Here is a 61992-nt window from a genome sequence, read left to right on the forward strand (position 1 = left end):
CTTGGGAATGCGCCAAAACCAATCCCCGTAGACGCTGTATCACGCGATGCTCAACACATCGACATAAGCTCGCACACCAACAGGAGTGTGCACCAATGAGATCAACAAGAAGCTCAGAAAACCATGACTAGGGAAGAACGTGAGGTTAGCCTTCATGTTATTTTTGAAATATTGCAGGCAAAACAACTAGCTATTGCTCCGCTGCAAAGTCACCAGAAAACTCCCAGCACGATAGCACCGGGGACAGCTCCCGCGGCTAAACAGGTACCGGAGAGATCGAGCAATAACGGGTCGATGACCGATCCCTCTATTGTAAAAAATGCTCGAGGACCTCACCCGAAAGATCGAATTGGGCGAGAAATTGATAGAAGCCAACGGCAAGAAGGTCGAGACCTACAATTCCAAGGTTAGCCAAATTCCGGGCGCACCCCCGGTCCTGAAAGGTGTGGATTTGAAAAAGTTCATACAAAGGACATTCCCGGAGGAAGCGGCCCCGAAACCCATTCCAAAGAAAGTCAAAATGCCAAAACTCCCAAAATACAATGGAACCTCGGATCCCAATGAGCATGTCACTGCCTACACCTGTGCAGTAAAGGGCAATGACATAAAGGACGACGAGATCGAGTCTGTCTTACTAAAGAAGTTCGGGGAAACACTCTCGAAGGGGGCCATGATGTGGTATCACAACCTAGCTCCTAACTCTATAGACTCATTTGCCATGCTGGCAGACTCCTTCATAAAAGCACATACCAGTGCCATCAAAGTAGCAACGAGGAAATCTGACGTTTTCAAGATCAAGCAAAGGGAGAATAAGATGCTGCGAGAATTCGTATCCCGCTTTCAAATGGAACGAATGGAACTACCACCGGTCTCCGACAACTGGGCAGTGCAGGCTTTCACTCAAGGTCTGAATGAACGAAACTCAATGGCTTCGAAACAGCTGAAAGAGAATCTGGTCGAATATCCAGTCGTGACCTAGTCGGACGTCCACAACCGATACCAATCAAAATCAGGGTCGAAGATGACCAGCTGGGAGGCCCTTCGGGCTCAGTATACCCAAGCAGGCTCTTGGCGAAGGAGCCAAAGCCGAACAAAGAAAGATATCAACCATACACAGAAGATAGGACGAATGCCCCGAGGCACAACCCACCTCGTAATGATCGAAGGATAGACCGACGATAGGATCCTCGGGGACTCATCAACAGAGTCAGATTCATAGGAACGCAGGGCCAACAGGGGCACCTCACTTATCGGAATACAACTTCAACGTCGATATATCGTATATCGTTTCGCCATCAGTAAAATCAGAGGCGCTAGGTGGCCCAGGCCAGTACAATTAGATCCTTCGCAAAGGAACCATAACTTAGTGTGCGAATTTCACAACACGTACAACCACAGGATCGAGGATTTCCACCAACTCCGAGAAGAGGTAGCCCGACTACTTAACAAAGGTCACCTCCGGAAATTCCTCAGTGACCGAGCTAAAAATCAATTCCGAGAGAGAGAGAGGCGGCCAAAAAGAACAAAATGAATAAGCCACAACATGTCATCTACATGATTTTGGGAAGCATCGATGCCCCACAAGAGCCTATGATTGTCACGCCCCGAACCTGGGGGGTGATACTGACACTCAGTGCCTCACCTATCCTTGCATACCAACTTGAAACTAAGGGACTCTGAACATATGATGTCTTACTTTGGCCATGGGCCACATTGCAAGATAACTGTGAATGCTGACTAAATGTCAATATATATCTGGGCCGACAAGGCCGTCATAACTATTACAGCTGACAAACCAACCAAATATACAAAGGCCTGCAAGCCCAACATACTGCACTAACTGACAGGATATGTCTACAAGCCTCTACTGATGGATATACTGTGATTGGAACAGCTCCCCGACCTACTCATAACATATATACAAATATATATATATGTACATAAAGCTCTAGACCTTAAAACTCCGAAAGGCATAGAGCCTACCGATCAAGCTAAACTCGGGCAACACTTATTGAGAAGGCCTACCCTTCTGTCTGTCTGACCTGCACGCATGAAATGCAACGCCCCCAGAAAAGGGACGTCAGTACGAAATAATGTACTGAGTATGTAAGGAAATATACTGAAAGCTGAAACTAAACTGATAATATAATAACTGCAAGTAGCTGGAAGTCAAAGATAATTTGAAGATATGCTTACCTGCTGATACTGACTCAACTCTCTTAATATAGTAAGTAAAATAGTTGTCCGGCCCTATAAGGCTCGGTATATATAACTACTCTACCGTAGTAGGCTCGCTCATAGGTTCTCGGCCATACTAAGCTTTGTATCTCGACCAATTGGGCTCGATCATAAGCGCTCGGCCATAGTAGGCTCGGTATATAACTTACCATCTGATCAGAGGTTGCCCAATAGAGGCCTGCCCATCGATTATAGCTCGATGGTAATGAAAATACTTTTAATACTATATATATGTAAACTCTCTGCTCTTCTGACCGAATGAAGAAAATACTCAATAGAATATGCGGTCCCGATAAGAAGAAGGTAACTTACAAAACTAGAAAAATATAAGTAATTTGCGAGACTAGCAAAATATACGTAAGTTCCAGGATACGAATTTTTCTTTATGCCTCGTTATCAAACTTGTTAATTACGATATCATGCTAAATGAAGGAAAATCTTAGCCTTAACATACCTGTTTCTTGAATTATTTGAAATATTCCGTTGGAAACCTTCGGGGATTGAACTTAGAACCTAAAAATCGGATTAAGCTTCTGCGCTTTGAAATTGAGGAACAAAATCCTGCTTTGTAATGTTGAAATTTGGACGAAAATTGCTTCAATTGAAGCTTTTGCTTGAAATTAAAAAGCTTCTGCTTTCAGCGTTCTTGGCTTTTAAAGCCAAAGGCAGATTGGTTGGCCTTTTACAAGGAATTCCAAGAAGCAATTTCATTTGAAATTTGAAATGCTTCTGCTTAACGAAACATCTGAACTTGGAACGAATTAACCAAGCATTTGTTTTAGTTGTTGGTCAGAAACGTTTCATGTTGTTGTCCAAAAATGAAATGGACAAGACTTTGAAATTATGTCTTTTCCTATAGAATTCCAAGTGTCCTTAGTTAGCCACCTAAGCAAATAAGACCCCTAGTCATTTCTTAAATTGTGGCTTCTTGCCACGTGTAATTCCTATCCACTTATTGGTTAACTGGGTAATATCCTGTTACCCGGTAATTAATCAATTACCCGTATAATTTAAAAATTATCTCAACTTAATTAAATACTACTCTCTTTTAACATACCTTGTACACATTACTATCATGTCCATGTAGTACCTTGTATGGCACTAGTCCACAAATATCGGGTATTTTTAGCTCGGGCCGTATTTTATCCCAAAATGTCAAACTTTGACAAAAATCATTTTCTTCGATTTTACTTACCCTCTTACCTTCACAAATTTACTTATCACTTATGATCCTTATAATCCCCAAATAATCTTTTCCTTAGACTGATGTCAATTACCTTACGACAAATTTAATGCACAATACTACAGGGTGCAACATCGTCGTAACTTAATACTGCAAAGTGTAACATCACCGTAATGTAATACTGCTGGGTGCAACATTATTCCCCCATTTAGAACATTCGTCCTCGAATGTTATACTGTGGGGCATAACATTATTTCCCCCTTTGGAATATTCGTCCTCGAATGTTGACTGATGCACTTATCATTTTCATAACTTATATCTCCTGAATACTTTAGAACTTCCCTTGCCATCTAGGCGACTGTTCTGTGAATAAGTCCAAAGTACAGGGCATTCCGCCGTTAGGCCTCCTTCTCACACCACAACTTGTAGTCGGAATCCTTCCAATCTCATAACTGTTGCTACCTTTCATCATGCAGCCTGTACAATTTTAACCTTGTAAGTGTGCCCAATCTCTAGGTTTCATATGTAGAGCTTGATAAGATGTCCCTTTGGGTATCTATGAGTATACTGAAGTTCTTCGCTCGGTACTTTGTTGAATTCACGAATATTTGCATAGGTCTGCTTAGCCAACCATATGAATTTACTGCCATAACTCTTACTTTAATTTATCGTTGTTGAGGTCTGCTACCAAATCCCAGCTTACTCTCGTTGCTTATTCCATATGTGTAAATTAACTCCTTTAATGCTTCCTCGTTACTGCTCATCTTTAGAATGACAACCTAATCTCATCTCATACTTTGTGACTTTTGTCCATCCATTGTTGATTCACCTCAATATTGATCTATAATATACCACTGATAACTTAAAACTTCTTACGTAATACTTTGCCACTAGGGCTTACGTTACATCAAGGAATATTCGAAGTAATTTTCCTGATCCACTTAGAGGCGATACTGTACTGCAATAATTATATTCTATAGCATCCCAAGGTGGTTTACCTCCTTCATGAAATCATTACTCAACCGAAGGCCCAAATATCGTCCTTTATCTATCATAATTACACCCTCAAGCAGCATTCCTTCTTTTCTAAATGCTACTAGTCTTAGACTCCTTTGAGTTTATTCAGGCTATATTGAGTTTTCTATAACTTAGAGGGACCATCAGCTCCTTTGTTTACACGAGTTTTATCCCAAGAACTTATCCATTGTCGTCACCTTCTCACTTGCCTTATTCTTATCCTTACTCTTGTCTTTCTAAAACCTTGTTGTTCTATCATACTTTAGCTTGCGATCGATTCCCTTATGTTTTTCTGGAACATCAAGCGAGATATCGCATCGTCTCTAACTGTTCTTTTACTCTCTAATTAAACCTTTTGGTACTTAGAAACCATAGGCTGGAAGATATGTCACTAACGACGCTGCTATCATTCCTGGATACTAAATCCCAATGCTTCTAGACTTTTACATGAAGTATGGACCACTCTCATCCTTCTATACTTGAGTATTTCATACGTTGTTCACCTTTACCTTACTTATTTTAAAATATCACCTTACATTCTTCTATCTTTACTTCATAACCTTCCTCCCACATAAGTATAAATCACATACACCATTTGAAGCTCTATTATAGTACTTGCACCTCTTATGTCTATATAATCTGGGGGGAGCTCCATACTGACTTCTTATGAGGCTGGTACTTCTTCTAACTATCTTTATCGTAGAGCCGTTATAGATTATGGTTGTTGTGTTATTTCTCTTGAACATCTGATATTAAGAGTGATTCTGTCATGTTCTCAAGCACAACTTCTACAATTTTTCTAGGTCCAATAATCAGACTCCTGATTTAATTGGGTGTTGTAATTCTTTTAGCTTCCTCTTCCTTCCGATCAGCCTTTATGTAGGCTTAAGCTATCTTCCAATCTGTGGCTCATGGTATCAGTTATTACCTTAGCCTTTCATAGGCGTTATGGAATATCCATGATACAATCTTCTAACAATTCAATCCTTTGTCTATGCCCTGAGCTCAATTCTTCTTTTTAACTTATACCGGAGTCTTCTATGGCTGTATGATTGTCAACAAATATAATGCTCCAAAATCTTGAGTGTATCCATAATGTACTAACTCTGGATCATTGATCGAATAATTTCTTTCGTTCCATCTCAGCTTTCTTTAAACGTGTGCAATTACTTTTCCTGGTCTTTTTGCCCCTTGTCGCGTGCATATTTAACTCATCTTAGTTCCCACACATGCCAGAATTTTGTGCAACTCATATAGTCTCGAATATTACCTTCGGTCTTTCTCCCCGTTCATTAGCCACAGTAGGTGTCACTTTCTTTTGGAGGGCATACAATTTTTTGTTGTGAGACTGCTTATACATGACCATTTCTTCATTAGGTCATTATGCTTAGGTTGAAGCCTTCTTCCTCATTTCCTCAGCTAGTCCTTCACTGTAGTACTTAGGGAGGATCCTCTGACTCTTATAAAGATGCGAGCTTATTATATTGTATTCCCGACAGAATTTTTGATGTTCTTGCTCACTTGTAATTATTCTTAGTTACTTACCTCCACACTCATCTGCTTGTACGGCTGCTTCTGAACTGAAGTTTTGACTATCTTCCCAGTGGAACTATCTTTTATTTTTGTAACACTCATATGGTACCTTTAACTACCCCAACTTCAAGTATTACAATGTCATAATTGCGGGGCTGAATTCACTATATTTATCTTGCATGATCTGCTGATTTGTCTATAACCGCTTGTCTAGTCATGATTAGGCTCTTCCTGAATCAACTACTAACTATTCATTGACCTATTCTCATATCCATATTTTGCGAAATCTTTCTTGGGTTATTTCCTTTTGTCCTAACTAATGTCTCGCACTGACTCCTTTTCTATCAATAACATCTCGGGCAGAGATCCTTACTTCCTCTCATTGACATCGTATTTGCATAATGTTCTAGAATTATAGCATATACGTAGGAGCTGAATAAGTGTAATCTCATTCCTTTTTCATGTTTATCGCATTCTTCATTCATTACTCCATATTCCCCCTTTAGAAGAGTACTAAGACTTGGAGCTATGACGACCTACCTACAGATGTTTTTCCTCTTTATCTTTGGCGTCCTTTCACATTATCAATGACCCTTACTCACCTTGCGGTAATCCTTTTGTACCAAGGATACCAAAATCCCTCGCTCGCGATGGTGACACTTAGTGTAACTGGCACATACAGTCTCTTAAGCTTAACTTTGCTCACATTGCTTGCTTTAGGGAAGCGTCTCCCTGAATGACCATTCTCTGGATTCATCATGGATCTTCTTCGGTTATCCATTCTATTATTGTCGGAATGCAATCTGCAATTCTCATGATGCTGACTATCATCAAATCACTCAGTTCCTTATTCATGTTTAGTTTATCTTATTCACCAGTCCATACTGATTTCTATTACTCTAGGGTCTAACTTTTCCTGTTGTTAATCACGTTAGAGTCGCGAACTCATTTCCCAAAATGAGGATATGACTGTATGGCCTATACTCTTTTATTATCTTAAGGCCCATCACCTTTCGTCTCTTTCTTCATTTGACTATAGGTTCTGTAACACTCTACCTTTGTCATCCATGTATCGCATCTTACTCATAATTCTTCCTTATCTCTCTTCTCATTACTCTGTTAATATTTCTGCCTATCATTTTCTTTTGAAAAACTTCAACATGACATTCTTTTGCTTTTAGCTCCACTTGCTTCATCCATCGTCTCTTCGGGTTGCCAAGCATTCTCGTTCTACTAGGGATGGGAGCCATACTAAGGTAATATTTATCCCTTTAAGGCTTCCAGTGCCTATCTTTGTAGTACTCATATCTAGCTGCACTATTTTAAAGTGTACCATCCGGGTGTCTTACAAGGAGATCTATTAGCACATTTGCAGTATCTTTCGGAAATGTCAACTGACACAAGTAATCCATTCAACATTTTGGGTTACTCTAACCATGGTCGGATCTTGATATACCATCTTTCTCTTAACTATACTTGTTAGCCCCCATAGGGCATAACTGAAATGGGTGCGACCAATTGTATATACCTTTGTTACTATTGAATATAACTCAAAAAACTTATGTTCCTCTGTCTCAATTATAAACGTTGTTAAACCTTCATTAACTGGGAACCTCGTACCCATCTTCATCTTGTTTCTTTTGCTTGTTGAAACCTGTATTTATCTTCTTAATCTCTCATTGTCTTTCACCATAAAGGTGGATAGGCATTCTTGCCTTAAGACTTATTATCAGGAAGCTTACACCTTTCAGTACACCCATGCTCTGCTAAAGACCTCACATTTACTTATCGTAGGCATCATACAAAAATCCAATTCCTCTGACTCAGCTCATCCACAACTATCTCTCTTTCCAACCTTCATTCCGGATGTAGGTTTAGTTTTATTACGATTAAAAAAAATTCAAAATTTGAATTCTTATAAGTAAGCTCTACCACACGATCTAGAGTAAGAAGAAAGAGTGATAATCCTAAATGCACTGTAGCCTCCCGCTTATAAGTATTGTGCACGACACACCCATAAACAAGACTCTACTAAACACGGCTTGTAGGCTCTCTAGGACAGAACTGCTCTGATACCACTTTTGTCACGCCCCGAACCTGGGGGGCGAGACTGGCACCCAGTGCCTCACCTATCATTGCATACCAACTTGCAACTAAGGGACTCTGAACATATGATGTCATACTTTGACCATGGACAAATTGCAAGATAACTGCGAATGCTGACTAAATATCAATATATAACTAGACCAACAAGGCCGTCATAACTATTACAGCTGACAAACCAACCAAATATACATACAAGGCCCACAAGCCCAATATATTGCACTAACTGACAGGATATGTCTACAAGCCTCTACTGATGGATATACTGTGATCAGAATAGCTCCCCGACCTACTCATAACATATATACATAAATATACAAGATGTACATAAGGCTCTAGACCCGGAAACTCCGAAAGGCATGGAGGTTACCGATCAAGTTGAACTTAGGCAACACTTATTGAGGAGGCCTACCCGTCTGTATGTCTGACCTGCATGCATGAAATGCAGCGCCCCAAGAAAAGGGACGTTAGTACGAAATAATGTACTGAGTATGTAAGGCAATATGCTGAAAGCTGAAATTGAACTGATAATATAATAACTGAAAGTAGCTGGAAGTCAAAGATAATTTGAAGATATGCTTACCTGTTGATACTGACTCAACTCTCTTAATATAGTAAGTAAAATAGCTATCCGGCCCTATACGGCTCGGTATATATATAACTGCACTGCCGTAGTAGGCTCGCTCATAGGCGCTCGGCCATACTAGGCTCTGTATCTTGTCCAACTGGGCTCGCTCATAAGCACTCGGCCATAGTAGGCTCGGTATATAATTTACCATCTGATCAGAGGTTGCCCAATAGAGGCCTGCCTATCGATTATAGCTCGATGGTAATAAAAATACTTTTAATACTGTATATATGTAAATTCTCTGCTCTCATGACTAGAAGAAGGAAATACTCAACTGAATATGAACTCCCGATAAAGAGAATATTATAACTTACGAGACTAGAAAAATATACGTAAATTTCGAGATATGAATTTTTCTTTATGCCTCATTATCAAACCTCGTGTAATTACGATATCATGGTAAAATGAAGAAAAAGCTTTGCCTTAACTTACCTGGAGTAGAGGAAAACTTCGTATAATATTCCGTTGGAAACCTTCGTGGATTGAACTTAGAACCTAAAAATAGGATTAAGCTTCTGCACTTTGAAATTGAGGAACGAAATCCTGCTTTGTAATGTTGAAATTTGGATGAAAATTGCTTCAATTGAAGCTTTTGCTTGAAATTAAAAAGCTTCTGCTTTCACCGTTCTTGGCTTTTAAAGCCAAAGGCTGATTGGTTGGCCTTTTACAGGGAATTCCAAGAAGCAATTTCATTTGAAATTTGAAATGCTTCTGCTTAATGAAGCATCTGAACTTGGAATGAATTAACCAAGCATTTGTTTTAGTTGTTGGTCAGAAACGTTTCTTGTTCTTGTCCAAAAATGAAATGGACAAGACTTTGAAATTAATTCTTTTCCTATAGAATTTAGGTATCCACCTAAGCAAATAAGATGCTTAGTCATTTCTTGAATTGTGTCTTCTTGCCACGTGTAATTCCTATCTACTTATTGGTTAACTGGGTAATGTCATGTTACCCGATAATTAATCAATTACCCGTATAATTTGAAAATTGTCTCAACTTAATTGAATACTACTCTCTTTTAACATATCTTGTACACCTTACTATCATGGCCATGTAGTACCTTGTGTGGCACTAGTCCATAAATACCGGGATATTTTAGCTTGGACCGTATTTTATCCCAAAATGCCAAACTTTGATAAAATTCGTTTTCTTTGATTTTGCTTTCCCTCTTACCTTCATGAATTTACTCATCACTTATGATCCTTATAATCCCCAAATAATCTTTTCCTTGGACTGATGTCAATTTCCGTACGACAAATTCAACGTACAATACTATAGGGTGCAACATCATCGTAACTTAATACTGCAAAGCGTAACATCACCGTAATGTAATACTACTGGTCGTAACATCATCGTAATATATCGACGTAATATTGCGGGGCGTAACAGTGATGAGGAAAACAAAAATATCTATCGATAGGGAAAAACGAACTCGGGGTTACATACCCGAGGACGCTCTCATGTTCAGTGATGAGGACATCAAGGCCTTGTCTCAGCCTCATAACGACGCACTGGTAATCTCTTTCCTTGTAAATACATTTCAAATTAAATGTGTACTAGTGGATCCAGGTAGCTCAGCAAACATTATCAGGTCGAGGTTGGTAGAGCAGCTCGAACTGCTCGACTAGATCGTGCTCACCACTCGAGTCCTCAATAGATTCAACATGGCAAGTGAAACAACGAAAGGAGAAATCACCCTCCCAGTTAACATGGTCGGCACGACCCAGAATGCCAAATTCCATGTCATCGAGGGAGACATGAGATACAACGCCTTGCTAGGAAGACCGTGGATACACTACATGAGAGCAGTACCATCCACCCTCCATCAAATGATGAAATTACCGACAAAGGATGGGATAAAAACCATCTATGGGGAGCAGCATGCGGCAAAGGAAATGTTCACGTTGCATGATGTAGCGCTGGTACCGATACCTCCACCAACGAAGGAGCCAAAGGATAAGAAAATGATAAATGACAAGTTACATTCTCGGCTACACCCTACTTAACAAAACAAAGTACCATACCGAGTCCTCATAATAAATGATAGTCACACCGAGATCCGAAGTGCCATTTGAACTAAGGTATGACCGTCTCCCTTTTTTATAGTTGCGCTTTATACTAACCGAAATGCAGGTATTCGGTCGAAACAACCAAAGCTCTTCCCAGCCTAAAGGCCTTTGGTTTCAAAAGCATGCGTTGTACTCTTTTTCTTTGGCCGGGTTTTATCCCAAGAAGGGTTTTACCGGCGACACTTATATGCTACCTTAGGAAGATCCAACAAGTGTTCAAGGATTCTTTTGCAATCAACCTCAAACACTGGAGGGCATCCCCCCAGGAGGCCACCCACTCAGAAAAGCCAAGAAACGCCAGATGGGGTCCTGATAGGAAAGTGATGTACCGGGCCAAATGGTCAAACGAACTGTGTCCGTATAGCCAGGCCCCGAACGGAGAAAACATGTAAACTTGTACCAAATAATTGAAGAATATCTTTTATCAAAGCATTTCACACTCCAAAAGAAGCTCGGCACCTCCACAAAAACAATTTATTTGCCGAAAATGTCCCAAATACTCGGGGACTGGCGTCAACAACTCAACACTTGAACGACCTCCAGGTCGGGACTCTAAGCTTGTAAACCCTTAATGAGGCAACATAAAAAACGCGAAACATCTCCAAGGCCAAAAGTGCGCCGAATACTCGGGGACTGGCATCAAAATCTCAAAAAATGCACGGCGCCAGGGTCGGGATCTCCGAAACTGTAAGCCCTCAATGAGGCTGTTTACCGTGAAAATGGTAATAACAATTAAATTTGTAAATGGGACTCTAAAATACGTGATCTATTTTTATGCTAGTTGTTAGAGTAGTGGATGCTGGATATGTGAAGTTTAACGACGAAATACAAGCTAAAACGGGACAGTAATCAAATTGAGGGACTTGCTACCCGGGCCTCGGACTGATCGATAAAAGGCCTCGAGGTCGATGTCTGGGCTCGAGCTCGAGCTATCGGGGTAGCTGGGAAGGGAATAACAGTTAGAATATAATTAAAAAGGCTCTTTATGGCCAATATCAAGCAATAAATGAAGAACAAGTATGAAATCAATAAATGGGAAGAGTAGCCTCGAGCGAGTAAGTTAGAGAGAGAAGAGAGAAAGTTGTTATTGATCTTGTGTAGAGTAGTTGGAGCAACAGCAACCCTTTACAAAGTGGTGAGGATTCCCTTTATATAGGAGGGGAATCCCGTTATAGTACAGCGTACATTAATTGTAAAAGCATGGAGATGGGAAGGCGAGACGCGACGCCTCAATACAGGCTCTGGGTAGGCCGGCTCTAACAGACTTAGCCGTGTGCCTTAGGAATTACTCAATTTTCTCTAGCCTCAATATTTGTCTTCTTTGAGTCGGGCCTCGACGAGCCCCAAGAGAGGGAACTCGGTCCCAACTCCGTGTCTTCGGGGTCTCGAGACATTCTTCTGAAGTGACTTGATAGCAAGAAATTAGGCCCTCTGATTTTGCCGCATACAGATAGTCTCCGCATTTCTCATAATGGAGCGATGGGAAACAACTCTAATACCCGGCTCCTCGGGCTTCTTGTGATCACGTCATACTGATGATGCATCCCATGGCATGAGTTTTTGTAATAACCGGGACATCCCACAGACTTGTATTTTTGACATTATTCAATGCATTTCGATTCCTGTTCTCCAAGATGAAAGTACCATCATTGATTTGGTTCTTCAAGAATGCAGTAATTGCGTTCACCGATCAGTCTTCCAAAGGCCTCGATGACAACATCATTATCTCCTATAAATGGGGGCATTCTGGCGTTGTTTTTCTATCCAAGTGTCTTCATCTGCTCATTCGCCCTTTTCACTTTACCATCTTCATTCCTTGGGTTTTTTCTTTCCCAAGGGCTAAAATGGCATAACCGGTCGTTGAGGCTAGGGCCCACCGAATCTTCAACCTTTGGCTTCGGTGGGCTATGTCTCTTTTCTCTGCCTTCTCTGCGTCCCCTCCTTTTTCTCTTCTTCATCTTTTCCCTCGGTGAGGACTTCCCGCGGGATTGAACTGGGAACCTAGAGGAGATGGTGGTCGAGGGAGTTGCCTTCGAGGATATGAGCTCGAGGAGGCGACGCTCGAGGATGCTGATACCGGAAATGGACCTTCGAGGATGGACTAGGTTCTTAGGTTTTCACTATGGGTGTATACCCCTTTGTTTCTTTGTTTCTTCGTAAGGACCCCTTGCGGGCTTTAGTAATTGTATGTAAGGACCCCTCAAGGGCCGTTGTAAGATAATATTTATGAAATATGAAGACATCTTCTTTACTTCTGCTTTTGATTTTTGTCGTGTTCTTGTATACTCTAGTGCATTTCCGGGATCGAGCCCGAAGCGGTCCGATAAACTTGGATCATCGGGGCCCTCGAGCCTTGTGGAGATAGAGCACCGAAGTGAAAGTCAACTTCGGGCACTTGGAGTTTTTACTTTGAGCTTGACGTAGATAACCTTTCAAGGTGTTGTAGGCGGGTCTCTGAGGAGGGGTTATTCGTACTTAGGTGACTTCCTAAGGTCGAGCCCTCGTGGACGAAGCTCGAAGCACTTATTTTTCTTCTTGAGAGGAACCTTCGAGACCGGATACCTTTTCGGGACTAGAGACAATGTCTCTGGCCTTTTGGGGCCTAGCTTCTTTTTGGCAGAGGTCCTTGGGGTCGGGTACCACCTCGATATCCGTACCGAAGCCATTGGCCTCCTGGGGTTATCCTGGGTAGGAGAATTATTGTTGTTCCCCACATATACATGGGGTGGCTCTCGTTTCTTTGGAAGATCCCATTATTTTAGATAGCCATACTTCCGCCTTGGCATCGAGTCCGTCATTACCTTAAGCGCAAAAGTGTTCGTGTAGGTTCCCGCTTCTGTTTGCCAATTCTACCATAGCCATGACTGCTACTTCAGGGCCTATCCACTAGGGAGGGGAGAGTTCCACTCCCAGTGCTCAGGATTCACGGGAGTTTACTCTGAAAACTATGTCTTTGGCAAGAGAGGAACATTTGGAGATAGTGAGGAGAGACTGCGGATGGGGCGAGGTAGGAAGCGTTGCAGGCGCTTTCCCCAAATGAGGGTATTACGGACCCTGCTAATAGATTCCTGAACGTATACTTGTACCCTTTTACTCTAGGCCCCCTTGATAGGATCGTGTTTGATTTCTGCTTGAAGTATCAGGTTACTTTGGCGCAGATACATCCGTCATTTTGGCAAGTAGTGCTGTTGATGAGATTCTTTGTGGAAAAGGCTGGGCTTGAATTCATGCCCTTTGTTGTTGATGATGAGGAAGATAGGGATCGAGAGTGGGTCAGTCGATTCATTCGGGTTCGGATGCCTGACATTATCCCCGTGGAGCTCATGCCATTTCCCGAGGAATGGAATTACACGCGTGATTGGAGTGTCTCATGCTTTATTAGATTCGCTCGTAGCGAAAGCCAGTTTAGTAATTATGTTTCCTCTTTTTCTGCCGCAAATTCGTGGGTGCCAGGCTAGTTCCTGATTTGCCCGGCTGTGTCTGGAGGTTGGCGACCCATTCGACTTGCGACGAGCGTAGGTGGCAAGCTGTGTCCCGGGGCAGATGGGAAGTGAGATACCAAGGTATATGCGTACGCTGCTTTTACCTTGGCCTTCGTATATTTGAGATGACATTTTCCTCTTTTCATGTACTGACCTTACCGCTGTAGGTATCAGAAGGTCCCTAGGGGCGAGGTTGTGCTCCTTTGGAGAGGGGGAGGAGTTGTCGGCTTCCGAGCCAAGGGAAGATGGTGATATACGGGATATGCACTCGCAGTGCGATGGAGCTTTTAGCGGAGCTAAACAAGTCCGTGCCTTCGAGGAGAAAACATCACCCGAGCCTGGTGTTCTTGAAGTCTTCGGTTCCGGAGCGGTGGTTCCGAGCTGGACCAATAGGAGTGTGCTCGGCCTTCGAGAAAGTCTGCCGGCTTCACTTCGCGGTGAGTTTTGGCATAGGCCTTCAGCATCTCGTGTCTTCCCTTCCTTATCGAGTTTTTCTTCTGCAGGCCTTTAATAGGCTCAGGTCTGAGATGGTCCATTATGGGGCTAGGCTACGGAAAGCTCTGGATGAGGGTAGGTCCCTTAGGCTCCTTGGTAAGGAGAAGGAGGTTGAGCTGATGCACTGGCGATATGAGGCATACCGGAGCTCGAATTATGAGAGCTATTTGATAAAGCAGGTAGCCTCTCATAGTACACGTTATGTTTTTTAACCTTTAAGGTTAAATTTTTGCCTATCTTAGTTGCAGAAAAAGACGGAGGCTCTGGAGCACTTTAGGGGTGAAGCCGACCGAGTTAGGAATGACTGTGGTGAACTAAGAGCTCAGGTGCAGGCTCAAACTTCAGAGGTGAAGGGTGCCTTCGCTAAAGTTCCCGCCTACGAGGCCCAACTCCTCTTGGCTCATGACAACACTTCAGTTCAAGCGGATATGATCGCGAAGCTTGAGTCCGAACTTTCGAAGGTCAGGGCTGAAATCATTGTTGCTCGGGCTGAAGCAACATTGAGTCGAACTAAGGCTGATCAGGAGATGACGATTCGTTTGAAGATGCTACTGATGCCTAAGATGAGTTGAAGAGGGCCCTCGATCGTGAAAAGAGGATCGAGGAATATGTTCATTGCAGATCCCGAAGAGAGGTACTTTGTCACGACCCGGATTTCCCACCCTCGGGAGTCATGATGGCACTTACTAATGTAAGCTAGGCAAGCTGACTGTTTGAACAAATTACATTTCTCCCATTTTAATTCCTTTAACAATTATAAGCAATAACTTAAAGATAGTGGAATTTGTAACAAGCGGAAGAAAAATAATAAAGCTACTGAGTATATCCATTACTGTTGTTCGAACAACTACTACCCAGAACTGGTGTCAAAGCTACACAAACGGACTAAGATTACTACAAACAAAGTTCGAAAGACAAATGATACACTGTTTCTGAAATAAGTAAATGAAACAGGATGAAGGGATAGAGGGAGACGCCAGGGCTTGCGGACGCCTGTAGGAGTACCTTAGATCTCCGTATGGACTGAAGGCAGCCACCCAAGCTAAGGTCCAAAAGCTGCTGCTCCAGGATCTGCACACAGTGCAGAGTGTAATATCAGCACAACTGACCCCATGTACTGGTAAGTGCCTAGCCTAACCTCGGCGAAGTAGTGACGAGGCTAGGACCATACTACCAAATAAACCTGTGCAATTTAACTATATACAGCGGAAAAGAAGAACAGTAATACACAATCAAGTATGGGAGGGGGAAACATACTACGAGGAACTATCAATTAAGAATAAAAAGACAACAGGTAATTAAAAGGAACAATATATCTCAGATATCAACAAAAAAATCAGGAATCAATAAGTGCACGGCATCACCCTTCGTGCTTTTACTCTCGTCCTCACCAAAGCAATCAAGTAATGAAAACGTGCACGTTATCACCCTTCGTTCTTTACTCTTGTCCTCACCATATAATCAATATAATCAGCATGGAATTGTACATCGTGCGGCACAACATCACCCTTCATGCTTTACACTCTTCCTCACAAATCATACACGGCATCACCCTTCGTGCTTTAACACTCTCTCACCAAAACAATACACGGCATCACCCTTCGTGCTTTAACACTCTTTCTCACCCATACAACAATTACAAACAATAGGGAAAGGAAATAAATGAAATTACAGAATCCCAGCAAGGTAACATTAGTTCAACAATCAAGTCCCGGCAAGGGGACAACATCAAAAGAAGCATCAACATCCCGGCAAGGGAGATAACATTAAAAGCAACAATATCCTGGCAAGGGAGACCACGTAATGATTCTCTTCTCTTTCTCACTTTTACTTCACAACTCACTTCACAACTTGAGCCAATTCTCTAAAAGGTTCAATTACCACTTATACTTTCACATTTCATTATACAACTTGAGCCAACGCTTCTCAATGTTCAAAAGTCACAATTACTTCCACAAACTATGCCCAACAATAGAAATCATCACCAAGGCATGAATAATACAACGAAGTCATAATAATCACAATATAAGACTCACGGTCATGCTTGACACCAACGTATAGATACTCGTCACCATGCCTATACGTCGTACTCAATAAATACCACATAGCAAATAAGACTCGACTCCTAATCCCTCAAGCTAAGGTTACACCAAACACTTACCTCAATGCCATGAACACAATTCAAGTCTCAATTATTGCTTTACCCCTTGATTCCACCACCAATTCGCTCGTATCTAGCCACAAGTTACTTAATTACATCAATAAATGCTAAATAAATCAATTCCAATGCATGAAAATAAGTTTTCCAAAGTTTTACCCAAAGAGTCAAAAATCGCCATCGGGCCCACATGGTCAAAACCCGAGGTTCAAACCAAAACCCGATTACCCATTCCCCCACGAACCCAAATATATAATTTATTTTGAAATCAGACCTCAAATTGAGGTCCAAATCCCCAAATTTTGAAAAACCTAGGTTCTACCCAAAACACTCAATTTCCCCCATGAAAACCATTGGTTATGAGTTGAAATCATGTGAAAAGATGTTAAGGATTGAAGAAAACTAGTTAGAAATCACTTACAATCAATTAGGAAAAGAAGTTGCCTTTAAAAAATCGTCCTAGAGAGTTTATGTTTTGAGAAGATGTGAAAAATGGTTGAAAATGCGTCTAAGTGTGAATTTACAGGTCTCTGATGTCGCAATTGCGACTATCGCATTTGCGACCCACTCAGCTTTCCGGTTATCATCGCATTTGAGAGAGACCATTCGCAATTCTGAAATCGCATTTTCGAGAAAACAGTCGCATTTGCGACTCAGGCTGCCAGGTCAATTCTTTGCATTTGCGATGGTTTGTCGCATTTGCAGGCTCTCATTTGCGAGCCAGGCTTCGCATTTGCGAACCCTGAAGACTTGATCATACCAGCCAAAAACCTGCAATTTTCTCAAGTCCAATTCTACTTGTGGTCTATCCAAAACTCACCCGGGCCCTCGGGGCTCCAAACCAAACGTGCACACCAACCTAAAACATCATACGGACTCGCTCATGCATTCAAATCACTAAAATAACATCAACAACTATGAATTTAGCATCAAAATCATGAAATTTCTTAAGAACTTCAAATTTCCCAATTTTCTCAAATAAGGTCCCATTCATATCATTTCAAATCCGTTTCTTACCAAATTTCACAGGCTCGACTTAAATCATATATAAGAACTGTACCGAGTTCTGGAACCAAAATACGGACCTGATACCATCAAACTCTAAACACATTTCACTTTAAAAAACTCATAAATATTCCAGAAAATAATTTTCTTTAAAAATTTATTCCTCGAGCTTGGGACCTCAGAATTTGATTCCGGTAATACGCCCAGGTCCCATATTTTCCTATAGACCCTCTGGGATCATCAAATCACGGGTCCGGTCTGTTTACCCAAAATATTGACCGAAGTCACCTTAATTCATTTTAAAGTCAAAATTCATCATTTTTCATAGATTCTCACATATTGGCTTTCCGGCTACGTGCTCGGATTGTGCATGCAAATCGAGGTGAGACAGAAAGAGATTTCTAAGGCTTCGGAACGCAGAATTCACTTTTAAAACAAGTGATGACCTTTTGGGTCATCACATATTTGAAGAGGTTGGCGCCAGGGTTTTTGTTCTCCCGAAAGAGCTGGCTGGAGCGAGGGTGGACGAGCGTGATGCTCGGTTACTTCTAGCCGATGCTGCGGAGAGTGAAGATGAGGCTGGTAGGCCGTAGCCCTCTAGAGCGGAGCGTAGACTTTGCTATTTTGTATGATATTCGCAGAGCGCGTTTGTTGATGGAGAGTGCACCTTTTTGTTTATGCGAATAAAAGTAAACCTGAAACTTTATCTCTTATGTATCCCTTTCCGCTTTGCTTTTGACTAGGTGGACTGGTTACGAAGTTGGTGAGAATCCTTAGATTCACAATATGGATTCGGGGCTCATCAGGCATGCCCGGGGGCTCTTACGCATTCGGTCGATGCGGGCTTTTTAGTGTAAGTTGGCATGGGGTCCCCACATTCTTGCTTGACTGTCTTGGGTTCAGTCTCTGAGTCGGATCACGATCGAGCTTAATTGAACCTCAAGTTTCATGTTTTCGTGGGCTGGCGACAACGACTATTACGCCTTGCCCTTGGGCATTTGTACTTCCACTATTTTGGGTTTAGTCAAAAAGTTGGGTTGCGACTCGAGCTCAATCGACCCTCAAGTTTTTTTTTTATTTTTCTTTGGGGCTGGTGACGGTGGATCTTACGCCTTGTGTCGAAGCGACTTTTATGTATGTGTCCTTGAGGCTTGTGAAGCTAGCGACAATGGCTCTTACGCTATGCCATTAGGCATGTATAGTTAGCTATTTTAGATCCAGTCTCCGAATCGGGTTACGACTCGAGCTCCCGATTCCAACTCACTTTGATCCTCAAGTTCTCAAATTTTAAGCTGGCGACAGTGCTCTTACGCTTTTGGTCATTGCGACCTTTTAATGTGCGGCCCTGAGGCTCGTTTGGCTGGCGATAATGGCTCTTACGCTTTTGCCCGTAGGCATATGTAGGCTTTGTGTTCCTCTCATTAAGGACTTTTTTGAAATGATTTTTCCTGACCCGTCGTCGGTTCTGGAAAAACCTCGATTTCAAGTCATTAGCGGCGATGTTCGAGCACCTCGGAAGGTTTAGCTCATAGGCTGAGTAGCTCGAAGCCTTGTAATTTGGAGCTAACATGGTCGAAGCTCGTTTGCCAGTCAAGGGTAGCCTGTTTTAACCGGGTTTTTTCGAAGTAGATTCGAGGTAGTGGCATGTGATTTTGTTAGTGACGGTCGGGCGTCCCCGAGTTGCGTTAATTTGGCTGGTGCAATCGTATTGACCATAGTCATTTGTGCTTGTCCAGAGCCATTTGTGATCCCGAGTGTGGCAGTTTAGGCGTCTACATCGAGGGTATGCCCTTTCAGGAGTTTTAAAAATGCGACATATAGCCTAAACTTCAGGATCAAGTTTTATGCTTGTAGTAAGGTCTTACAAAATTTCCATGCCTGTTAAGGTCTTACAGTTTTTTCATGCCTGTTGAGGTCTTACAATTTTTTGTTGTTATGTAAAATAGATCTGGCTAGACCGAGTTTGCCCGCTCGGGGTCTTACGGCCTCGGGTTTTTCAGTAAATGGCAATTGACGACAGTCTCTGAGTCATCAAGTTTGCTTAGGCTCGAAGGCCATTACTCGTGAGCTCGGAATTGCCTCGTTGAGGTCTTATTAGCATGGAGTTCCAACCCTGAGGTCATGTGGATATCAAATTATTGACGCTAAGTCTCTGAGTATTTCGGGACGTACTCGATGGAGGGATCTTTGCCGTGAGCATGCTGAATTTTCTTTGGAGTACGAGATGCTTTTGGCGAAAGATATTCTTTGACTACTTGGCATAAGTACATGTTGTTTTGTTGCCATGAGTTCGACCTACGCGGACACGGCTCTTTTCGCCATTTGTCCTGGTACATTGTTTCCTATTGGAACTTATTCTGTCGTTCCCCGGCTATTTTGAGCGGACGACGTCTCAAAAGGGGGGTGCCTTCCAATGTTTGGGGTTGATTGCAAAAGAAGCCCTGCAAGCTTGTCGGATCCTCCTTAGGCAGCACGTCGCCCCTCTAAGAACCTTGCCGACGAAACCCTCTTCGGTACGAAAGCTCGACCGAGGGGAAAGAGTGCGACGGGTGCCATTAAGGCCTTGGGATCTTCGGGTTGAGTTAACACTTCCGAATGCCCTGGTCGGGTGTCTGCAAATGGGTTAATGTAAAAATAACGAAGGAGGGAGGTGGTCTTACCATATCGCGGGGTGCGCAGGAGATGTTCCGAGGCCCGATGTGTCCCTGCAATTTTGCAGCGAGGACCCTGTACAACCCTCCGCTGTGTTTAATCGGGCTTGGTCGAAGACATAGTTTGATTAACCTCCGACTCTTTCGAGAGTGGAGATATTGGTGTCGGCGTTATGTTATGTGACGCGAACACTTCCCTTGCCGCGTGTTTCTCCATGTTGACGGTTTTAATTTCGTCCCTTGCTGGGGATTTTATCATTTGGAGAAGAGGGGACGGTACTTCCTTTACTCGGTGCATCTACGGCCGTCTGAATAAGGCATTTATACCTCGTGCCTCCTTTGACAATATGGAACTTGGCATTTCGGTCATGTGCCAGTCATGCTGGCTGAGAGGATGATTTCTCCTCTCGTCGTTTCGATCACCATATTGAATCCGCCAAAGATTTGAGAGGCCTGGTGTGATTTTATTCGGCAGTTCGAGCTGCTCTACTATCCTCGACTGATAATGTTGGTCGAGCCACTTGAATTCATGAGCACATGTTTTATTTGAAAATGAATCGAACGAGGAAGAAGGTTACCGGTGCGTTGTTACGAGGTTGAGGCGAGGTTTTGGAGCCTTTCTCGCCGAATGCAAGGGTACCTTCGTATATGTATCCCCGGGTCTGTTTATCTCTAGTGATGGACATTTTTATCCCCTCCTTCTTTACAAGTTCCTGGAGAGCATTGTTGCTCCTCCATTATCACGGTAATATGTCGCGGCCCATTTGCTTCATTCTCCTTGCCCGCCTTCCTTACTCGGAACTGAACTTGAGCCCGATCACTCAAAAATTATCGGCGGTGATTTTTATTGAGTAGCTTGGCTATTTTCCTTCGGGGCTAGTGGCCATCTTCGGTCCTGTGGCCTTGCGTATTACGTAGTTCACACAATTGTGATTCCTTTGAGAAGGATTCGATTGAATAGGCCTGGGCCATTTGGCGTCCCTGCTTTTGCTAACGCTAAACATGATGTCTGATACAGCGATGTTGAAATTGTATCCTGATGGGCGAGGCGCCCTCGCTGGCCTCGTGTCTCCGTCGAATCAGGCTCTATTGGTGAGTCCTCAGGGATATTGTCCTCGATTCGTTCTCCGATCGTTGCGAGGTAGGTTGCGTCTCGGGGCACTCTTCCTATCTGCGGTGTACGGCCGGTATATTTCCTTATTTGGTTTCGATTTCCTTACTAGGAGCCTGCTTGGCTGTACTGAACCCGAGGGGGCTCTTAGCTAGTCGTCCTCGACCCTGATTTGCGACTGGTGCCGGTTGTTGGCGTCTGACCAGGTCTTAGCTTGATAGTTGATCAAGTTTTGTTTCAACTATCCTGAAGCCACCGGGCTTTGTTCATTCAGGCCTTGGGTGAAGGCCTGTACCGCCCAGTCGTCGGAGACCGAGGGCAGTTCCGTTCATTCCATCTGGGAAGGAGGTGCGGATTCTTGCAGCATTTCAATCTCCCTTTACTTAATCTCGGATGCGTCGGACTTTCTTGTCGTTGCTTCAATGGCATCGGCGTGTGCCTTTACGAAGGAATCTACCAATATGGTAAATGAGTCTATGGAGTTGGGAGCTAGGTTGTGATACCGCATCATGTCCCCCTTCGAGAGTGTTTCTCCAAATTTTTTCAACAATACGAACTCAATCTCGTCATTCCTTACATCGTTGCCTTTTACTGCATAGGTGTAGGCAGTAACGTGCTCATTAGGGTCTGTGGTCCCGTTGTACTCAGGGAGTTCCGTCATTCCGAACTTCTTTGGAATGGGTTTCAGGGCCGCTTCCTTGGGAACGGCCTTTGTATGAACTTCTTTGAATCCACGCCCTTAAGGACCGGGGGACCCGGGATCTAGTTGACTCTAGAGTTATAGGTCTCGACCTTCTTGTCGTTGACTGCTATCATTTTGTCGCCTGATTCGATCCTTTTGGTGAGATCCTTAAGCATTTTTACTATGGCAAGGTCGCTATCGATTTGTTATTGCTCGATCTCTCGGGTACATGTTCGGCTGGGGGAGCTGTTTCTAGTGCTACTGTGCTGGGAGTCTTCGGGTGTCTTTGCAACTGAGCGGTAGCCAACTGTTGTGCCTGTAACATTTCGAAAATAACATGAAGACTAACTTCATGTTCTTCCCGAGTTGGGGTCTTCTGGGCTTCCAGTTGGTCATCATACTGTATGCTCATATCATTATGTGAGGTTTCGTCGACCTGTTGTGCGTCCTGCAAATGCATGTCTGCTCAAATTGATCTGGGCGCGTTATCGGGATTTTATGGTGGCGCGCCGACGACTGGAACATCCATACCATTTTCCCCGTGGTTTTTGAGGTTGTCATTCTCGGCTCTATTTACTGAGCCAGACATTTTGTTCTGAAATCAAAAGATCTTGGACAAGAAAAAGTGTGAAAGATAACTTGCGTTTGTGTAATAAAACCAGCAAGAAAATAATCACTATTATTTTTAGCCCCATGGTGGGCGCCAAACTGTTTATCGTAAAAATGGTAATAACAACTAAATTTGTAAATGGGACTCTAAAAATACGTGATCTATTTTTATACTAGTTGTTAGAGCAGTGGATACTAGATATGTGAAGTTAACGATGAAATACAAGCTAAAGCGGGGCAGTAATCAAACCGAGGGGCTTGCTACCCGGGCCTCGGACTGATCGATGAAAGGCCTCGAGGTCGATGTCTGGGCTCGATCTCGAGCCATCAGGGGTAGCCGGGAAGGGAATAACAATTAGGATATAATTAAAGAAGGCTCTTTATGGACAATATCAAGCAATAAATGAAGAACAAGTATGAAAGCAATAAATGGGAAGAGTAGCCTCGAGCGAGTAAGTTAGAGAGAGAAGAGATAAAATTGCTATTGATCTTGTGTAGAGTAGTTGGAGCAACAGCAACCCTTTACAAAGTGATGAGGATTCCCTTTATATAGGAGGGGAATCCTGTTATAGTACAATGTATTTTAATTGTAAAAGCATGGAGATGGAACGGCTAGACGTGACGCCTCGATACAGGCTCTAGGTAGGCCGGCTCTGTCAGACTTAGCTGTGTGCCTTGGGAATTCCCCATTTTTCTCTAGCCTCGATCTTCGTCTTCTTTGAGTCGAGCCTCAACGAGCCCCGAGGGAGGGAACTCAATTGCAACTCTGCATCCTCGGGGTCTCGAGACATTCTTCTGAAGTGACTTGATAGCAAGAAATTAGGCTCTCTGATTTCGCCGCATATAGAGGCAATACAAAATTTACAAGTAATGGCTTCTGAGCCAAGGTACCCTCGATGACTCGGGAACCGTCGCTAATCTCCATTCATCAAAAAACCCGAGGCCGTAAGACCCCGAGCGGGCAGACTCGGTCTCGCAAGACCTACATAAGGTAGCAACAATATTTGTAAGACCTCAAGCAAGGCATGAACAATTCTTGTACCAAGTATCCAAAACTGTAAGACCTCAAGAAAGGCATGAACAATACTTGTATCAAGTATCCAAAACTGTAAGACCTCAAAGGCATGTTAAACTTATAAGACCTTACTAAAGGCATAAACCCAATCTCAAAGTTTCGGCTATATATCGAACTTGTCAGACCCCTAAAAAGGCATACCCTCGATATAGATGCTGAAACTATCTCACTCGGGACTCAAAGGCTCCGACCAAGCACAAATGACTCCGATCACATGACTGTACCAACCGAACTAACGCGACTCGGGGACACCCAACCATCGCTACAAAATCACAAGCCTTCAATTACTTCGAATCTACTTTGAAAAGGACCGGTTAAACAGGCTACCCTCGATAAAGGCAAAAGAGCTTCGACCATGTCAGCTCCTAAACATCAGCTTCGAGATACTCAGCCTCCAAGCCAGAACCTCCCGATGTGCTCGATCCTCTCCATATAACGACTCACAATCGAGGTTTTTTATTAAGCCATTGAAGAGTCAGGCAAACACTATTTATCCTTATCGAGGGAAAAATAAAGCCAATAAGGTCGCATCGACAAATGCATAAGAGCCATTGTCGCCAGCCTAATGAGCCTCAGGGACACACGTATAAAAGGTCGCTTCGACCCAAAGCGTAAAAGCCATTGTTTCTAGCTCACACAAAACTTGAGGGTCAAAATAAGCTCGAGTCGTAACCCGATTCGGAGACTGGACCAAAATAGTTAACTAAAAATGCCTAAGGGCAAGGCATAAGAGCCACTGTCGCCAGCCCACACAAATACAAAACTTGAGGGTCAAAATGAGCTCGAGTCGTAACCCGATTCGAAGATTGGACCCAAAACAGTTAACTAAAAATGTCAAAAGGCAAGGCATAAAAGCCACTATCGCCAGCCCACACAAATGCAAAACTTGAGGTTTATTCTCGAGTCATAACCCGATTTGGAGACTGAACCCAAAATAGTTGACTAAATATGCCTAAGAGCAAGGCATAAGAGTCGATGTCACCAGTCCATACTAAAAGGCCGCACCGGCCCAAGGCGTAAGAGCCACTGTCGCCACCCTAAATTTCGGCCACTCGAAGGTCAAATAAGCTCGAGTCAATACCCGACTCGGGGACTGAGCCCGAAACGGTTGGCCTAAAAATGTCTAAGAGCAAAATTGCGTAAGAGCCTGCGGGCCAGACTGATTAGCCCCAAGGCCATATCACGACTCTAAGGAGTTCTACCAACTCAAAGATTCAACTGGCCAAATTCAAGACAGAAAGAGATACAGAAGAAATAAAGCCACAAGGGTTTATTTTTATACACATATACAAAAAAAAAGTGATCTCCATCTACCAACATGCTATGGAAATGCTACATACAGATGGAAAAATCTACTCCCCCCCCCCGAGGGCTACGGCCTACCGGCCTCATCTTCGCTTCTTTCAGCATCAGGCAAAAATGACTGAACATCACGCTCGTCCGCCCTCGCTCGCGCCAATTCTTCCGAGAGGGCAAAGCCCCTAACACGGATATCCTCGAGGGTCTTTCTTCGATACTTGCAACGAGCATATTATTCAATCCTCCCTTCACAGTCGAGGATCTTTCTCAGCTCAGCTTAAGCATCGGGAGTATCCTTTGACTAGATCGCTATCTCCTGGTCAGCCTTAGTCCGGCTCATTGTTGTCTCTGCCCAAGCATCGACGATCTCAGCCCTAACTTTTAAAAGCTCGGACTCGAGCTTCGCAATCATATCTGCTTGAACCGAATCGTTATCGCGAACTAAGCGAGGTTGAGCCTCAAAGGTAGGAACTTTTGCCAGAGCATCTTTCCCCTCTAAAGCCTGAGCCTTCGCCCGAGTTTTTAGCTCATCATGCTCACACCTGGACCGGCCAACTTCATCTTGAAGGTTCTCTAGGGCCTCCATCTTTTTCTGCAACTAAAATAAATGATGCATTAGCCTCGGAAACTAGAAGGCAGAATGCACACTCACCCGGAATAGAAAATTACCTGCTCCTTCAAGTAGCTCTCATAATTCAAGCTCCAGCCTACCTCATACCGCAAGTATATAGACTCAACCTCCTTTTCATCACAAAGGATCCTAAGGGATCTCTCCTCATCCAGAGCTTTCCGCAGCCTGGCTTCATGATGAAGCAGCTTGGACTTAAGCTTGTCGAAGGCCTGCAAAAGAAAACCCAATAAGGAAGGGAAGACACGAAGCTCGAAAGGCCTGTGAGAGAACTCACCACAAAGTGAAGCCGTCAGGCTTCCTCGAAGGCCGAACCCACACCCACCGATCCAGTTCCTTCAGCCCTAAAAGAGTCAATTCCGATCGAAGCACGGTCGCTCGGTGTATGCGACCCCGGATTTCTAGTATCTCCCAAAGTACTATCAATGGAAAAAGAAGGCGACAACAACGGGAAAACCCTCTTTCTAGAACCAGGAACCGCGGACACGGCAGGCTCCGACGATGTTTCTACTCCAAAGTCCCGGTCCCATTTTGCCTTGCTTTGAGCGCCATCGCCCTGAAAAAGCATCTCTCGATTACTGTTGTCATTCTTTAGCCCGGGGGCTAGCAACCCTTCCCCCTCTCCAGAAGAGCACGACATAGCCTTGAAAGGCTCTTCGATGCCTACAAACAGCAAGCTTAATACGCATAAAGAGAAGATGCCTCTCCAATTGAAGGAAGGGAGGGGAAAGTATAACACAACACTCACCATGATGTTTTGCTTCCCATCTGCCCCGGGACAAAGCTTGTAACTTGCGCTCATCATAGGTCGAGTGGGTCGCCAACTTTTAGACCAAATCCAGCAAGTCAGGAACATTGCCTGGCGCCCATGAAACTGCTGTAGAAAAGGAAAGAAGGGCACGGTTACGAAACCAGTTCTCACCATAGGCAAATTGAGAAAACAGAAATGCACCATTTACATGTATAATTCCATTCCTCAAGGAACAGCATAAGCTCCACGGGGATAATGTCAGCATTCTGCACTCAGACGAAGCGACTCATCCACCCTCGGTCTCCATCTCCCTTATTATCAACGACGAAGGGCGTGGTCGATCAGCATTGCAAGGTTAGCAGACCTCAATGGTGAAAGGGCCGGTACAGTCTAATAAGATGGTTGAGCGTAAATTCAAGCCTCGCCTTCTCCGCGAAAAATCTCACCATTAATATTGTTCGCCAAAACGACGGATGGATCTTTGCCAAGGTAACCCGATACTCTAAGCAGAATTCGAGCACAACCCTATTGAGGGGGCCCAGTGTGAAAGGATACGTGTACACATTCAAGAATCCATCAGCACGATTCGTAATGCCCTCACCTGGGGAAAATGACCGTAACACCACTTTCTCCCTCCATCCACAGTCTTTTCTCACTAACCCAAGATGCTCTTCTCTTATCAAGAAGTAGTCTAAAAAGCAAACTCTCGCTAGTCCTGAATGTCGGAGGCAGATCTCTCCCCTTCCTGCCGGGCAGACCCCGATGCAGCAGTCATGGCTACGGCAAAATTAGAGAACTAAAGTGGGAATATGTGCAAGTACGTTAGTATTGAAATAATGAAAGGTTTGACGCAGAAAGAAAAGGGCAACTGCTTAAAATGGTGGTATTTCCAAAAGAGCAGAAAAACATTATTTATACATGGAAGAAACGGCAACGATCTGCCTGCCTCGAAGCCGATTAGAAACACTGACCGATGTCATCTTCGCCAGTCCTGAGGTGGTACCCAACCTCGAGGACCCCCATCAAAAAGAATCTAGGCTTAGAAAGGCCAACAATATCATCGCTAGTCCTGATGTGGTACCTGACCTCAAGGACCCCCATCAAATAGAAGCTAGGCTCTAAAAGTCCAACAACATCATCGCCAGTCCCGAGGTGGCACCCGACCTCGAGCACCTCCATCAAAAGGAAGGTTAGGCTCCAGGAATCCAATGACTTCATTACGAGACTCGAGGTGGTATTCGACCTCGGGGTCTTTTGTCAAAAAGGAATCAGGCTCCAAGGAAATAAGAATTTAAACTCCACCCGTATGGGCTTGCCCCCGGGACACCATCTGAGATCGGACAAACCCTCTTCCAAGATCTATCTACAGCTCCTTAAGGCAATTTGCATTAAGCTCAAAGCAAGTCTCCAGGTGGCCCAGATTTGAACGAACCTCCACTCGGGGACTACCCTTAAAAGATCAAAGGTAGTCCCTGTTTGTGGGCCTCCGAGCAAATTTCTCCTCAAAAGTTACTGCGGAGCCTAAGTGATAAATCACGGTTTCAAGGCTCGAGGCATTACTTTCATCCTACTCGAAGTACAGGTCTCGACGACCCGAGTTTATCGGCCTGATCTAGGCTAGATCTAGGGAACGGCGAAGGACTCCACGAGGAGCGGCGCTAATCAATCAAAATTTGGGTAAAAACACTCACATATGGGCTCGATATTGGCACCGACCTGTAGAGTCATACATTTAGAATCTCCGTAAACATAAATAAAAGGGAATACAGCAAGCGCCAAAAACAAAATCGAGGAAACATTTTCATATTCATAAAGGTTCGATTACAAAATCTCACAAGGGGTCCTTACATATGATTACAAAAGTCCACAAGGAGTCCTTACACAGAAACGAAGAAGCAAGAAGGTTTACATATAGTAAAAGCCTAAGAGCCTAGCTTACTCTCAAAGGTATATCCTCGGCAGCAACATCTTCGGGCATCATCTCCTCGCGCGTACGTCCTCAAAGACAATATCTTTCAAGCGCAATCCCCTCGGGAGTCTTATCCTGATCCTCCAGAATGGCATCCTCAAAAAGGGGGATGACAAAGAGGAAAGCGATGGAGAAGAGCAAAGTGACGCGGAAGAGGCAAGAAGGAATGAAAAAGTGGCTGGGTGAAAAATCTGGCTAGTATGGATTTCGCCAGGCTACTATTGTAAAGCCACTTCTTGGGACGTTTCCCAGGTGCGGGATACAACAGTTAGTAGATAGTACCACCTCACTCCATAGAAAGTAAAGGGAGTGAGGCGCCGCACCGGGTAATGGGGGAGATGAGCAGCGGTGTATAGTCCGAGCTCCCTCATGAGCAGCGATGCATAGTCCAAATATTCCCTGGGTCAGGAGAAATCGGCTCTCTGCTCTGTCGTCCCGAGACAACAATAATAGCAATAACAACAAAATAGTGTAATCTCGCTCGACCAGAGAAGGTCCAGGAGATAGGCCGTGGCACAACTGATAGAAGTGTCACCGTATAACCTTGAGGCCTTGGGCCTTAAACATGGTGAACAACAATGATAAGGATAGTAAGAAGAGAAGAATGGATAGATGCAGGAAGATACTCGGATGAAACGTTGGTCCCAGGAAGCTCCCATTTATAGAAAGAGAGGCAGCATAACCAACGGCGCCATTATCGCCCTCAAAAGGCGTAACGGCAAGCGCATTTAGTGCGTCCTTGGGAGCTGAATCGACGGCGACGTTATGGCTTTGAAGAATGAAAAAACCGCAATACTTTGAATTATCCTGGAGAAGTGAAACGACGGGACATTTCGGTAATTGCGGGGTCTTGCATCATCAGTATGGCGTCATTACAGGAAGTTCGAAGAGTCGGATGTCAAGATCGTTTCTTATCGATCCTCTCTAAGAAACGCGGGGACTATCTGTATGCGGCGAAATCGGAGGATCCAATTTCTTGTCATCGAGGCACCTCGAAAGACCATCTCGAAGTCTCGAGGCTACAAGGTCATGATCGAGTCTCCTCCCTCGAGGCTCGTCGACGCTCGATTCTAGGATAATGTTGACCACGGTCACAGTAGAAACGGGGAGTTCTCAAGGCACGTGGTTAGGACTGGCAGAGCCTAGAAAGCTACTCTAAACCCGAATCAGGGTGTCATATAGTTGTCACACCCCTTTATCTTTGTAATTAATATATTTTGTACTATGTTGGGATTCTCCTCCTATATAAAGGGGATCCTTGTCATTTTGTAGGGGTCTGTTGCTCCCATTGCTCCACACGAAATATACAAAAACATTCTCTATTGCTCTCATTTATTATCTTCATTATCGGTCTTCATTTATTGCTTATCATTGGCCATAAAGAGCCTCCGTTGATTTATCTTTAATTGTTAGTCATATTTCGACCCCCCTCGATAGCTCACAGTCGAGATTCGGAATCAACCTCGAGGCCGAATCCGATAATTGGCCCATCGGTTTGGTTATCACTTCACCCCTTGCTTTTTATCTCGTTTCTAAACTTCACATATAGCATCAACTGCTTAACAAACTAGCATAAAAATAGATCACGTATTTTTAGAGTCTCATCAACAAATTTAATTGTTATTACCATTTTCATGGTAAATATGTTTCATTCAGTTTCTTTTCCATAATAAAGTCATTGTAATCTTTCCTTTACTTATTATTACTTGCAATTATTTCACTCTTCATATTTTGTTTCTTCCATTGTAACTCCTTCTATATGCCTTTTCATATTCTTCACAGCACTCTATATAAGTGCACAATAAGATGTCTTTATCCCATCATCCTTATATTCTTTCTGGCAGAATATTTTTTATAGGTTTTTGGTTGCCGCATCACAAAATTGTTAACAATTGTACACTCTTGTCATTACCTTTAAACTTTATTAAGATATATATATATGCTCGATTTTCTAATTAGATTTTAAAAGATTGCTCTTGTCTTGCAACTATATATTGTAGTTGGTGCTTCAACTTCTAAAGCATATATATTAGATAGGAAAAAAACGTCTCTACATTATAACCATATATTGTATTTGCATCTATTTTCATAACTATTATAGAATAATTTACAATGGCAAACGAAGAAGATCTGGGAAAGTTGTGCATACTTATAAGCAAGTTGAAGAAATATGCTACAAAATGGGTAATTAAAGTTTTGGTCATTCGACGAGGCTCAATAAAGGAATACAAAAATGAGAACGGCGAAGATTTACGTTGGCAGCTAATATTCGTTGATAAAGAGGTAACTTTATTTTTATAGTTTCTTATATTCACCACTCAATACACTGCCTCCTATGGTGAGTCTATTGCTTGTCCATCTTGACACAGGGAACAAAAATACAAACTACTCTTTTCGACAATGACGTTCAAGTGTGGAAGAATTTTTTCGACCAAAATAAAAGCTATTACATTATAAACGAAAATATAAGCGGCACAAAATCAAACTTTTTATCTGTGCATAAGGTATCTTTGTCCCATTATCCTTTTTGAATACTTTCTGCAAGAAATTTCTTTTTTTTTCAAAAGAGTATCTTCATGAACCCGTATCTGCAAGGTGTATATGTTTCAATTATTTTATGGTGCAACTATTGACTTCTTTTCAGTCCTTTTTGGATCATAGTTAGCAACCTATTATTCTTGATTATGCGATTGTTAAAAAGTTCAAAGTTAAACATGACACTAATGTGAAAATCCTCTAGAAAGTCCGGAGCATGATAAGTTAATATGGAAAATTTTTAGGACTGTACAAAACTTTTATATTGTCATGTTATATTCAAATAGCTTATGATGTAATTGTAAACTTCGCTTAGGTCCTTTTTGGATCATAGCTAATTAACTGTTGTCAATGTTTGTTGCGAATTATTTAGTATTAATATTGTCAAGGCAAAATTTTGCTGCAAATGTAGATTTCGCTTAAGTACTTTTGGATCATAGCTAATTAATTACTATAATATTTAGTACAAAATATGTTTGTTGCAGATTAATTGGTATTTTCACGGTACGTTAAATTCTTATTACGCTCCATATAGCCGTAGATCAGTTACTCCAAATAGAAAACACATCAAATGATTTGTTTGTCCTAATTTCAATACCTTATTATTTAGTATGAGTGTTAAATTCATTATCTGCATTAAAACTTAATTTTGATGTTAACGATGATTGTGTATGTACTGTTTAAGTATTCTTCATAACTATATCCTTCTTGTGAGACAATACGTCATAATAGATAATACAATCCTTTTTTTCCTTTCTTTTTTATCGTAGTGCTATTAGTATTTGCTTCTTTGATTTTGATTTTTGGTGACTTTGTCGCATGCCAAATTTGTATGTTTAATTTTCTTAGTTATTCAACTTTGATTGTTTATTTCTTTCACCTTCAAGAGCTACAATATTTTTGCATTATATCTTTTTTTTACATTCCTCATTATACTATATAAAGGTGCACAATAAAGTATCTATGGTGACAAATTTGAGCACGTACAATACAGTGGTTCCTACTTTTGTGATGTTGTTATATATTTTATTCAAAAAAAATTATCATCTTTTATTATTTCTTCAATATGAAAATTTTTACTTGAAAACTTATGAGATAATATTTAGATTCTCATCAAAAAATTGATTTGTGTGAATCATTCTCTGATCTATAAAAATGTTAAATTTTTCATGAAGTGCAACTAATCAAAATATCAAACTATCAATTTGATATGTGATTGGCGTGTTAAAATTATTGATACTATTACATTTATGCAATTCAACTAACATTTTTCTATCAAATTCATAAATGAAAGGGCTCATAAATTTGAAGCGGACAAAGGGTACATGTACGTGCAATTATGATTTATAAGTGTGAGTCAAATTTATTGATTTCAACAATTATTATCTATTTATATCACATTTAACTACTATTTCTATGCAGTTGTACACCATAAATTGACGTTGAATTTTCTAGCCATTCTAAGGAATGCATATGTTGATCGAATTTCTCTACAGCTTCTACAAAATTCTACTTTCATTCGAAAATAACTTCTTGACATGTACGTGACTATAAAAAAGAGGAAGCTACAATTTCTTAAACATAAGGCACAAAGTTTAAGACAGGTAGCACTTGCAACCATAGCCTACGTTCCTCATATTCATGTATAAAGTATGTGTTGTTGAAGCATAGTAGGCTCACCATAAATTAGTTTTGAGCTTACATTTTTTTTTCAAAATTTGTGTAACTCATTGCATGCTTATTCTAAGAATATACATATCTCTTTAAAAAAGTTGTACCAAATAGCATGGGATATACGTGCAACGCACATGTCCAAAAACTAGTGTTATTAATGGTAATAACTTCAATGAAGTCTTAGAAAAGGTTGGAGTTCTTGTGGGCGACATACTTTGTTTTCTTCAAATGCAGCTTCTTTCAGGATCGACAATCAAAGATGAATTGATCTTGGCACGATACAAATATTGGAGAAAATTGAAGATCTAAAGGCACTAATGATGAATTGTATATAAATTATAAGTAAACCTTATTTAGAGCGGGTAATATACAAAATTAGAACAATTTTGGTAAATAAGTTATACATATTGTATACGAACGAAAAAATTATAGCACAATTAATATGAAATATCAAACAATAATAATTTATATTTTCACTTTCAATATATCAAATATATACTATTACATTTCAGCAAATATTATCTAAAGAAAAAAAAAGAGTGTTTTGACTGAAGCGTCAAACAGTAATAGACATTTTAATCTTGTGCAAGTATTATGTAAACCTGTTTTTAGTACCAAATGCAAAAACAGATTCATTGGCAATCAGTGTTTATTGCCGAGTTGCGTATTTTCTTTTCCCTTTCTAGCAAATATTCAGACTTTATTGCACTACATCATTTAATAGGAAAAGGATAACAGGAGTGATTTGGCCTTAGGATAGAGTTCATCTTTTCTCTACCTTTTCTGGAGAATTTCATGACCTTAATTAACGAGTTGCGATACTTTGAAACATTTTTTCAATAATTAAAAAATAAAAATAATAATAAAAAGGTTCAAGACAAGAAGGATCTGGGACTAAAATTGGTAAGGTATCAGCCATCAGGCAAGTTGTTTCAATTATTCAAGCTTCATGTAATAATATAGATTAATGCGTCCCATCCAAATGATATCAAAGTTAGATTTAGGATTAATGAATTTTATGTTCTGGCTATGAATCCTAGCTCCAATAAATATATGGTTAGGCATAGGTGTGATAACTAAAATATTACATGTTCAACTTTCAGCAGTAATATGACTTAGTTTTCTCCAATCTATATTGGTTATTTCCCCATTCGTTGTGAGTTATAGTTAAAATTGTAATTGCATACAATTTTTATTGACCTACTACTCTCATCACTTCTATCCAAGGGAATAAACAAAAGAGAGCTATCTCAATTCTCAATTTCTCATGTTCCAAGAAAATTTATAATCATTGGAATAATTAATCATCAATCATTTATACAGTACAGGTAATACATAAGAAAAGTCAGAGAGCCATTTATCAGTTACAACAACCATGCAACTATAGAGCATCCAAAGAATAGGTCTGAAACAAGTATGATATTATCTTCTTGTAGTCGCCAATTTGTGTGCCTGTATTTGGATCAACAAGGTAAGGTACCTGCAAAATGAATTGGACTTCAATTAATTTTTCACTAGCAAAAAGCTGTCTAATAAAATGGGGAAAAAAAGTTGTTATGTCAAAACTACTCTTTTGAAGCTAGAAATATTATGAGCAATGATGCACTCTCTTGATTTAGCTTGTTTGTGAAACATAAAGAAATAAAGTAGAATGAGTTGCAACAAAGAGATCACATCATATTCCCAAAGCAATCTAGCCAAAGTTGTGATTCTCCGGATCTTTTGCAAGGGAAAACTTCAATTACAGATTGTGTTTCGCTGATACTGCCATGATCGCGGGTTCAATTTGCTTAGAGGCGGAAAGCCTAGAAGAGGCCTAGAAGTCATAAGGAACTGTACCGGCAGTGAACTCTAAGGTTTGGCTTTTTCTTTTATTGACTTATTTAGGTATTATGTACTAGATGGTAGCAGATATGACCAGTACTGACATAGAAGAGAGGTAAACTATAAATCAATCAATTAAATATTACTCCCAACTAGTTGGAATCAACCATATGAATCCTTAGCATCCATTCCACTCTATTCGAGACTAACGCATGTTCCGAAAATTCAATGTTCATCGGATTCATCAAGTTTGACTATTTAGGCAGGCTGTCAACCTACCACAACCCTCCTTTAAAATGACTAAGCGAAGCTTCGTTAGCAGAGCTATAGAAGGGTATTAGACTGCAGGTTAACAAGAACATCGAAAAGGAAACCTAACCTCCTTTCCACCAGATATTTTTATGAGTAACTCTTCACGTGCTGATCCTTCAGCTACATTATTCAGTATGTAAGGAAGCTCCAGTTCACAAAGTGCTTCACGCACTATCCGAGCATACTGTGACCGGAAAATTTTGAAAAAAGGAAGGAAACAATTTTGTCAATTTCAGAAAAGCAGTATTTTCCATCAGTACATGAGCATGTTTGTCTTTTGCTCATATTATAGGTTTTTCTGGGAGTTCCTCCGTATTTAAGGATAGCATAAGATAATAGTGCATTTAGTCAAACCATGAATTGCATAGATGCTAATCTACATATTGCTTTTCATGATCAAAGGCTTATGTGAGGCAAATATGATTCAAATATTTATAGAACCTAAGTTCATTCTACGTGGCAGAGCAATTATGAGAAGACCTCAATCAGTTAAATAAGCAAATTTTCCACAAGCTTCGCTATATGTTTCATTGGTCATTAACATCCGATACGAAGTCAAGTTTTCAGGAAGTAGCAGGTTCATGACTAAAGGGCCTGTGTAATCTTCAATGCAAATAAATCTTGTAGCTTGTCCAGTAAAAGCTAAAGCAGATCATCTAAATGACTAGTGAATGGATGATGTGATTGGACCTTTCCCGGTAGGGATTATAAGAAGAATAGTTTCTGATAATCATTAGTGATGGCCACGACAATTTTTTCAACTTTAGCCAGTTTATATCTGATTATCTGAAGTCTCAAATTAAATAATCACCTATTTCGTGGTGCAAAGAAAATTTGTCAAGTTACAAGACGAACAGTCAATATTTTCTCTGAAATAAGCATTGATTTAGTAGTAGTCTTACAGGATTATTCTCATATGAGAAGAGTTCCAGCTTTTTAGGCGGTGGCTCTTTCCTGGATCTATCCCATAATGTCATTCCTCTTCCTGCTCGAAGAAGAGTTGGCATCCATCCTGTTATGATGGTACTGTATGTTGCCAATATATAAATTATGTTAAAATCATAAACAAATCAATATACATTTGTCTTCAAGCCATAAACTGCAATTCAGACTTCTGCGCAATATTTAGCATCACATACTTTGAAAGGAAATAATACCATCAACCTAGAAGTATGAGTGACTACTGTCTTAATCAGCTGGTTTACATTGCATTGTTTCACTGCTCAATGATGTTTATAGAGACCATGAAATTTCTCCTGTTCTAAGTGATGGTAAAACACTTTGATCTTGTAATGTATGCAGAAAATATTCTCAGGCTTGAGTCTAAGAAATTATAGCAGTCCAGATGGTAGAGGCCTAATTTCTTTTGGCAGTACACATAATTGTTTGTGTTACTAAGTGAAAGCGGTAAAAAGAACTTGCTTACATATGGATCTCCAGTTAAAGATGCATCCATTCCTGACAAGTAGTTTTACTTCTATATTGTTTATGTACTATGACCTCTTTCGCTAAAATTCCATTTCTGAACAGACATGGAATCATAAGGCAGATGACATGAATGTCATTTTAAGTCAAGCAGCCTGTGGACTATAATGAATAGAAAATTAGTACCTCTCATTTATCTCTCAACATTCAGCATCAGTCAAACCTCTCTATAACATCCCTATATAACACCCATTCACTATAAAAACCAAGTTTTTCTTGGAACCAATTTTTATGGTATGTTATAATATATGTTTTCTATAACAGCACTTCACTATAGCGGCCAAAAATATCGGAACAAACGACGATATTATAGAGAAGTTTGATTGTAAATTCACTGGGTAAGTCGATGGACAGGTGTATTTTATACATTGAACACAAATACCATCACGAAGCAGAACTAATAGAGAAATCAATCATAGAAAACTGATCTGAAGAGTAATTTCCTCTGCAGTAGCCTCTTCCTTCTATGCTATCCCATCCAGAAGTCCCTCTCCCCCAACCCCACCAGGGAATAAGTGCCAAAATTAGGATGTTTCATTCATTAGTGAAGATAGGTGGGGATGGACGGAGGCGGATCCAAGATTTAAATTTTATGGGTTCAGATTCACAATTTTACCATATCTCATCTAATTTAATGGATTCAAAATTTATTATTTGTACATATTTAATGATTTTTTGAACAAAAATATAGGGTATGAGCAAAAGCTATGGGTTCAATTGAACCCATAGCTTCTACACTGGATACGCCTTTGGGAGTGGACTCTGGTGACAACGGTTGGTTGAAAATTTTTACAACATATAAAAAAAATGTAAGAACAAACGCTAGATAATACAGTCAAACCTCTCTATAACAGCATCCTTTGTTCTTATAATTTTTGGCTTTTATAGTGAATGACTTTTATACACTTATAAAAGCGTTTGACGTTTGAATATTATTTGGCTGCGATAGATAAAAATTATCCAACAATTAAATTCTTTTCTTTTGTTAATGTTACATATAAAAAATAAAAAAAATTACTCAAATTTAAAATCTCAAAAGATATGCATATTTTATCAATTAAATATTAAAGAAAGCTAATATATTATTAATAAATTCATAACTAAATGTGCATTAAATAAATGTGCACATCTTCAATTCTTAAATATTATGCACAACGGAAACTTTTTCCAATATAAAAAATATATACAGATCTTCAAATATTAAACATTATGCACGATAAAATTTTTGTGCAATGGAATGAAAATATGCAAGCATATGTTATAATGGAATTGAATGAAATCTTTAATTATGGAAGTATGTACTAACATAACAGTCTTTATCATAAGTGATGCATTTAAGTTTTAAAATATTTTACCAAAATCTTTAGACTTATTATTGGTGATCTCAGAGATTTTACATGGTTGTTATAGAGGGGAAATTTTACATAGAGTGTACAACTATAAAGATGATTGTTGCTTTTATCGGTAAAAAGCGATTATAGATAGGTAAAATATAACATAAAAAATCGGTTCCGAGAAAAAATTGACTTTTATAATGAATAGCTATTATATACGGATGTTGTTATAGAGAGGTCTGACTATATATATTGACGATATTGGACAAAATGCACTTCCTAGTTCTACTGGTCAAACATGTCACTGGCTTAATTGGTCCGGCTTTCACTCCTCAGCTTTGACATGTATGTTTTACATTTTTTTAGCCTCATTTATTAAATATAAAATTGAGGATGCAAAAGGAATCAATTTCTAGCTTCACAATTGTAAGAATCTACTATACCACTATGCTGAAGTTCCTTTTAATGGATGGAAAAAAAGTTCCTTCATGTCTTAACGAGGAAAAGATTTCTTGAGAATTATGTTTCTACTAAAGTTATCATGAATACATTTTTAAAAAAGGAAAACTTTTTAAAAGTGTTGTAGTAATATACTTGTATTGTGTTTTATTAATAATGTCAAAATTCTGTTTGATTTGTTCATTTGTTCAGTTTTTTAAATGCCGACACCACTTACAAAAATTCTGAGTATGCACTGAAAATAGGTACTTAAAATACCTTTCCAAGAGGCCAGTAGATGGATTCCTTCCTTGATCATATTGCTGAAATAAATATTTAACAATATCACCTGAGAAAGAAAAAACCATTCATTAGTTTACTAGAGGAACGGAGTCATATTGAAAGCTCGTGCAGCCCTGCATGAAGAGTTGGTGCTAGAATGCAGGTCGTCTCATCAGTTCTTTCTAATATCATATCCCAATTAAAAAGGAGGTGCCTCCAGATAAAAAGGAGTTGGTATGATGTATGATACTCACTACAGCTCTTGTTCTCTCTTTATTTGCTTCTTTTTTTCTTTTGGTAAGTCGTTCATTTGCTACGACATATGGGTCTTAGCATTCATTCTAAAGTAGCTGATGTAATTAAAAATGGCCAGTGGTGTGCTCGGCTGGAAGAAAATGATCTAGAGAACTACAACAGTAGGTGAACCCCATCCTTATGGCTATGCTTCCTTCTACTGGAGCTGTGTGAAGTGAAATGGAAAGGAGACACATGTAAATATTTCCATTAGAAACAAGGGAAATGGGCATCTTTGATGTGTCTCCTAAACAATCCCAAGAGTAGCTTTCTTTCTTTGGCTTACCACTCCACACAGACATAGCACACTGGACATATTTAAGTGTCGCGAGATTGTTGAATATAAATATCTGCTACTTTTAAACCCAACCTGAGAGGCTGAGACCGTAAAGTCTTTTTTTCTTTTTCTGGCAGTTGTTCTGACCTATTTGCCACCAGATTCTGCAGAATTGCTCAGTATATACGGATTCTTACTCCTGTCATGACGAACTGGGATGGTAATCCAGTGTCCCAAAAGCAAGTCCTCTTTCAATAGTGGGTACTAAAGCTTTGCTTTTCTTGTGTGAAACTGTAGAAGGGACGGTAAAATAGTAGTGTAGTTGCTTAAACCAGACATAACTAAGAACTAAGTTGTTCTCTCCTTGCTTGATGCATCTACCCCGACAACTGTACACCAAACATAAAAGTTCCTACATCGACTGCTAGAGAAAAAAAGAGGGATAGCATCTGTTCTTAAGCTAGTTAAGACAATCAAGGGCACAACTATGCTTAGTATTTTAATCCAGGGTAGCACAAATTAAATGCTTAACCCGCCCACTAACATTTAAAAACTAAAGCATGTACGTAATTGCTACCTAATTTGGCGGGAAAACAAACGGTTATTCAGCACTAAGATGAAACTGCCTCAAACACCAAAAATTCAATAGAGAAAAGGAACTCCCAGCTTCTTACCACTTTCATAGAGTGAAGTTCCAGTATTTGGGTCCACAAGGAACGGGAACCTGCAAAATATCAACAATTCACTAAGTTAAGAATGATAGAAGGAACAGTACTACGCTAGAACCTAAACTTTGAAAACTATGGCCCTAAACAAATACCTAGTAATTGTATTGTTGCCTCATAGTGAACCTTTTTAGTTGGAACTATACCACCCCTGTAAATAGTGCTGACTATTTTTTTGGATTTTGTTACCTCCCATCTTAGCATAGACTCGTTTGTACTGGAGCTATCTATCCCACCCTGTTGTACTCATTGCAACTGCTTACAACAACAAACCCAGCGAAATTCCACATGTGGGGTCTTGGGAGGCTAGTGTGCACTCATTGCATCTGCTTGATGCTTTTTAATGAATTTCACTTACTTCGTCAAAAAGTGATTAGCTTCTTGTCTCTTGTCCATATGAATATACTAGGCAAGGATCTCCAGTTAAGGGGATATACAAAGATAGGATTCAGAAAGAAGAGATATTCTTTATAATAGAGTCATCCATGAACTTGTTTTCAGAAATAATTATCATACTTCTTAGGGTTATTTTGTTCGGTAACCTCCCATAACTAACATTCACCTTGTGCCCTAACACTACAAGGTTAGCCATATTCAACGTCCAATATCGGAAAACATGCTCGAAAACCTTAACAAAAGGCAGCACTAGCTTTCCGACGGCCGCCTCATCGTACGTGACAATTTTCTTGATTTGCCATGTATTGTTTAAATCTAGAACTGGAGGGTATATGTATCTTATTTCTATTAGGTGACGAGTTACTAACAACGGCGTGTTGCTAGCTTTGCATGCTTCTTCTTCTGCTTTTGATGGGATGAAATTGTAAAAGAAAGTCTTCTTCATCATAATGAAAGTCTAATTTGATGAATTTACAGACAAAGAAACTTTGGTACAACATTGAGAAAAGGTGTTTAGGATTTTACAGGGATGTTGTCATATTGATTTTGGAAATTTAAGGTACTAGGGAATGTTTTCCAAGTAAAGTTGGGTTTCCTATTTTTACTGTATATAGGATAAACAATTTATATCGGTTTATGAAACTTGCCTTGTATTTATTACTATTTTACTACCATATCATAGTATAAACGCGTTCAAGTCTCTTTTTTTCTACAATTTTTTGAATCTTTTAAAAAAGAAATATTTTTAGTATATTTATTTTTTTTACGCTTAGAAGTCAATTGTATTACACTACTCCCACCTGGATTCGACTACTATTGGCCAGATGGACATGATAAGAGATATTCATCCTCAATTGGGACTCTACTATTGGCTAATGATGTAGAGTATTATTTTTTGAGTTGTAATCGTATTTAGTTGTTATGTTTATGGTTTGCTGCAGCCAATATCGTATGGCTATTGGAAATGGGAAGATAATGAATTTCACCCAAGAGCCAAACTTAAAACACAATTTCTTTTTTTTCTAAACTTTGATCACATATATTTGAAGTTGTTCTGAAGTGGCTAAACTTGTAAATGTTTATACATTGTGTTATAACTTAAACGCCCCAATTGAGGATGAATATCTCTCACCATGTCCATCTGGCCAATAGTAGTCGAATCCAGGTGGGAGTAATGTAATACAATTGACTTCTAACCGTTAAAAAATTAAATATACTAAAAATAGTTTTTTTTTAAAAGATTCAAAAAAATGAAGAAAAAAGGAGACTTGAACGCGTTTATAATATGATATGGTAGTAAAATAGTAATAAATACAAGGCAAGTTTCAAAAACCGATATAAATTGTTTATCCTATATACGGTAAAAATAGGAAACCCAATTTTACAAAGAAAACATTCCCTAGTACCTTAAATTTCCAAAATCAATACGAAAACATCCCTATAAAATCCTAAACACCTTTTCTCAACGTTGTACCAAAGTTTCTTTGCCTGTAAATTCATCAAATTAGACTTTCATTATGATGATGAAGACTTTCTTTTACAATAACTCGTCACCTAATAGAAATAAGAGACATATACCCTCCTCCAGTTCTAGATTTAAACAATCGATGGCAAATCAAGAAAATTGTCATGTACGATAAGGCGGTCGTCGGAAAGCTAGTGCTGCCTTTTGTTGAGGTTTTCGAGCATGTTTTTTTGATATTGGACGGTGAATATGGTTAACCTTGTAGTGTTAGGGCACAGGGTGAATGTTAGTTTATGGGATGTTACATAAGAGAATAACCCTAAGAAGTATGATAAGTATTTTGAGATGTTGGCTAATGATGATTATGCATTCGTGATTCAGAAAGAAGAGACAGTCAGAAAACGATATAATAGTGTCATCCATGAACTTGTTTTCATCTTCCCCTTCTCATGGTTCAGCATTCTTTATTCTACCTATATTCTACCTTTTAACTAGCATTTCGGAACTTGTTTTCTTTCCAGAAAAGGAAAAAAAATCCTCTAGTACTTGCCAAATTAACAAAACCTTAATTAAAAATTTAATCTGAAGATGATCTACATACTGTTCTTTGCCTCCCAATCTTCGAACCATTTCTCGGTGTCTTACCGATCCCTTTGGACATGGATAAATCTACAAAATCACATTTGGGCCATAAGATAACCACATAGCAAAGATAAAGCAGAAATATTGACAAGATAAATAACTTTAGTATTCAACATATTAATGCGATTATATGTTGTGGCAAATGAATACATTAAAACTCATAATCAAGTCACAACAAAAGAATCAACCACAGAAGGGCTTCGCATTTAAACCATGTTCTTTTTTATTCCTATCAACAAGTGATGAGGACCAATCTGGATCTTTGAATAACTGGGAGAATTGCAGATTTTCATGTTTAATAGAAAGCAAATGGTCCGATGATATATCTAAATTATATAATTATGTAACATAATGGCAAGGTTTTGAGGTGAAACAGAAAGAAGACTTAATTTAGTTTGGATGAACCCCATCTACTTCAGCTTCAGGTAATCTGCAAATAGATGCTGAGGATCCCTTTGAGGAATAGAAATTGAGATAGCATCTAGCTTTATGATGGGCAAATTGCTAAATTGTATTTCCCCTTACAGCGTCTAACAAAACGTAATAAGTACAATGATACCAGAAAAACTGGACTTTCTCAAATCTAGCTAATCTCGTGATCTTACATAGGATATATTGCCGTACTCAATCAAGTTTCAGAAAAAATTAAACCTTTTCAGCATAAAAGGTGTAGATTCCAATTCCCTACATCTCAAACTTGGAAGAAGAACACTCGTTCAGCTTTCTTTGCTTCTATTTGAACGTTTAGATAAGAGACTCGATCTGAATTTTGAAAATTTCTTGCAAAGACACTGTATCAGTTCCAAAACCAATAGCCAGTCCTACTGATAGGGAAAAATAAAAAGAGAGAAAAACCAAGAACCAGTCCATACAGGGTCCCCTTTATCTCCTCAAGATATCGTGTCTTAACTGAAACCCTCACAGCCCTCATTTGAGGAAAATAACAAAGAAAAAGAAACCAACTGCTCCCCTATCCTTAGCTTGCAAAGACTGCAATTATGTTAAACTGGCTAATGAATACTTTCCTTAGAATTTATTTGAATCCTGTTTGACTATCATGGACATCAAGAAGAGAAAGTGTGAATCGATTATTATCTTGGACTCTTTTTCTCATAAAAGAAAAAACTAGTATGGAATCAGTGTGGATTAAAACTTGGAAAATTATACCCAAAAAGTGTGAAGGTGGGGGCAGTTTTCAAAAAGTTAAAAAATAAAATAAAATAAACAAGTAATACCTATATCAGTGTATATTACATTAAACTTTTGAGATGGAAACTTGTCCGTTTGGGGAAGGACTCAAGTACTTGGGTAGTCTACCACTGCCTAAAATGGTAAGTATTGTCAAGTAATTTGGAACAGACAGGGTGACTCTTAAGCGCGCTTAGCAATGTTATCTGTGTAACTTTGATGGATGTATATATATTCCGAAAGCTACTAACTGTGAGAAGGCACGGGAGAAAATATGATATATATTGATGTTGTAGTATGTGATGCAATACAAGAGGTGCTATTTGTAGCTACTCTATACAAAGGGGATACTACTCCTATTCCAATGTGGGACAATTACATAGCTATCTCTAAACACTCCCCCTCAAGCCGGAGCATATAAATCATATGTACCGAGCTTGTTACATATATAATCAATGCGAGGACTAGTGAGGGACTTGGTAAAAATATCTACAAGTTGATCATTCGATCTCACAAGCTTCGTAGTAATATCTCCTGAGAGTATCTTTTCTCTGACGAAGTGATAATCAATCTCAATGTGTTTAGTTCTCTCATGAAACACCGGATTTGATGCAATATGAAGTGCAGCTTGATTATCGCATACAAGTTCCATCCGACTGATTTCACCAAATTTCAACTCCTTGAGCAATTGTTTGGTCCAGACTAGTTCACATGTTGCCATAGGCATTGCTCGGTATTCTGCTTCTGCACTAGACCGAGCAACTACATTATGTTTCTTACTTTTCCAGGACACCAAATTTCCTCCTACTAAAACACAATATCCAAACGTAGAACGTCTATCAGAAGGTGATTCTGCCCAATCAGTATCCGAGTACCCAACGATCTGCTCATGACCTCGATCCTCAAACAGTAATCCTTTACCTGGAGCCGATTTTATATACCGGATAATGCGGACAACTGCATCCCAATGGCTATCACAGGGAGAATTCATAAACTGACTTACAACACTCACAGGATAAGAAATGTCGGGCCTAGTCACTGTGAGATAATTTAATTTACCAACCAGCCACCTATAGCTTGCAGGATCGCTAAGCGGCTCCCCCTGTCTAGGCAGAAGTTTAGAATTCGGATCCATCGGCGTGTCAACAGGCCTGCAACCTGTCATCCCTGTTTCCTCAAGAATGTCTAACACATATTTCCTTTGAGAAATAACAATACCTGAGCTAGATTGAGCAACCTCAATACCTAGAAAGTACTTCAATCTGCCTAGATCCTTAGTTTGAAAGTGCTGGAAGAGATGCTGCTTCAGATTAGTAATACCATCCTGATCATTGCCCGTAATAACAATATCATCAACATAGACTACCAGATAAATACATAGACTTGAAGCAGAGTGGCAATAAAACACAGAGTGATCAGCTTCACTACGAGTCATGCCAAACTCCTGGATAACCATGCTGAACTTACCAAACCAGGCTCGAGGAGACTGCTTTAGACCATAAAGTGACCGACGCAAGCGACATACAAGGCCACGAGACTCCCCCTGAGCAATAAAACCAGGTGGTTGCTCCATATAAACCTCATCCTCAAGGTCACCATGAAGAAAGGCATTCTTAATGTCCAACTGATAGAGGGGCCAATGACGAACTGCAGCCATGGATAGAAAAAGGCGAACTGATGCCACTTTAGCCACTGGAGAGAAGGTATCACTGTAATCTAGCCCAAATATTTGAGTGTATCCTTTGACAACAAGACGTGCCTTAAGTCGATCAATCTGGCCATCGGGACCAACTTTGACTGCATAAACCCAACGACAACCAACGGTAGATTTACCTGAAGGAAGAGGAACAAGCTCCCATGTACCACTTGTATGTAAAGCAGACATCTCATCACTCATAGCCTGTCGCCATCCTGGATGAGACAATGCTTCACCTGTAGACTTAGGGATGGAAACCGAGGACAATGAAGATATAAAAGCATAATGGGGAGATGATAGACGATGATAACTCAAACCAACATAATGAGGATTAGGGTTTAGTGTGGTCCGTATACCTTTTCGAAGTGCAATCGGTGTACTAGGAGCAGGATCCGCAGTAGGAGCCGTGTCAGGTGCAGGACGAGAACCAGATGGGCCTGATGTAGGGCGCGAACGACGATGATAAGTCAAAGAGTGGTGTTCCTGTGGCTGGGGAACTAGGAGGGATAACACTGGACTCCTCAAAAGTTGGTATGGGTGAAACCTCTGTGGTTGAAGGTGGAGGAGGATTACTAAACTCCTCAAAAGTCGGTATAGGTAAGACCTCAGATATGTCATGGTGGTCAGCAGAAGTGACATCAGTTGTGAAGAAAGGTTTAGACTCGAAAAATGTGACGTCAGCTGACATAAGGTACCTATGAAGATCAGGTGAATAACAACGATATCCCTTCTGAACACGAGAATAACCAAGGAAGACACACTTGAGAGCATGAGGAGCTAACTTCTCTTTCCCCGAGGCTAAGTTATGAACAAAACATGTGCTCCCAAAAACCCGAGGTGGAAGAGGGTATAAGGCTGATTGGGGAAACAATATTGAATGTGGAATCTGACCCTTGATGGGAGATGAAGGCATCCTATTAATCAAATAACAAGCTGTGAGAACTACATCGCCCCAAAAACGCAGCGGAACACGAGACTCAATTAGAAGTGTGCGAGCAGTCTCAATAAGGTGCCTATTCTTTCTTTCTGCAACCCCATTTTGCTGAGGGGTATAAGGACAAGATGTCTGATGAATATTCCATGAGAAGACATAAACTGCTGAAACTGAGAAGATACATATTCTAAGGCATTATCACTACGAAAAATGCGGATAGAGACCAAATTGGTTTTCGATTTCAGCACAAAAACTCTGGAATATAGAGAATAACTCAAAACGATCTTTCATTAAGAAAAGCCAAGTACATCTTGAGTAATCATCAATAAAGCTAACAAAATAACGAAATCTCAAGGTTGAATTGACTCTACTAGGACCCCATATATCAGAATGAACCAAGGAGAAAACAGACTCTGCATGACTCTCAACACTACGCGTAAAGGAAGCTCGGGTATATTTCCCAAGCTGACACGACTCACAATCTAATCTAGACAAACTGGATAAACTAGGTACCATCTTTTGAAGTTTGGATAAACTCGGATGTCCTAAACGTCTGTGGATTAGATCTGGAGGATCTGTAACTAGACATGTTGTGGAAGGACTGAGCGAGTTAAGGTAGTAAAGACCTTCTGATTCACGACCTGTACCAATTGTCCATCCCGTACTGCGGTCCTGCATAATAAAAGAATCATCAATAAAATATATACCACAATTGAGGGCACGAGTCAAACGACTAACGGATGCAAGACTAAAAGGACAACCAGGAACATAAAGAACGGAATCTAGGGTGATAGAAGATAATGGGTTGGCTTGTCCAACTCCTTGTGCCTTAGTTTGACATCCATTGGCTAAAGTAACAGTAGGAAGAGACTGTGAATATACAATATTCGACAAAAGTGATTTATTACCAGAGATATGATCAGAAGCGCCTGAGTCCATGACCCATGGTCCAAGAGTACTAGACTAGGAAACACAAGCAAAAGAATTACCAGCAATAGGAGTGTCAGTCTGGGCAACTGAGGCTACTTGTGGAGATGTTTGCTTACTTGCTCGATACTGAAGGAGCTCATTATATTCTTCTTTAGATACAGAAAAGCTCTGGTTACCTGTAGTCTCGCTCTGAGCAACGTAGGCATTTTTGGGTGGACGGCCATTTAAGGAATAACACATTTCGCGAGTGTGTCCTAGTTTGTGACAATAAGAACACTTGGGTCTAGATCTCCCAAAACGACCGCCTCCTCGTCTATTCTCCATAGCTTGAGATGCCCGAACATCCACTGTCTGGGATGCAAGAACAGAGGAATCAAGTATCTGTGATGAAATCACTGGGTGACTTGGTGCTGCAGCAAGGCGAAGTAATCGAGAGAATAATTCATCAACTGTAGGGACAGTCGGACTCGCCAAAATCTGGTCTCATACTGAATCAAGATCATGAGGAAGTCCAGCGAGTGTAAGAACTAGAAACATTTTATGTCGCTGCTCTTGTTGTTTTGACACACTAGCAGAAACTGGCATCAATGTCTCAAATTCCTCCGTGACTGCCTGTACCTGACCCAAGTAAGTAGACATATCTAATTCTTGCTTCTTTAAGTTTGTCATCTGTGATATCACATCATAGAAGCGAGATATTGACACACTAGCAGAAACTGGCATCAATGTCTCAAATTCCTCCGTGACTGCCTGTACCTGACCCAAGTAAGTAGACATATCTAATTCTTGCTTCTTTAAGTTTGTCATCCGTGATATCACATCATAGAAGCGAGATATATCATTAGTGTATAACGTACGAGCCTTTGCCCAAACCAAATAACATGTCTGGAATGGCCGAAACAAAGGCATCAACTTAGAATCAATAGAACGCCACAAGATGCTACATAATTGAGCATCAATTTTTGCCCAAAGCGCTATCGCCTTTTCATCTCCTTCGCTAGACTGTTTAATCAGATGATCTTGCACACCTTGACCTTTACACCACAACTCGACAGATGAAGCCCAAGCTAAGTAGTTTGAACCTCCCATTAAAGGTTCCGAGGTAATCATAACATTAGAGTTTCCAGAACTCATGCTTTTAGACCCAAAAACATCAATTCCCAAAGACATGTTGTAAATTATCACCAAATAAGAGAAATAATCAACTGTAATCCACTGAAAATAGAGTAAGGAACACTGAACCAGAATAGGAAACTACTGTAGCAGTTGGAAAGTTACTGTTGCAGCCGAAAAATATTCAAAGTGGTCGGAATGAAATAAAAATGGTAGGGGTAGGATCGGAATTACCAGAAGACCCAACTGTTCTGAAGGAACTTTTTCAAAAAATGGCCGGAAGTCCACTTTTTTTTAAATCACTATTCACGCCGGAAAAATAAAAAAGTGGTCGGAATTTGGTGTAACCTGGATGGGTAGGCTCGGAATTGCAAGGGAAACAATCTGTCCTGAAGAGTCGTCGCCAAAAAATGGCCGGAAGGTGGCCCACGCAACGTTGGAACTTCGCCGGAAAATTTTCTTTGGACAGCTACAGTACCACCGGAGATTTTCACTGGGATTTGGTCGCCGGACAGTGACTACTCTTGTGGTAGTGTTGGATTTTGTGCACAACACTGACCGAGACAAAGCAGACGCAAAACAACTTTGAAAGTTGCCGGAAAAAAAGGGTTCCGGTGACTGATTTTACTTCCCGGAATCGCTGGAATTTATGCACAGCAATAAATCTCTCACGATAGCTCTGATACCATGTGAGAAGGCACGGGAGAAAATATGATATATATTGATATTGTAGTATGTGATGCAATACAAGAGGTGCTATTTATAGCTACTCTATACAAAGGGGATACTACTCCTATTCCAATGTGGGACAATTACATAGCTATCTCTAAACACTAACAAACTACTTCATTATAGCAACTGCAGTTTTCTTTTTTCTACGTGAAAGGATCTTACAGCAAAACTATTACCCCATGGATTTTGAGCTAGGAATCATACTAAAAGAAACAAAGGAAGGAATCTACTTATGCAACTGAAACCGGAAAAGTTGATATCACTTATTTTAGCATATGTTCTTTCTAAATATATAAAAATAGCAGCAAGTAAAGGGTGGGGTAAGCTAAAGGGTTTCTATTACATCTGAAAAAATCGAAACCAAGACTAGGAATTTTGAAGATACAGGATCAAAAATCATTACTCTCTCGTTTCGAAACAAGAAAAAAGGATTTTCCTAAAACAGAAAAAAATTTAAAAGAAAAAAATAAAGAACAACTGAGGCTAACCGCATTTGTTAAGAAGAGCATTATGGGACATCAGAAACTCGGTGTGGACATGAACCTAGTCTAGAATCATGATTCGCTCCAAGAATATTGCACCTAATTACAACATATATGAGGAGAGATGAGGATTATCAAATTAAATCCTGAAGACAATACTCACTTCTGCAGATAGATCAAGTTCGGTCATTGCCTCTCTAACCCTTCTGCAAAATGGGCACGCCTCTGTTGACAATTCCTATAAGAACCTGAGTTATTCCATTATGAAGCAACACATGCATTCAGCTGCATCATTACACGAGATAAATGTGGATGCTACACCCCTTAACGAAAGTTTCTAATAGGGTTCATATTTAGAGTTGTATGAAAAGTTACATTTAATGCTCCTACAATCAGTTTAGGTTTCACATTAATCACACTACTTAAGGGAATTTTCCAGATTTAAAGTGTGCTGTGTGCATAGCTTGAGAAGAGAGAGATTAGAGAATACTGCAAAAGCAGACATATCAATAAAATAAGCTAGTTTTCGTCTAGTTCAACTGACTAGGAAACAAATAGCTTTCCCCTTCATTTTGGGTAAAAGACCCTAACTCTTAGATGACAAGCTGGGTATTTTTCAAATATAAGCGTTGATACTTTGTCATATGAGCATTACAAGCTAAGACTCTGAACTTTCCACTTTGTTTTTGCTCATGCGCATATGAGAAAAACATACTTCAAAGATTTTTTATTTTTCGGCAGTCTGATCTCTTCAGCGTGTCAAATCTCATAGATACAGAAAAACTGCTAATGTTTATAATTCGAAGGGACTGATGATTTAAGCTTAGCACACAACAAAGAGACGCTCACCAAATTCAAAGATCTGCAGGTGCATTGGAGGATTAACTTTAGTACCATCTTTACTACCTAATTTACCATATTGTGCTCTTGAACCCCATGGAAGTCTTGCCAAGGTAGAAAGTCTGGATGTTGCTTCCTACAAGAAACAGGTTCTCAAAGATTAAGTGAAACATGAAAGGCTAAAATGGCAGCAATAAGTAAAAATCTAAAACAAATTAAGCGAGCAACTCGTCTAACAAAGTTAACAGCTATTTTGCATACATCCCCATAATTATGTTCAGAGAAATAAATGTGTTAGATGAGATTGTAGCTATCACAAATAATTCTACAAAGTTCAAAACTCCTATCTAGTATCTACCCAAAACCATGTTATCTCAGAAAGACAAAGTTAAAAAATCAGACCACTAATTCCTTTTTCTTATTCTTCTTTTCCTGAATAAGGAAATCAATGTTTTCAAGGGTTGTGCACATACATCAGCAAAGTCTATGCTGCTCTAAGGAAAATAGTAACTTACAAATAACCTAATTGTTTGCTGATCTAAGGGGATTAATAAATTACTAATTTTCACTTCTGTTGGTAATTAATCTCTAATACATCATATATCGAAATAGTCAAAATCCATATACATTTCAAAGTTAGCATGATCAAGCTAATCACAAAGTGAATGAATTGATTTACAAACTTAAAAGTGGTTAATTTCTGCAAAATCTAGAATCATTTGGCATGGGAAGTCAATAACTGGTGGAAAATTTGAGTCCTCCTTCTTCTTAAGTCTCTGAGTTTTCACTACTGCATCTCATGATCTTTTTGTGCTCATTTAACATCCTTCTTTCTTGTTCCCCTTCACAAGATTCATACAACAATCTCATGTTTTAAGTTTCTTTAAATCGTAATTTGTATTAAGTGGCATTAATGCCTAACTTTAGATATATTTAACTTCTCTCACACATAATTATCTAAAGATCCACTACGAATGTTTTCCAAAAAAAAAAAAAAATCACCATACCCTTAATGTAGCTAGAATTTATGTAACAGCAGGAAGGAAAAACAAAAGAGAAGTACAAGCAAAACTTAAACAGGATATTTGTTTAATAGAGAAGCACTGAGCTTTAACAGGTAACCCTGGGAAATAACCAGCTAACTGATCCAAACTTGCAGCTTCGATACAAATCAAGCTACTAGACACTAGCCTATAGAGAGATCCCTAAGCATTTGTGAATGTTTAAATTACTATTCCTTTTTCTTTTGGCAGATATACGCACGACTAGATCATCTATCCAAGATTAGCTCCAATGTTTTTCTTTTTCCATTCTAATTGTCTATCAACCTCAAAGTAATTATATTTGCCTATTTGAATGACTTCTATACCAATACTTACAATGCATGACCAGTGACAATAAATAAGAGCAACAGAAGACAAAAGTGTGCACAAATAACAGGTGCAGAACTCTACCACTTAAAATGTAAAAAAAAACTCAAAGACCTTATAACGTGATAGTACCTCCAATAAATAGTTTCTTTTGCTTGAGGGGTCTCCTCCCTGCATGATGACCAACAATATTATAATAAACATAAGAATGTAAAATAATTTTTGCATGAAGAAAGCAGAAAAGAAACAAATAACATTCAGAAAATAGAATCAGCAGCACAATGAACAAACTACTAGGCATGACCTTAGACTAGACGCATCCCCTGGGAAGCAGTTGGTTTATTATTTTAAATGAGAAATCCCAAATTTCCCAATATTGAAATGAGGAGAAAAAGAGAGTGAAAGAAGAAAACAACAGTAAAGCAATATAGGAAAAGAACAAACTCACTGAAAAGAGTTTAAGCAAGGGGCAAAGAAAAGACAGTAAACTGGTAGAAGGGCTGCTGCTGCTGCTAAGGCCAACACTAATCTCAGCAGTTTCAGCGGAATCTTGGGTTTCCATTTCTTGGTCAGAAGATTTCAATTTCAATTCTGGGGATCTGTTTCCTTTGCGGAGGGAACCCGACTTCCCATTTCCTGGGATTACATGCTTTTGGCATTTGAAGCTGAAAATTGCAAATATTGAGGAATTGGTGGAGTTGGAGGATTTGAATGGCAGAGTTGGAGGAGCGAATAGTGAGTGAGTGGGAGAGAATGTTACGGACATTGAGAACTATTGTGGAGGGTTAGGACCGTAGCTACAACTTTTACTTGGTTTTGCTCGCTCTTTGATAATCTATCTAGTAGCGTACGGAGCGTAAAATTTTAAGAACTTTAATAAGTTATTCCCAGAGTTTTTGGAAAAAATCATCATTAAATTATAGTCAAAGCAAGAGTACATTCTTGTCTTATCCTAGTAAACAAAAATCATCCTTATACTATTTAAAAAGTTGCAAGAATCATCCTTCCGTTAAATTTTATCACAAAAACTAACAGCATCATCAAAAGACCATATCCATCACGTGCCTTTTCTCCTCAATTTTCCAATATTGTCCCTCATACCCAATCGTCTTCCACCTTTGCCAAAAAGGACTAAGACCTCAAAACTAGAAGTTTCTTTCCATATGAACTTCACACCCAACTATGGTATGATAGTCGGAACTCTCCGATCTCATGCTATACTATTTCTTGCTACCTTCCTTTTGGAGAGGAAAGTGCAAAGCCTTTAAAAATAGTGGAAGAGTTTTGACTTTCTAAGCAGCAGCATGTATTTCACTGCACGTACGATTTTGATATTCTATCTTTAATTTGAGGTGATAATGCAAGGTTTGTTTTTAAAATGTGACTCCAACTTCAGTTTAGCTCAACTATTGTGAAACCACTCACTCCGACAAATGGAAGAGAACTAATCTAGTTTCAGACTTTCAGGTTCTTGATTTAGAGCTAGAACCTTTTAATTTTTCTCGTTTATAGGTAGACTAATAAAACTGACACAAAGAGAATCGGCACCCTCATCAAAGCTCGGCACAAATATAAGATTTTACATGATCATAATGCACTTACACCTCAAGGTCGTGTCAATCTCTTGTTATCATCTGCTTGTTATAAGAAGACAACTTAAAGGAGAAGTTATTTTAGTGTAGGCCATTTTTGTTCATTAAATAGAGCAACTTTAAAGAAGAAATAAGCAGCACCTAGTTCATCCTACTAGTTTTTTTGAAGAAGAAGAAGAAAGGGAGGAAACAAAAATTAAGAAGGAAAAAGAAGACGGTCAGCACGTTCTTGGAAAAGTCGATTGGGCAGGAGGGATAATATTGAAAAATTGAGGGGAAAAGGCACGTGATGGACATGGTCTTTTGAACGATGCTGTTAGTTTTTGTGATAAAATTTAACGGAAGGATGATTTTTGCAACTTTTTAAATAGTATAAGGATGATTTTTGTTTACTAGGATAAGACAAGGATGTACCCTTGGTTTGAGCCATAGTTTAAGGATGATTTTTGCCAAAAACTCTTATTCCGATGTAACAAAAAAAAAAGAAAGGGAAAAATATCAGTTTTTAATCAAAATTGTCCCTTAGTAAGTTTATTTTATCCTTTAACTATAATGAAGCATTTTTAATCTCTTAACTTTGCTAAAGCAGCATCTTTGATCTAACTAATTGAATGTTGTTAAAACTAACGGTGACTACGGTCTCATTTATGTTTTTAAAGATTAAGATGTATGAATCTGAATGTACATCTGGCTATTAAGATGTGTATTAAGATTAAAATGTCTGAATTTGAATATATATATATATATATATGAATATTTAAGATGTGTATTAACATCTGAATGTTAAATAATTAAGACTATTTATTTTTTCCAACATCTGAATGTATTAAATTTTTCCTTATTTAGCAATCAAGAAAATAGAAAATTCAAATAAAATACTAATTAATTTAATATTATAGGAATAAATATTTTTTTAAAATAATATGGTAGTTGATGGTACTGATGACTGATAGTGATGCTTATGGATACTGACTAGAGGCGGTGGTTGGTGGTCGTTGGTGGTGGTTTTGATTGATGGTGGTGGTTCAAGGTAGTAACTAGTGGTGATTGGTAGTGGTACTTATAGTTGAGGAAGGTGGTGGTAGTTTATAATGGTGGACAATGGTGGTTGTGGTTGATAATAGTGGTGGGGTGGTTGATGATGGTGGGTGGATGGGTGGTTGTGGTTGAGGATGATGGTGGTGGCGTTAGTTGATAATGAATGGGGTGGAGGGTGGTAGTAGTAAATAACAGTGGGGTTGGGGATGATGGTAGTCGATAATGATAACAACGGTAGATATGGTTGAGGATGGTGGTGTTTGAGTTTGGTGGTCGGTGACGGTGGTTGGATGGTGCATGGTGGTAGGTGATAATTGTGGGCGGTAGTGGAGGTTAGTAGTTAATATGGATGATAGCATCTTAATGAAATTAAGTCTCTATTATAGATATTAATCATACAGACCTATTCAAATCTATTAAGTGGTTGTGAAGTAAAAAAAAAAAAACAGACTTAATGATTAAGATCTGAATAATTAAGATTCAGACTTAAAAAACAAACACACTTAATATCAGAGATTTGAATGATTAAGATTCAGACTTCCATTATGTCACGTCCCAAACCTGAAGAGGCATGGCCGGCACCCGGTGCCATACTCGACCCGGGCATACCACTCCGTAATTGTAAACTCTGGAGGGGTAACCCTCAACTTAGGCCGATGAGTCCATGTTCTGAATCATCTGAAAATAAGTTCTATAACCAGCAATACCAAACTAAATATCTACATAGGGCTCGTACTCTTGCGTACAAAAATATGGGGTGTAACACAACCCATCTGATCTCGAATATTACTTTGATTTTTTTTACTTCTCGTTCATTAGCTACGATAGATGCCACTTTCTTATTGAGTGCATATAATATTATAGTGAGACGGTTGTTCCAAGATCATTTCTCCTTTACGTCACTATGCTTAGGTTGAAGCCTTCTTCCTTATTTCCTCATCCAGTCTTTTGTGGTAGCACTTAGGGGAGATCCTCTGACTCTTGTAAAAATACGAGCTTATTATATTGTATGCCCGATGGAATTTTTGATGTTCTTACTCACTTATAATTATCCTTAGTCACTTATCTCTATGCCCTTATGCTCGTAGGGTTACTTTTGAACCCAAATTTTGATAGTCTCCCCTGTGGCACTCTCTTTTATTTTCGTAACACTTATATAGTACCTTTTAGTACCCCCAACTCCTGTCTTAATATTTCTCAAGGATTATTATGTCGTATTTGCGAGACTGAATTTCCTATGATGGGTTTCACTATGTTTATCTTTCATGATCTACTAATTTATGTGAGACCTCTTATCTAGCCATAACTAAGCTCTTCCTGAATCAACTATTAACTACTCGTCAGTCCATGCTCATATTTATATTATGCGTAACCTCTCTTGGGTTATGTCTTTTGTCTTAACTTACCTTTTGCACTGGCTCCTAATGTATCAAGTGTTCATTTGCACTTATTTATCACTAACATCTAGTATGGGAACCCTTACTGCCTCTTCCCGGCATCGTGCTTACATAATGTTCTGGAGTCATAGCATATCTGTAGGATCTGAATAAATGCAATATCATTCCTTTCACTATTTTATCGCATTCTTCCTTTATTATCTCATAGTTATCTGAACCACTTAACTCCGACTTAATATCATATCACACCATCTTCCCCCTTTAGGGGAGTATTAACACGTAATGCTATGAATATTTACTTATAAATATTTTACCTCTTCATCTTCGACGTCTTTTCACATCTTCAATAGCTCTTACTCGCCTTGCAGTAACCCTTCTGTGCCTCGGATAACTGAATTTCTTATGCACGAGGGTGATACCTAGTGTAACTGGCACACTTAGTCCCTTAAGCTTAACTCTACTCAAAGTGATTGCTTTAGGGAAGCGTCTTCCTGAATGACCTTTAAAGGTTATTCTTCTGTTGTCCATTCTATTATTGCCAAAACGTGACCTCTGAGATTCACACGATGCCGACTATTATCAAATCTTTCGGTCCCTAAATCATGTTCGATTTTTTTTCTTGTTTACTAGCCCATACTAATTTCTATTACTCCGTGGGTCTAACTTAGCCTTCTAGTAATCATGTTAGAGTCACTAACTCATTTCTCGAAATAAGTATATGACTTTATGGCTTTTACTCTTTATTGTCTCAAGTCCTGTCACCTCTTGTCTTTTCCTTCACTTGACTATAGACTTTGTCATCCTGTCATATTTTGATTTACTATTATCACCAATTTATCACATCTTACTCATAATACTTCATTTACTCTCTACTTATTCTCCTACCAATATCTCTGTCTATTACCTTATTCTAAAAACTTCAACAAAACATTCTTTCGCTTTTAGCTCCCCTTGCTCCATCTATTGGCTCTTCGGGTCGCCTAATATTCTCTCTTGACTAGAGACGGGAGTCATACTAAGGTAATTATTTATCCCTTCTAGAATTTCACTGCCTATCTTCTGAAATTTCTGAACATTCTAGTATTCATATCTGATTGTTCTATTCTAGAGTGCACCATCTGGGTGTCTCACAAGGAGACCTATTACCACGTTTGCACTATCCTTCAATTTTTTTTTGCTAATGATAACAATCCATCCACCATTTTGGGTTACACTAACCCAGTTGGATCCTGATGTCCTATCTTTCTCTTAAACAAAAAATGTTAGCTCCCATAGGGCATAATTGAGATGGGTGTGGCCAATTGTATATATCTCTGTTACTGTGAAAAGTAACTCAAAATGCTTATATTTCTCTGCCTGAATTGTAAATATTGATAATCTTCACTAACTGAGTACCTTGTACCCTTCTCCACCTTGCTTCTTTTACTTATTGAAACTTGTATCTACCTTCTGATTCTCTTATTGCTTTTTACTATATAGGTGGATAGATACTCATGCCTTAGGGTTCCTTATCAAGAAGCTTACACGTCTTAGTACACACATGATCTGCTAAAGACCTGGCATTTACTCATCATAAGTATGATGCAACATCGAGTACTTCTAACTCAACTCTTCTACATCCACATTCATTGTCTTACCAACTGTCTTTCTGGATGTAGGTAACGTAGTATTACGAATAAAATAAAAGTTAGAAGTTTAAATCTTACAACTGAGCTCTACCACCCGATCTAGAGTAAGAAGAAAGAGTGAAAGTCCTAAATGCCATATAGCCTCCGGCTTATTAGTGAAGTGCACAACATACCCATAAACAAGACTCTACTAGACACGACTTATAGACTCCCTTGGATATAACTGATCTAATACCAAGTTTGTCATGCCCCAAACCTGAAGAGGTGTGGCCAGCACCCGGTGCCATACTCGGCCCGAGCAAACCACTCTGTAATTGTAAACTCTGGAAGGATAACCTTCAACTTAGGTTGATGAGGCCATATTCTGAATCATTTGAAAATAACATCTACAACCAGTAATACCAAACTAAACATCTACATAGGGCTGGTAAAGCCACAATACTGATATAAAAAATGTACATGACTCGTCTACAAGACTCTAAGGATAACCGAACTGTATCATGATCGGGAAAAGGCCTCAACCTACCCATTAAACCTATATATATAAAATGAACTCCAAGGTATAGACCTGGTAACTCCGAGGAAGTGGAGCTTACCAACCAAGCTGATGTTTGACTTTATCGCTTCTTGATTTTGTACCCGGGATATTAATCTTCTTTGGAACCCTTGTAAAGAGCTTAAGGGTAAGTTATGGGGGTTCTCTGGTCGTGTTCTATGAAAAATGAAGAGAAAGACGATTTAAAACCTATATATATCAACTTTTGAAAAGTCAAAGAGGTACTAGCTTGGCACCCTAGCATTGGCCCTTCTTCCGATACTTATATCCTTTTATCCAGATGTCGTATGAATGAACGGTTAAGAGCGTTAGAAACTACATTCTAAGACATTCAATCTGGTATATAATATATCCCCAAAAAGACCACATACAACACACTAAATGTATTGCTTAAAAAACTTGAGTGACACACCTACTTGTCACCTATATAGTGTGTGCAGTCTCGCAAAACTGCAAATATATCTCTACTCCGATATCGTATCGATAAACAGTTTAATGAGTTATAAACTAGACTCATAGATCTTCAATTTGATATATTGATCATCCCATAATTCCAAGTATATTGGGATAAAAACTCCGCTATATTTGACCTAATTTTCAGCATATTTTTGAATATAACTTGTGATAACATTTGCCAACTTTTGTTCCACAACTCGCTTGACTTCAAAACATAACACACGACTATCATAAGCCTAAAACAACTCATAACATAACCTCCTTATCATGCTAAGAACCCTAGTCTCACACCAAAGTGCATGTTATAACATTCCAAACTTATCGTCTTTTGATGAAACTTATTTTCGTCAGTTTGTTTAACTTCTTAGTCTTTCAACCCTCATGGTACTTGTTAATTATGATCTTAAATAGTTGTAACCTCCAAGGTAACATGATTAATTTACTTTATATACTTTCAAAGACGATTTCATTTCTGAGCTTACATCAATTGACTTACGACGTACTCTCACATACGAAAATATGAGGTGTAACACATTAAGTGCAAACAAATGAGGCCTACATGTTTCTCACCTTTCTCCTTAAAAACAGAACCAAGCAACCACCACACCCCCTCTAATTTGTCTCACTTCCACACTCTACAACCAAAACTAGCGGTAAGATAATAGCCTGTTTGGCCAAACTTCTAAAATTAGCTTATTTTAAAAAGTGCTTTTCGAAAAAGTATTTTAGGTGAGCAACAATTTTTGTTTAGGTAATTAATTTAAAAAAAATACGTTTGAGCATCAATTAGTGTATGGCTAAACTTTTAAAAATTGCTTTTAAGTATATTTTAAAAAAAAATAGCCTTTGGGAAAAAGCTTCTTTTCCTGCTTCTCAAAAATTGCTTTTGCTTCTACTCAAAAATACTTTTTCCTTATAAAAGTTTGGCCAAACACCTTTGAAACAAAAATACTTTTGGCCAAACAGGCTATAATCTCATCCCCATTCTTTATTCCCCCTATTCTTCAATCAATATTTATGACCCTAGTTCTCTAAAGAAAAGCTTCGATTAAAGGAAAGGGTAAGAAGAAAACTCAATCAAAATTTTGTTTCTTCTTCTCTAGAAATGATTATTCGGTGCAATGATAATCACAAGAAGAGGAATATTGAGATTGAAGGCAAAAAAGGCAAAGGAAGGGGTGTAAGTGAGGCAGTGAAGGATGAAGTTGAGATAGTAGATGTTGCCTAGATTTTTTAGTACTAAAGGAGGACCAGTGTTTCGTCTTATCTAGCTGAGTAGATTCGACTGCCAATTTACTTAAATATAGTGGTCCATTAACGACTTAATTCTTCATCAACCGTTGCTAGAACTACCACGTATGGGTTGCTCCAAAGCCGCACCTACCACAAGTGCATCACTCCTCAACTTTATCCCTTCTCTACTCTCTTTCTACATTTGCTTTCCTTCTCATGTTATGTTTTCAATTTGGTTCAGGGAGGGAGATTTCAGAATAATGAGATGCTTAATTGTGATGTGTAGACAGTACGTTATGTTCTATGCAGAATGAGCAGACAAGAAGAGTGTGGAAGCGGATGAATTGGGGGGGGATTAATAAAGATAGGGAGTAGCATGGTTGTTATTGTTAGTTTTAACCCCTTGCCACGACCTAAATCCCACCAAAGGGGTCGTGATGGAATCTAAACTCTAAGACTAAGTAAGTCTATCACGTAACAATATTAAATCAATAAAATGTGATACAATAAGAAAGTTTAGTATAAAAGCAAAAATAGAGTTACCACAAGCCAAAATGGTGCTACTCAAAACATCTCCTCATAATTAGGTAGTGCAGATTCATGAGCTCTAACTGAATACATACAGAATAATCAAAATACAATATTGTTTGAATGTAAAATTTACAATATCAACATAAAGGATGAGATTCCAAGGGACTATGATACCATGCAGCTCTACCTTGAATCCTCACGGCCGATACAAGCTCTCACTCTCAAGACCCGTTGCCTCCAACACCTAGATCTGCACAAAATAAAGAAGTGTAGTATTAGTATACCATATTCGGTACCCAGTAAGTATCAAGACTAACCTCGGTGAAGTAGTGGCGAGGTTCAAGTCATATGATACTCACTAGTCAAATAACCTATGGAATATATGTATCAATAATTGGCAATACAATAGGTAATGAAAAACAGTATCAAAAATCTCGTTAGAACATGTGATAACAACTCAACATCGAAGAATCCACCTTTGTCAACAAATCATCGAATAGAAGTGAGGGCATATGATAGAAAGTCAAAATTCAATTAACTCATTAAAAACACAAGACGGAGTTTTAAGAAACATGCATATTATTAGAATATCAACTCTGTTTCAATACATAAACAACATCATGATAAACACCCCCAATTCATCACATAACATCATCAACAATATGACCCTTATTTTGCCGCATGCGCAAATAATAATAAACTCCCTCCTTATTTCGTCAAACGCACATATCACCACCCTTATTTCGCCACGTGGGCAACCAAAGAAAATATCACCCTTATTTCGCTACATGCGCACAACAATAATCACAATTGCACAACAAAGACCTCATGCCAACACATAATTAATCCACTCAACGTGTCCACATGTTCCACAATTATCACAAAATAATAAAGCCAAAATTTCATTAAAGATATAAGCTCATAATTTATAAACAAGATGCACAAGGACATGACAATAGTAATATGCGGATGGGTGTTTAACATATAAAGCATTACTACAACTAAAATAATTGTAGTGATCATGTTCACTAGCCACAAAGTGATTAAGCATGTTTCATATAAAATACATCCTCAAATTTAGGCATATTAATAGCCTAAGGTCTAATCCAGTCATAAGCCACATATAATACCCGTGTCCGTGCTCGTCATCTCGTCTAGACGTCATTATTCACATAACACGAATAAGCAATTAAAGCCAAACCTTCAGGGGGTATTCCCTCACACAAGTTTATGCATGATACTTACCTCAAATAAGACAAAACAATACTCTTAAAATCCCTTTCCTCTCGAATCGACCTCCGAACGGGTCAAATCTAGCAAAAAAATAACACACTAATATCAAACAAAGCCATAGGAACAGATCACAAGTAATATAGCTCTGATCTTTATCAAATATCAAAAAGTCAACTAAAAAGTCAACTCAGGCTCGCTTTCCGAAAACCCGATAAAAGTCACAGATTTCGACTACTCATTCAAATATGACTCCAAATATACAAGTCTTATCCAAAATCGACTCCAAATCGAGGTTCAAATCTCCATTCTTCATTTTAGAAACATTTTGCCAAAATCCCCAATTTTGTCGCTTAGATTCACCAATCAAATACCAAATCAAGGATAAAATCATGAATAATAATCAAATTCGAGTCAAGAACACTTACCTAATTCAAGTGGGTGAAAAAAGCCTAAAAAATCACCTCAATACGAGCTGCAGTCTCAAAATATGATTAAATGAAATTAACCTTTGATAAAATATGTTTTGCCCAACACTTTCGCTTTTGCATACCATCCCATCGCATTTGTGAAGTTAACTGACTCCCCAACCCTCCACTTCTACAAAGCAAGTCTTGCTTCTGTGGAGCTGCTTCTACAGCCAAACTAGCGCATCTGCGCCCAAAGCTCGACACTT

At 39.5% G+C, this 61992-nt stretch overlaps 1 protein-coding gene across 3 annotated transcripts; it reads right to left on the reverse strand.

Annotated features, from left to right (window-relative positions):
* Positions 1–34160: 34160 nt before the first annotated feature.
* Positions 34161–52504, reverse strand: LOC107804049 (uncharacterized). Of its 3 annotated transcripts, XM_016627864.2 has the most exons (10): positions 52104–52504; positions 51788–51826; positions 50295–50421; positions 49609–49670; positions 42330–42397; positions 39817–39866; positions 38569–38638; positions 35935–36058; positions 35100–35216; positions 34161–34376 (listed from the first exon to the last, which is right to left on the reverse strand). In XM_016627864.2, exons 1-10 carry the CDS (start codon positions 52419–52421, stop codon positions 34278–34280), a joined length of 1074 nt encoding a protein of 357 aa, XP_016483350.1. In that variant the 5' UTR covers positions 52422–52504; the 3' UTR covers positions 34161–34277. The 3 variants fall into 3 exon arrangements, with proteins under 3 accessions (XP_016483350.1, XP_016483351.1, XP_075110885.1); XM_016627865.2 differs by lacking the exon at positions 35100–35216; XM_075254784.1 differs by lacking the exons at positions 39817–39866; positions 42330–42397; positions 49609–49670.
* Between the last annotated feature and the right edge of the window lie 9488 nt (positions 52505–61992).

The sequence above is a fragment of the Nicotiana tabacum genome, chromosome 6 (assembly GCF_000715075.1).
Source record: "Nicotiana tabacum cultivar K326 chromosome 6, ASM71507v2, whole genome shotgun sequence".
NCBI classification, from domain to species: Eukaryota; Viridiplantae; Streptophyta; class Magnoliopsida; order Solanales; family Solanaceae; genus Nicotiana; species Nicotiana tabacum.

Bases quoted from the DNA above. Each gene is read 5' to 3' on its own strand.
- LOC107804049 (XM_016627864.2), bottom strand. From the start codon at position 52,421: ATGTCCGTAACATTCTCTCCCACTCACTCACTATTCGCTCCTCCAACT. The intron at 42,398-49,608 runs GTGAGTATTGTC...GTGATTTTGTAG, and splicing joins AACTTGATCTATCTGCAGAA to ATTTATCCATGTCCAAAGGG. The intron at 34,377-35,099 runs GTTAGGTTTCCT...TTCATTTTGCAG, and splicing joins AAATATCTGGTGGAAAGGAG to GTACCTTACCTTGTTGATCC.